This window comes from Armigeres subalbatus, unplaced genomic scaffold (genome assembly GCF_024139115.2).
Source record: "Armigeres subalbatus isolate Guangzhou_Male unplaced genomic scaffold, GZ_Asu_2 Contig1035, whole genome shotgun sequence".
NCBI lineage: Eukaryota > Metazoa > Arthropoda > Insecta > Diptera > Culicidae > Armigeres > Armigeres subalbatus.
Genome location: NW_026941776.1, coordinates 708 through 72796, shown reverse-complemented (window position 1 = coordinate 72796; position 72089 = coordinate 708). Strand labels below are relative to the sequence as shown.

Below are 72089 nucleotides of genomic sequence, written 5' to 3'. Positions count from 1 at the left end.
CTTCAAAGGAATCTCTGGAGGAAATTGCCAATAAATTACTGGGAAATTTTCCAAAGGAATTCTTGAAGAAAGTAAGGAATTACATCAGAAATACCCGCTGGCATTTTCTCTGAAAGTCTATTAGGTATTTCTCCGTATTTCCCTTGGAGAATTATTTCGGAAATTCCATCATAGAATCCTTCAAGAATACCTTTATCGATCCCTCTAGAAGATGTTTTAGAAATTCTTCAGGAAAGTATTTTACCTTCAAAAACTCAAAAGTTCTTTTAGGAATTATTTTCGAAAATCCATTCAGGTTCTCTTTTGGGAATGCCTCCAAAAATTTATTTGGAAATTCCTGCATTAACCCAACACAAATTTCTTTAAAAAACGCCTCCAAAAATTTATTTGTAAAATCCTCCAGAATTTTATTTCTTAAATAATCAAGAAAATACCGCCCTGAATTCCTTCGGATATTCTTCTTTAAGAGATTATTTGAAAAACCTCCGAGATTTCTTTAGATTTTTTTTCAGGAGATCTTCCAGGAAATCCTTTGAAATTTATAAAAAATGAAGTTGTTTGCGATGTAGTTACTTATTGAAATTCAAAAAAAAAATCCAAAAATAAACAACAAACACCAAAAGACTTTCGGGAAGATGAAAGCATTTTCGAAGAAATCCCTGCAGGAAGTTCCGGAAGAATTCCCGGAGAATGATTTAAAGGAATTGCTGGAAGAAGTTCTGAACAAATTCCTTAGGCAAATTTTGAAAAATTTCCGAAGAAATTCTCAAAAAGACGAATGGAATTTTTTAAGGAATTCCTGAAGAAACTTCCTCAGGAATTGTTTCTTTTTGGGAGGAATATCTGGAGGAATTATCAAATACATTTCTTGATTTATTTCCGAACTAATTTCTGGAGTATTTTTCGAAGGAATTCATAAATGAATGTTTAAACGATACTTCTTCGAATATTCTCAGAAATTCCAGGTATTTTACAATAAGGCTCTTACAATACAGTATTAAATAAGTTCAAGACAATCAAATAAAATTAAATTTTCGTAATATTTGAAAATACCTGACGTTTTAACTAAATAATTTGACTAAATACTATGCAGCGAGGCGAGAACGCCCCAGTTCTGGGTTACAATGGCTGTGAGTAAGAAATTAAGAAGCGTTTTTAACTGATGCTCGTAATATGCGTAATATGCTCAGCAATATTTGCTTTGCTGATGCTCAGCAAGTGGTTTTGTCAGTTATATTCAGAAATTAATTTCAAAATATAAATTACTTCTTCGGCAGTCGGGACAAAAAAAAATCGGTAAAGCATTCACAGTTGAGATTTAATTATTTTGCTAAATCAGTTTGCCTTATAAGCCAACTGTCTTAATAGCACAAATCTAAAAGCAAAGAAAACTATAAAAACAATAAAACAAAATAAAAAAAATAAATGTTGTCGAAATAACTAATGTGCAATTTAACTTGAAATTTCTAAACTGCAATAATTTTCCTGTACAATGCCAGATCCTTTAAGAATGGGGACGCTTTGCGCATGCATATAAGCCCCACAAAAGCTTATGAACCACAAAAAACCCATTTTGCGAGTCACCTACAGCTACAAGTTTAGGTGCCCGACTGAATGAAGCCTTGGCTTAACGCATTCCAAAGATCATTTTAACAATTTATGTATTATTATACTAGATAATAAAAATGAAATGGTCTGTGTTCGTATCCGTATAACTCGAAAACGGCTGGATGGATTATCTTCATTCCTTCAGCAAATATGTTAGTTATCGTTTCCGACGGGTTTATATGATATTTTCTAATGCAAAAATTACGAAGAAGGTTGGGTAAATCGTGAAAAACTAAAATTAAGAATCGTATGGAAATTTGGCATGGACTGTTCACAAAGCGCATTTTCGCCTACTATGCAGGACAACGTCTGCCGGGTCGACTAGTACTAGATAAAGTTCAAACTCTCAAACTAATCAACCAACCTATTAATTAACCAAGACAATGTATGTCACTTCACCGACTTAGAGACACCATCGCTTGAGGTAGATTTGAAATTGAATTTTGACGAGATCCACCTTAACAACATTTATGAACTGCCATAAGACTAGTTTAGTACTATTCCAATTAACTCCACCACGCTGTATTTCTTCACAGATATGTATTTCGATATCAAGTATAAGGCCGTTTTCAGTGTCTCGTGCTTGGCTCGACTCGACTTAAGTTAATTGATTCTTTTTATTGCGATTAGTCATCGGCGTGGCCAAATTATGATCGGCGGCGCGCTGACCCAAAATCGTCAGCGGCAGCGGCGCGAGTAAAACCACCGGCGGCGGCGGCGTGGCGCGGTGACGTACAGGTCTAAATATAACCTCCCACTCTATCCCAAAACCTCCCGTGGCACCTATGAGAGGCCGTACAGTTCTCTGCATCTTTCTTAAGTAGGTGTCCAACTAACCATCCTTCCCCTTCCTCAGCATTCGCAAGGACGTGACCAGGACAGATCTCGACTATTGGAGAGTGCATTGCTTCCATCTAAGAGATAATGACTAGTCCCAAATCAATATCTGTGGTAACGGATGAAAGTGATGCTACTCTCATACAATAGTCTTGGCTTGTACCACCTACGAATTTGTGCGAAATGCTCAATGCTAATGCTAATGCTAATGCAAAAAACCCTGATTAAACCACCAAGCGGTGATGATGCCTTTCTCGCTCGTTTAAAATGGTTGATAAACATATATGAAAAGTCTAAAATAACAATTGGTAAATAAGACTTATTTTTCACATTTGTTTATACCAGATGAACCGGCTTAGGGTCGAACATTTCGTAAATAAAGATGGATTGAATTGAAAATTCACATTTGTTTATACACATTGTAATAATTGCTGCCGGATGCAATTTGTTGCAAGCAAATCGGATGAGGTTAAGTGCCCGGAAAATGTGATGAGGTTGTGCAATTGCACAAATTGAGTTTCAGATATAGTATAAAAATTTGTATTTTGACCATAACTTTTGAGCCCATAGTGAGTTCGGCCTGATTTTTTATGTGAAATAATGGGACAGGATTCCCCGTTTAAATAATCGGTTCAGGATAAGATTTCGAAATATGAGTTAGATTTTTTGGCACACACACGCACACACATGCACATACACACACTTCTTCTGAAAGTTCGTATCATTTGCTTTGAATACGAGAAAACAAAAAAACGGTGGTGAGAAAAAACAAATGTTTCCAGTTATCTAACTTTCGAGTGCTTTCCGTTTTGAAGCCAGAATCCAGCTTTTTGGATAATGATTCTTCATAGAGTAGAGTGGGGCAAGAGTACGCACTTAGTTTTCAATCGATCATGTGGCCCTTATGAAGCAAGCTTCTGCATATCAAATCAGTGTCGATGATTCATATACTCTTCCTTTATGTTACCCAGTGGAAAAAATATTGAAATTATTGAGATTTGTTTTAGTAGAACCCTTATTGCGAGACAAGTGAAAAACGCACTCTTACCCCACCGGTGGGGTAAAAGTGCGCATCGGGTGGGGTAAGAGTACGCATTTATCCAATCATGTGCTTTAAGTATATATTAACACAAATAAGAGTTAATAACATTTAATTGATGTTTAATGAGCATATATTAGGGAATGTTTAAAGATTACGTAACTCTTAAAGGGGGAGGGGGTCCCAAAAATGTGCACTTTCATACGAAAAACCATTGTTTTTTATATATACAAAAAACTACAGAGGTAAAAATATATATCAGGTTTCGCGTGGCGTATACAAAGGCATTTTCCTTAAAAAAAAGTCCACTAATCACATAACGTAAAATTTGGCTATTTCATCACCCCTCCCCCTCTATCTTACACTATTTGTATGAATCCTCTAAAAATTATATGGATCGTCATACATCTCACAACCCCTCTCAGCTAAACGTTGCGTAATTTATGAATGTTTCTTTTGATTAAATGAAATAATCATTTAGATGAAATTGTGTTTTCGTACTATGTTTAGGTGTACAACAAGTCCTAATACAATTTTATTATTTCGCTTCAGTGCTTTGTTCGCTAAGTCCTTTCTAACACCGAATTACTTCAACTTATCCTAAAAACTTGTGATAATTTCAAATTCTGTCCCTTTTTTCTTAGTTGTGGATCTTTACGCTTTGGAAGAAGTCTTATTTCGGCCGGCGATACGGGTTTGACATCATAACTTGAAGATTCATATGCGTACTCTTGCCCCACCGGTTCCTGCGTACTTTTACCCCACAGTCCCAAAAATTATTCAAGTAATGGTTTTGACTTCTTGGAAAACCAACCGGATTGGTGTTCTATACCATAAAGTACTCTTTACAATAGGTTATCGAAATGGTATAATGTTCACCTGATTAAACGTATATATGGTAATGAAATACTAGTTGCGGAAATCCAATTATTTTTAGCAAAATGACCAAAAAGTTATCTTACTCCATATCTCCCTTGTTGTTTATTCAAATCGTTTACAATTACACATGATAATAGTTGGCCAGAATACCTGTCAAACTGATGCAGTGCTGCTAGTTTATCTTTTTTTATTACTTCAAAAAATCGAAAACGTACTCTTACCCCACGCGCACTCTTGCCCCACTCTACTCTATAGATAAAAATTCAGTTGTCCTTTCCCGTCAAAAATTGTATTTCGTTTCATTGTTTCAGTCGATTCTTTGGCTTATTTAAGGTCAACTTTCTCAAAGAAAATATGGGTTTTTTGAAGCCTCTAACTATTAAATCAAAAACAAAAACCGAAAACGTGTGCACGTGTGAACCGGCCTGAAAAAAATCACACTACAATTCTGCCTAATTGTTGTTTCTACTGTACTAATAACAGAGTTATAGCGCTAGTTGCAGTAACTGTAGAAAAATATTCGCACTAGAACTCCGCTGTAACACGTTTTGACATTTAACCTCTGGAATGAATCATTGTAGTTTGTCAATGATCGAAAGACTATTAAATGATCTAAAACATACTTCTCGCGCTTAGTTTCATAGGGGCGTAACTGTATAGATCGATTTCTCTTCGTCGATGTTTTCTTTTTATTATTGTACCGAATTGCGCTAGTTTGTCGATGATATAATGGTTTGGTGTGATAAAGGATGATTGTATCTTGCACCAGAATCAATAATCACGGTTGTAGCATTTGAAACAATTGAGTTATTAGCACATAATAAAAGGCAGCCCATAAATTGTGCAATAAAAAAGCTGAAATGTTCCATAGAAAAATCACATCTGTTCCATAGAATAAAGGACAAAGTTACAATACTTTAAATCTAATGAGCAATAAAAACTGAAATGTTCCATAGAATTATATAACCGCGCCAGTAACTTCAGAAAATAAATCCATAATTAAAGACAGATATGTACCGATACAAAAGTAAGGAATAGTTCCAAATTAATGCGGAAATGTTCCATTGAAAATGCGAAATGCGCCAATAAAAAAATGTAAAATTTCCCATGCATTATTGTTTAATGTTCCATGATAATCATAAACTATTCTATTCTGAAATCAATATGTCATGTAAAGTTATGTAAAATGCTTCATAGAAATTTATATTTTTTTCCAAGATTGTGCAAAGTAGTTCCATTGAAACTGAAGATTTTCGCAAAATATTATATGATCATTGAGAGACCCCTTGACAATGTAGATATATTACTTGAAAACTGCACTCCCTGTACCTATGATTAAAAAAAGGTGCCGGTAAATGTCGTAAAATGTACCATAATACAAAATGTCCCATAAGTTCCGTAAACCGTTCCATTCTTAAGTTGAAATGGAAGTTAACTTGTGGAACATTTCGTGTTCTTTATAGGCACAATTCATACATTTCAAGGAACTTTTCATCAAGCCCAACACACAAAAGTCCAGAATATACTTCGAAGACACGAACCCTCCCATGTTGAACGTGTTGCTGGCAATCAGGCAAATAAAATATTGTGCATATACACTTTAAACTTTACCCACTCAAATTTTAGATGAATTAGGCCCACTACATTTCAGGAGGATGGAATGGTTGTCAACCGCGGTACATTTGCAGTATAATAGCCTAAAACTGAAATTGAACCAACACTCCTTAAATGGCTTGAATCATACTTAGCTGATCGTCAATTAATTATTAAACTCAACAATACTAGATCAAAACCTATTCTAGTTACTTCCGATGCCCCCCAAGGTTCTCATTTGGGACCACTATTATGCATAATACATGTAAACGACATTTTCTTCATTCTTAATAAACATAAAGTGCTACTATCTATGCAGATGACATGATATAACTTTCATGACCCATATACAATTAAAACTTTATACACAATTTCCTGAAAAAAATCGTTACTCTGCCACCATCTCGTGTGCATGTTACACGAAATCAAGTTTAATATAGTCGGGCCGCCACCAAACCGGACCGCGCGAGTGAGCACTCGTGATGCGACGCGAGTCGCGACAATTCGAATTATATCATTAGTAGTGCGCATCATGCATGCATTGATGCTCTATCATGCGCACTAATTTAAATGAGTTGCGGCATTGTATAACTGTAGCTATTAACATTTCTTTAAAAATAATGTTTCGATTTTTCTTCATACACGGAATACAACAATGTCAACAGAACGCGCCAGTGTGAAATGTCAAACACGAAGGTATACGATGCGAGCGCCTCTGGATGTGGAACTCGCAATCAACTGAAATTAAAACGGTCGTTGAATTCCTGGTCGATGATAATTTCTTCAGAGCTACGTCTGCTTGTCTGTGCTTCATATATTGCTTATGTAAGGTCGATACTGGAATGCTACAGCATTGTATAGTATCCGTTTTCAATATTCAATTTCAACACGGAGAAAAATTAGAAAAATTAGAATCAATACAGAAACAATTCCTATTATTTGCTTTTCGTAAATTAGGCTGTACAACACGGTGAGGTAGCCACACATGTCCAACTGTTTCATATTACCACTAATTGGGCACTACCTTTTAGCGGGCAGGAAACCGACTTAACAGCACATTCACAATATAGTCATTTGGCCATCTACAATCTGAGATACTGTTGAAACAATATATGAGACCACGGTATACAGAAGACAAGGTAGGCTCGTAAGAAAAATGACACTTCAAGTGTGACGCACATTTTATCGTCCCATGCTGGAGTACAAAAGAAGGCATGCTGAGACCGTAGAGCACCGTCTCGGTTCAGTTTGTGCGAAGATAGCAGTAACGTCACATGTTTACATTCAAACTGACTGTTTACATACGTGCTGAGCCTGCCTTGTTTTCTGTATGCCGTGATATGAGACCTTCCATTTATAGTTAACTACTCTAGTGAAACTATCACTACGATATTAAGGGAGTGTCTCCGAGTGACCATAGAAAAAATTTTACACGGTTGTGTGCCACCTTATAAAACCGCTTGAAATGGGAAAAATATAAAAAAAAAAAATGCCGCAGGGTTGATGAAAATACAACGTTTATTTATTTAAGAAGCTTTCAGTGGCAAAAAAACTACAAAATAATGGCTTTCAATGCCAAAATGACAAAAAATATTCTTGCATGTGAAATAGCTGATTGTCATGTTCGCACGTTTCAAATGCACGGGACGATCGCAACAAAAGATGTTTTAGTTACAAGATAAAGATTGTCGCTTCGGTTCCCTTTTTTCTGCTATCCGAAACATGTTGGGCACAGTACTGTCAAATCGTATGGATTTTTCCTTCATTGACATTTAGTGCCGTATCCAGCCAGCAAAAGATTTTCCGGACAGGGATGACAGAGACAATCTTTATCTTGTACCGTAGAACCCCGCTCATTCGACAGTGACTGTTGTCGAACCAACGAGGTAACGTTTTAATTCGACAAAAAGGTCACCCTACACTTTTTCATTTCATACGTATTCAGCAACTCTATTTTCACCTTTGTTTTGGTTTTTCCCCTTTTGTTGTAGTGCGTTTCGCTGTTTTGTGAAAGTGTTGGTTCGAAATACGCGAGATATGATAGATGAGCACGTGCTCCAGCACTTTTTAATTCGACAAATGTCGAATCAGCGGGGCACGAATTAAAAAGTGTCGAATGATCGGGGTTATACGGTAACTAAAACATCTTTTATCGCAACCATTGCGCAACTTAACCCATTAATTTTTGTTAAATATCTTGTCTTGTCTGCGCATATGCACAGCACGTGTTACGAAATGGACAAATTGATATTATTTGGCTATGGACTATGGACTACAACAGGCTATGGATATACAACAGTAAAGCACATGGTACGATTGGACAAATAAAGCCGAAAAGTATTCAATTTGCAAAAAGGAGCTAACTGCGGTGGAGGTTGGTACTCGGATTCTGATGGCTTTTTCGCAAGTGGACCAATAAGTGGTCTTGTTGTGTAGAGGTTATCACGCCTATCATGCGAGTAGGAGGTTGGGGTTCGAGTTCCCCAAGACACGTGGATTCCTTTTTCGCAAAATTAATATCAATTTGTCCATTTCGTAACACGTGGTGTGCATATGCGCAGTCAAGATATTTAACAAAATGATTTTCCGTACGGCCGTAGAGCCGAAAAATATGTAATTAATTGATTTTGACCCAATAGCCAGGTAACCAATAAGCATTAAAGTAAGCACTATAGCAGCATTATACTAGCATTCTGCCGTAATATGAAAAGTGACGTATACGCCATTTTCCGAAAATGGTGTTAGCGAGTAGTACTCATCGAACTCTTTAACAGAAAAATGAGAAATATGCATGGTGTAATTTGGCGTTTACGTCACTTTTTCATATTACGGCAGCATTGCATATGCTCCATGCTGTATATAAGCATTCAAAAAGCTAGCTGTTCTAAATTAGCATTCTGAAAGCAAGCATGAGATGCATAGCCTTATATTAGCATTTTGAATGCACAGTGTTTTTTTTTCGTAAAGTGCATTGAAACTGCTACACTAGTGCCACAGTTTGTCTACTTTTGATTGCTCCATATTGAAACATGTTCGATGGGTGTTTTAAAGCGGCACTACTGTAGCTGTTTCACTGCACCTAGGTATATGACGTTTGTGATGACTGCATACTGAGATGAGTTATATTAGGTTTCAATGCTCCTTAAGAGGTGTAATGTTTATACACTAGCCGTTCGATAACTGCAATGCATTCTAGACGTCAAATGATTGTCAGTCGACGTCAAATGCAACAAAAGTGCATCGAATTGTGCAGCGCAATGCAGCTGTCATCGACTTTGACATCGTTTTGAAGTTTAGCGGTCCGATAACTGCAAAACTGTTGCAACTATCGAATTGCAGTTAAAAAGCTTTGCAGTTAAATGACTTGCAGTTATCGAACGTCTACTGTATTGGGCAAAATTATTCCCATTACCACTCCTTCTCGTATGGTCCAGTTGGTAAGGGCGATGGCAACTACAGCGTCGGTTGGCAAGAGCGCGAGTTCGAATCCCACTCGAAGAAAGTAACAAAAAACTGTATTCCATGCGAATATGAAAATATAATATGGTATATAGGGTATTTGTTCCATTATTAATAACATGCTCCCTATATCAATAACATTCGCAAAACAGACAATTTTGGCTCAATTTGTGTCGTTTTTTGTTGCTATCCGGCGTGCTCACAGCTGAAAAAAATCACAAAAATGAGAAACAAAACAATTGGCGCTCCAATTCTTTGTTTTCGAATGTTATTGATTTGGGTACATGGTATGAATTCAAGGAACAGTTCCCCTAGTATAAAAAAAAAACAAAATGCAAAAATGAGAAAAATCGACATTGAAAAAAAAAAATGTTTTTCCTTGTTTTTAAAAGTTAGCATTTATTCAGCATTTCGAATGCTGAACAAATGCTAGTCAACAGAATTGCTGCATTACCGATAAAGTGGGATGAAGCACTTAAGCAGCCGCATATTGAGCCAAAACCAGCATTAAAATAGCATTTAAGGTGACTATAGTGCATAAAGGCATTTAATGGATTGCCGTAAGGGCGCATATAAGGCCAATAAAAAGCTTCATATAATGCTTACTGGTTACCTGGGATAAGTTTGCAGCGCCCTAAATTTAGTGAACCACTAACGGGAATGAAAGACGTTTTTCTTTTGTTCAGTAAATTTACATAAAATAAATATTTCACCGGAATTTGATGTCACATTACAAAGTACACTAACCTTTTTTCAATGTATTGCTTCGATTTATAGCACTTGAAAAATTAACAAATCCAAAAAACACAACCGAAAAATTCTGGTTTTTTTTTTCGTTTTCTCGCAAAAAGAAATCATATGCGTGTGCACGCTTCGATATTGGCTCTGATTACATATGCGCGCTGTCAAGTTAAAAGTTTGACATTGCTCAGATTTGTCGTATCTGTCAAGTGTCAAAAAATATTCAGGGTGGCCACAACCGGGGCCGGATCACAACTCCTTACTTATTTCCTTCAATTATAACAGCTGCAGGCTTTGTATGGTACATGTTTAAGCGGGACAGTAGCCTCAATTATGTTTCGCGTTCTACATTAATCAAGTAGTAAAAAGTTATACGAGTAAAGGCCAATGTTTGCAGAATGGCAAAAATCTAGCTCATTTTTGTGTACTTACCCATAACCAATTTACTCAGAACAGTTGTATTTGACGCAGAATTCTGTCCTATTATTTCCTATTGAAAATTGACCAGATCGGATTATGGGTTTATAAGTTACGGCCAAAATACCTTTTTCAGTAAAAAATGACGTAAATAAGTCAAGCTCATTTTTGTGCACTTACCTTCAAATCTTTTACTTGCAATAAATTGCATTCGTAAATTGGCCAGATCGAACTTAGAAAGACCAAAATACATTAATTTCTCACACTTTTTTTTGGCACTTATTCTTAACCGATTTTCTCGCAATAACATTCAACGCGGAGTCCTGTCTCATTGTTTCTAATTGAAAAATTAGCCAAACAATATTTTTACACGAAAGTTGCTTCACTATTTTTGCTATATATTTATATGCTCTTATCTCGATTTGCGTTCGACGATGATTCTTGGAATTAGTAAAACTAAATGTGAATAATGAGCCGTGCCCACATATCAGTACTATTTTAGACATTTAAAACTAGGCATCCATAATTTTTGAATGAGTGTTTGTGGTATAGCACAATTTTTCGTAGGACACGGAAAGACAACCCGAATAAAAATGAACCATTCATCAAATCGGTAAAATTATTCAGTTTCTATTCATGGAATGCAAAATATGTTCATAACAGCGCTTTTAAGATTATATGATACAGATGAAAAACATCAAATTGTTCATTGTCAAATTTCGATCATACTCCAAACGATTATTACTAGGAGATTCATCAAAGGCATAATATAGTGATTGTATTACTCGGGCGCTTTACAACTGGATTACTTCTAGATTGCTTTTAGAATAGGTCGTATGTGCAAAAGAGAGGCTCTCTTTCGCTAATAGTCAGGTTGGTTTTGCATATTTTGCTACATTTTCACTTCAGCACGCTAGACAAAGCTATTATCTTTAGATATCTATAAAAAAAAATCCGAAGTAAACTTTAGTATAGTTCTGTAATAATCGAAAGAGAACGAAACCAGAGAGAGCCTCTCTTTTGCACGTAGGACCTATTCTCAAAGCACTCTAGACTTGGTTTCTAGTATATGGATAGAATCTGCAAATTTCTAGCAATGTACAAAAATCAAGTCATATGGTTGGATGGCGGTCGAGTTAGGGGCGATTTAACTATGACGTCCACTGTTTTTGAGGATTTTCGACCCCTCCCATCACCCTCTGTCCGGCTTTTTGTATACTTGTACGTGTACTGTCACAAAATCTTAGACCACCTCCCCCTAAAACCTCGGACGTAATATTTGAACGACCCCCTATGAACGTTGCGGACAGGAATAGGAGGTACTGCCCAAATGGTTCTCCACCCTACATTACATTTTGCCGCTCATTTGTCCAATCAAATAGTAAAATGATCATATTGTTTGTAATAAAAAACAGAAAATATTGTAAAAATATTCAAGTCATCAAAATGTTTTAAGATTATGCAACTAATAATTGCAACTAAAATTGTAAAATTTGAGTTGCGCCCGTATTGCACGAAACCGTCGACATCATCGTTGAAGAAAAAAAATGTAAGAGACAGAATTTATAATATCAATTTTATTAATATTTCACATATAAACCAGAATATAAACTACCATTGTTCGTTCTACACAATCTACATGGAGATCAATCGGAACAGTCAGTTCATTTCACTTGTTATATAGCCACTTTTTTTTCAAACAGTATCTTTGATGGTACCTCATTGATAATTTCACGCAGAGGAATAATGAAAATCAAGTAAAAAATGTGCCTTTGAATCGTATTGAAAGTTAAGGACAGGCATCTCGAAATCCAAAAAAAAGGCACTCGCGTTTTCAAGGGCACCCCATTCAAACCGGAAGCAACGCACAACTGTAATTCTTATTATTTTGCGCATGCTGCGACACAGCAAAGCTGGAATAATATAAATGACAGTTGTGCGTTGCCTCCAAATTGAGTGGGGTGCCCTTGAAAACGCGAGTGCTTTTTGTTTTGGCTTCCGGGAGGCTTGTCCTTAACCACCTATTATAGTTTGGCTAAATAAGTAACCATGCATCTATTTATCTAAATATTGATATAAGTTTAGCAATCTGCTACGTTGTGGAGTACATACAGAATAACAAGAGCCGAAAAATTCATAGCCCAGGTTCATTGTAGTACATTCAACGTCACATCATGCATTAAAAAAGGGAAAATTAGTAAAATAAAATTTATTTTTTTATATCTTTTGCTGTCTGTGTTGTTGGAAATACATACAGGATAATTAGAGCTACAATCCTAATATCAACCTTGCTAACCAACACAGCATAGTGGTAATGCTCTTCGGCTCTTAGAACTATGCCATCAGCGCGAAACATTTTTAGTCCACAGGTGTTGGCGCAATGCGGTTCGTGATTTACGGATAGCCTAATTCATTGTAGCATCACCAACAGTTACATCAAGCGTTCACTTGTTACACGAATATGATAGATGCATGCATGAAATCTTACATTAGAAATTTAGAAGTCTAACATTTACGGCATTATCAATAAGGTACCAACTTCCAGCTACAACCTACCAAGTTTTGTTTTAATCTATCAAAATACTCGCGGTTTGATCGAAATCTGTCGTAATTTGGGAACACAATAATAAAGTAGGAAAAGAAGAGAATTCAGAGCGCTTAAATATTTACAATGATAATGCTAGCATCTTGACGATGTTTCTTTTCTGTAGCGGGATAAACAAACATTTTATTGAAAGACACCATCTTCCAAGTAAAAAAAAGTCTCCTCAATATCAATAATCATCGCCGTTTTCACCATGATCACTTAACTGAAGCAATCCTCAAGACAAAATTCTTTTTTTGATCATATAATTGAGTTATTACTGCTGTTCCCTGTACCAGTCCAGCATTCCTTCCATAGCATTCGGCTATCACAGCAACTTCCGTGGTGATAATTGCGTTAGGAATCGCCGGTTCAGACAGGATCAGCGACATGTCATACTGGCATTCTTTCCGGTGTTTTACCGGAAATGAGGAGAGCAGAACAGATGGTATTATCACAAGGAGATACTATCGCAACTGGGAATATAACTACCGAATCTACAAAATATTGCAACTACCGTTATTACGATCATAACAATAAACATTACTATTGTTACAGTAAGTGAGCGAGTTTTCATTATGATAATAAGGCCGGAACAAAAATGAAGGAAGGATCTTTTGTCCTATTGGTCTTTGGATAACAAAGGGGGTTGGTATGGCTAAATTGATAAAATCGTAAAACTCATCAGTTTTCTTTAAGATGTTTTTGTAAAAGTTCAATATTTTACTATTTTTCCAATAAAATTTTGAATCCCCCCTCAAATAATAAAATTAAGTCACAAAAATCGAGGGGTGGAGATAGAAGAAAAAATAATATTTGTAATAATATTAGGCCGGACTTAATAATATGGAGCAAAAACAACAAACAAAAACATCTCAATTTGATATTATCATGATGTATGGATCATATAGTGATATCAAAATACTGATATCTTGTATTGAGTAACTTGTTTGATAAAACTCACATTGTGCGATATAAAGATTAAGAATACCATAAATTTGCAAAAATCGAGAAATCCATAAAGTCGTAAAAAACCTGCTGATATTCGGTATATTTATAGTATTTTTCTTCTCAACGATAAAAACCTTCAAATAAATTGAATATCTGATAGCCTATTTAGGCTACAAACAATGAAACAATTTCACTGGGAATTAACTATTTTATCATTCTAATATTCAACATACCACCTGGAATAGCCTATAGTCTCGGTGTTCGAAATCGACATTTGATCGGCAAGTTTGAATCGATTGTTTGGTAGCCTTGCGAAGCCAGAATTACTAGTATCTGTGAAGTAGAAATCAAATAATAGAAACTTTTTTTTTCCTGAAATGCGTTTGTTCTTACGACCTACCTTATCAATTCAACGTAGGACAAGCCGCAACAGGTCGTGTAAATTCGGCGGCTTAACAATGGTTGAATCTGATATGATAAATTATTACTTATTAATTGTTTTTGCTGTAGTCCTTATATTGAACAACGACGATGTTTTCATTTTAAAGCTGGCTTGTAATTTCCGGAGAACTGTATTGCGCAGTTTTGTTTAGAGTCCCTTGCTGGCACCGGACGATGATCAGCCGCCCCTGACATGGAGAACAGACGCTGTTGAGAGCCGCACCTCTTTGGTGAACAGACGCTCGGTGGAGGATCGTCGTGACAGATCTGTTTAAAGTCCCACCCCACATCAGGACTGGGCTAGTGCGCTTTGAGAGCCACAGGTCGCTTTAGTAGGGCCCGTTACATGCAGCTTTTTATAGATGTTGATCAGAGCCCACTGTTAAATCACACTACATTTTTAGCTAGCCCCACAACTCGCAGTAACCTGGGGAGGGGTCGTCAAGCCCTTGGACATAGTCCCTGCTGCCCCCTACATATACATCCGACTGCTCAATCTTTCACTAACGCTAAAGTTGATATTTTTGGTCTGCCTGTCGCTTTTTTACGACTCATGAGTGTCGTGTCTGCCTCTGCCGGTAGGACGAATTTTAGTTTTCTAACAGCGACTACCAAAATATGCAAACAGACATTAGTTTTAAAAAAATAGTAGCAAGTACAATTCCATTTTTTGTAATCTTCGTTGGTGGTTTCAACGCTATGCAACTGCCCGAATGTCGAAGCATATTGGTCAAAATGCTCGAATTTTGGGTTGTTGAACCCATCGATATCTTGTGAAGTCACATCATGTTTTCCGTTTCCTGGTACAAAGACGTACGACCTCCTTTGATCCAGATTATGTGTAGTTCGAATTTTTTTCCCCTGTTGGAGCCAATCAAATGCCTTCCGTTGATCACTCAGTTTAAAACTCCTTTCTCGTGCAATTATTCGATCGGGATCGCCATAAGCTTCGATTATATCCATTATGCGTTCTTTAAAATTTCCGAATGGCTCTTTGTGGCGTTTTGAAAAGTTATACTTAATTGATTTATTTAGAGCCTCTAACGCATTGTTTGTTGCATGCATACCCGGTGCCGCCGACTCCAACCATTTGGCATGGTTTGGGTTTAGGACATATTTTTCGAAGAAGTTCGTGAATTGGGCAAAGCATCGATATTTTTCTTGAAACAACTTGCTGGCAACCTGAAAATGACGATCGGTTGGCGCCGCTTGCAGCACGCACATGTCCTTGCGTATTTCCTTTTGTTTTTCGGCTGGTACTTCAGATAATTTTTAAAGAACTTTGTGACATTTTCGCACACATGGAAATAGCAATTCAATATATTGATTGTTTCCCCGAAAGCCGCCCTAGCTGCATTCTTCAAAGCCAGCTCGCCATCGCTCATAAAAGTATCGATTCTAATATTCAATCCCAAACTCCTACATCGTTCCACTATCGCGCGGAATACAAATAGGTAGTCTGTTGTCTCCTGGTTGGACAAAATTGCGAAAGCAATTGGATGCACATGTCTCATTGCATCAATTACACAGATCACTAAGAGCGGGTACCCCTCCATTGTCACTTTGAACGTGCAATCGGCAGATATAACGGAGAACTGTTCTACAATAGATAACAGTTTTTCGAAGATACTACAAGTCTGAACTTATTATTCTCTCGGTCGATATCAATGGCTACAACAAATCCTTCTCGATCATCTTGCGGGAACGGTAATTTTGATGTCGCCCACGATGCAAGCTCTCCTGAATATATGAAAAAGAAAAACAATCCATTGAAATAGCTACTGTTACATATAATAATACAAAACTACAATTACACATATTACATAACATTGCATAGAACACCATTGATGTAGTACAATTAATTATAATTTGCTGTTTCAGCGTATCATTACTAGAATTGAAATTTCATCGGCGGCCGCGTGATAGATCATTTTAAGCCAGCGGCGGCGGCGTGGGTCGGCGTGAACTAATTTGATGCGTCAAAAATTTTCAGAATTTCTTCAAGTTCTTCAACGAATTCCTCAGGAAGTCGTTGGAAGTCGAGAATTCCTCCGGAAGTTCCTCCGGGAATTCCTCCGGAAGTTCCTCCGGGAATTCCTCCGGAAGTTCCTCCGGGAATTCCTCCGGAAGTTGCTCCAGGAATTCCTCCGGAAGTTCCTCCGGGAATTCCTCCGGAAGTTGCTCCAGGAATTCCTCCGGAAGTTCCTCCGGGAATTCCTCCGGAAGTTCGTTCGGGAATTCCTCCGGAAGTTCCTCCAGGAATTCCTCCGGAAGTTCCTCCGGGAATTCCTCCGGAAGTTCCTCCAGGAATTCCTCCAGTAGTTCCTCCCGGAATTCTTCCGAAGCTCCTCCAGGAATTCCTCCAGAAGTTCTTCCGGAATTACCTTCGGAAGTTCCTCCGGAAGTTTCTCTCGAAATTCCTCCGGAAGTTCCTCTCTGAATTCCTCCCGGAATTCCTCCAGAAGTTACTCCCAGAATTCCTCCGGAAGTTACTCACAGAATTCCTCCCGAAGTTTCATCCAGGATTTCCTCCAGGAATTCCTTCGGAAGTTTATCCATGAATTCCTCCAGAAGTTCCTCTAGGAATTCCTCCGGAAGTTACTGCAGCAATTCCTTCGGAAGTTACTCAAGGAATTCCTCCGGAAGTTCCTCCAGGAATTCCTCCAGATGCTTTTCAGAAATTCCTCCGGAGGTTCCTACAGAGATTCCATCGAAAGTTTATCCAGATGCAAAATCTACAAAACTAGCTACATCTCGCAATGATCTCCAATTGAAAACAACAAGGTTTTCATGACGTATTTAAAATATGTTTTAAAAATGGTCCTGGGGCAAAACGCCCGAATGATAGTGGAAAAGACTCAATTGCATGTGAAATGAAAAAATTAATGGATTGAACAAAAATCTTACGGGTGAGGTGGAAAATCGTAAATCGCAAATGAAAATAAAGGGATTTTGATCAATCTTTTCATTGTAGCTTAATAATGAATAACTAATATTGCATTGTAATGGTAATATTCGTTCAGAAATGTTCTACAGGAGATTATTCGATATAAAACAATATATGGGTTTATACATTTACATACATGATTTAATTACTTAATACCCTATTTCCTGATAGAACAATTCGTAGAGCTTGCTTGTGTTAAGGACATGTATACAATGTACTTACGGTTTCACGAACCTCCGCAACTGGGCTTGTGGGGGTCGGTAGGGAGTGTGCTGGCTGTTTAGTATCGTCCGAACGTTGCTGTGTTTCCATGTCATTCTCGATGCATACAGACGTGACGATATTTAATTGATCGGTATGGCGCTGATCTCCGAGGATCGATGCAGACTCAGTTGGACCTGCTCGATTTCCAACTGTTGTTTGTCCGGTTTTCACAGGCTTCTTTCCTTGTGCTTTTTTGTCACGCCACTTTTTCGCTCTTTCCCGCTTTTTCGAAATAATCTCTTTTGATTTCTCCAAGATCGGCTGCTGAAATGACTTTTCATTGATTTCAACGTGCTTCGTGAACTCTCGGCTTGTCAGTGTGGACGATTCCAGGTAGCATTGACAGATTGTATAACTACGGGATCCTTGAAAATGAGAATAGTAAATCATGAAAAAAAATTAGATTCATCCACCTAATAGTGACTGTACCTTCGTCGATCATTATTATCCAATGCACTATGGTCCAGGATTCAGATTTACGCGGAAAGATGCAATTTACGTCAAAACTATATTTTTCCGAAAAAAATGTTGTTCTACAAAGTTGTTCGGAATAGTAAGGCCATCATTATGGAACTGTCGAATAATAGGGTGGCCCATTTTATAAAAAAATGGAAAAAATATGTTTTTTATCTTGCGGAATATTGACATGTAATGTTCTACAAAGTTGTAGCGCAGCTTATTCCAATCAATTTTGCTAAATAAACTTTTTCTGTAGCTCTTAAGTTACCTGATTTAGAGCAATTTTACCTACTTAGATTAGGGTGTTCCTAACAAAAACAGTATTTTTCATCTACCTTTTTTATTTCCGATTTTTCAGACAAGTCGTCTTCAGATGACTTTTAGAGCTCTAAAAAATGCAACTTTTTGTGTGAAAACATGCTTGAAATCTTTTGCCGATCAAAAGTTATGATCGTTTTTCCGAAAAAAGTGCATCTTTTTCAAAAGTCGATATCTCCGATTGGGGCAAACCAAAAAAGTATGTTTATACTGCTTTCGAAAGAACAACTCATATTCTTTATTATATCCAAAAATTAAAGATATGTTATTTTTTTATCTCAAGTTCTACCAATTTTACTAAAGTCACATTTTTTTAAATAAATTAATATAACTCGGAAACGCAAAAGGATACAGTCGATATTCTCATATCAAAACACGCGTTTTGAAAAGCCCTAAAAGTTTTCTGAACAAGACATTTGTAACATCATGCTAGATCATCTTAGATCTTCTTGTTGATCTATTTGAATATTAAGAACTCAACTCAAGGACAATTTGAAGTGACGTAGATGTTCAACGAATTCTGTAAAGTGTGTATAATGATGTAACGAAGTTCCATGGAGCTATTCAACTCATAAAAATAGTGAGAATATCGTAGAACTTCTTGTTGATCGATTATTAAGAACTAAACTTAAGGACAGTTCGGAGTGTCTTAGATGTTCATCGAATTATGTCTATAATGGTACAACGAAGTCCGGTGGAGCTATTCCAACTCATAAAAATAGTGAGAACATCGTAGATCTTCTTGTTGATCTATTTAAATAATAAGAACTGAACTCAAGGACAGTTTGGAGTGTCGCAAATGTTCAACGAATCCTGCAATGTGTGTATAATGGTGCAAAGAAGTCCCGTGGAGGTATTCCAACTCATAAATAGTGAGGACATAGTAGATCTTCTTGATGATCGATTTGAATAATAAGCACTGAACTCAAGGACAGCTTGGAGTATCGCAGATATTCAACGAATTCTGCAATGTGTGTATAATGATGTAACGAAGTCCCGTGGAGCTATTCCAACTCATAAAAATAGTGAGGACATCGTAGATCTTCTTGTTGATCGATTTGAATATTAAGAACTGAGTTCCAGGACAGTTTGGAATGTCGCAGATGTTTAACGAATTCTGTGGTGTATCTATAATGGTATAATGAAGTCTCGTGGAGCTATTCCATCTCATAAAAATAGTGGGGACATCGTAGATCTTCTTGTTGATCGATTTGAATATTAAGATCTGAACTTAAGGACTGTTTGGAATGTCGTAGATATTGAAATAGATCTGTTATATCCCTGAACAGGCGAGGGATTTTATCATAACGCATTTCAGATTCGATATTTCACCAAAATATAGTTAAGTATGGTGTTTATTCCTTAGAACATCAAAATCACAACTCAAGGATAGTTTGAATGCTCTAGGTCATTCTAGTGCCCATATCCTGACCTGTTCAATATTTTTTGCTGGATGGCACAGTCAATTTTGGACATTTTTGCTGAAGAAAGCTATGCTCTATCTTTTAAAATCGATGTTTGGCAGCTGATTTTCATCTTGGTTCATGTATGACCCATCCGTATTGAATCGGTTAAGTATCGCGTATCCCCACTGGGACATTGCCACCTCGCAGCTTAGTGTTCATTAAGCACTTCCACAGTTATTAACTGCGAGGTTTCTAAGCCAAGTTACCATTTTTGCATTCGTATATCATAAGGCTAGCACGATGATATACTTTTATGCCCAGGGAGGTCGAGACTTTTTCCAACCCGAAAATTTCCTAGACCGGACTGGGAATCGAACGCCACCCCCAGCATGGTCTTGCTTTGTAGCCGCGCATCTTACCGCACGGGGAAGAGCCCCTAAAAGTGAGGTTAGATTTTGAAAAACTTTAAACTGGAATCAATATTTTCGCTTTCCTAGCGCTTCAATTATATGAACCAAAACAGGGATTTCATTTTAAAACATTTTCTTCCAGTTTAATTGGGTCCTAAAGCCCTACCTCGTTTAAGGCTGCAAACGATAGTACATCGGCCAAAAATACATGAACCGATATTATTTAAATTCGAATAATAGTCAATGTCAGTAAAAATGATATTTTTGTGTTTAAGACATTTTAAGACATTTTTTTGGCAGAGCAACTTCTGTTGCTGAAAAGACAACATTTCAGAACGAATGAACCATCAGCAGAAAATGTCAGGCCCATATATTAACTGTCAAAAAATTAGACGAGCTCCATGCGGTGTTTTGCTAGTGCGTTTGAAACCACGTTATACCAGTTAATCTTGCACGTCAAACAAGACCGTAAATGTCGAGGATGCATTTTCTATTTATTTTAAATTTCAAATTAAACAATGTGCCTCTCAATTTCTGAGTTGGAAAAAATCTGACTCGTTCAGGATGATTAGCTTCATCGTTCCCTGAAAGAAAATCGGAAATTGATTCTTAATTTTAGGACCCAATTACAAGAAACATTGCATTGAAACCGTGAATCATTAATTTATCGATTTTTGTGTTTGCTCAAGCTATGGACGATCATCGGTACCCATAAAGGATAATGACACACACATACACAAGCCCATAGGAGTGCCAACCGGCCCATCAGGATTAACACCAGTGACCTCCTGATTATGGTATACACGGTAAATAATCATCACGCTCAATTTAACTGTTCTATCTATTGAATGTCTAACCTTGAAATCACTATGGTTGAAAGTGATACAGTCATACCTCGATATAAGGCAACCTCGATATAAAGCAACCTCGATATAACGTAACTCGATATAAGGCAATTTTACCTCGATATAACGTAACTTTTTTTCTGATCATAAAATTCAAAATTATATATTCTGTGAATGCGTATGAGTTCCCATTAATACAAACGGGTCTGCACAAGTGAAAATGAGTTCCCGTGAGTACCCATTGGTGACCGTGAGTGCTCTGAGTAAGAATAATTGCCAGCGACTGCGACGATTGGAACTAATAATTTTAATGAGCTGATGAATCACAATAATTTCTTATTGGTGCCAAAGAATTACCAAAACAAAACCGTGTAAAAAACTGGTTAGACCCCTAAACCGACGTAAAAAATTACGTAAAAAAATTTCTCGGAAAAAAACGCTTAGAATTTAAAATCCACGTAAAAAAGAGCACAGTGTGTCTAGTGTCACAATAAGTGAAAAAATGGGAAGTATTATGTGAAAAAAAATCATTCGATTTCGGCAACATATGTAAATGTTCCGAACGTGTTGCCAAAATCGAATGGATCTGTACTTGAAGCTTAATTTGATCATATTTGCTTATTTTCTAAAATTTACTCTGAAACTTTTTTAAGAGTACCTGCCGAAGTACAGGACAATTATTGGACCATTTATGCAGCATTTCTAAGGAATTTTTCTTCTCCTTTTCTTATTAATAGAAATTAATTGGTTTGTGTTTGTACCCGTATAGCATGAAAACAACTGGATGGATTTACTTCATTCCTTTTTTGTCTTTCAACATTTTTTCATAAATTTTATTAAAAGAAGCGGAATTTATTCAAGTTTCAGGGTCTTCATTTATGATTGGCCACTTTGTACCGGAGTTATTCCGGATTTAAAATGGGTGTTAGCTTTTGGCCATATGCCAGAACGCATACTTCGGAAATGATTATTGACCCTTGAACCGGTACATGGTAACACCGTTCACCGGGCCAATCGAATATAATACGGTCCAGGAAGTACAAAACTACCATAGAATGCCAGCACTTTTGAAATCATGAAGTTTGATATGCCGCATGATGGGGTTTGCTTATTTCCCAAAATTGACCTTTGAACCGGTTCATGGTAAAACCGTTTACCGGTTCCAACCGGTTCAAACACGGTCCAGGAAGTTCAAAAGTACCATGGATTGCCATAACCATAACGCATAACATAGTTTATGCGTCGTTTCTCTTCAAAATATCTAAAATAATCATTTCCGAAGTATGCGTTCTGGAATATGGCCAATAACACTCATTTTAAATCCGGAATAACTCCGGTATAAAGTGGCCTATCCTAAAAATCCATAGAGCCCCTGAAACTTGAATAAATTCTGCTACTTTTGGTGAAAGTTGCGAAAAAAATGTTGAAAGCCAAAAAAGTTACAGCTAAATAGATTTTTATTTTCGTTTTCAAAAGGGGGGTTGGTAACGGAAGGGTTAAACAAAAGCAAAACCCCTGAAAACCGACACGGGACTTTATTGCGAATTGAGTGAGTATATTTTTACATTCCATGGCATTAGCAATGCATGGAATCAGACCGTCAGGTTCTGCCGTGGAATATCATAGAAAAATGTTAAAATTTTGCTTTGAAAATGTGATTATGTTTAACAAGTACACTATTAGTCATTCTACCTTATATGGTCAATTATGAGATTCGTCAATGGAGACCATCAACCATCAAATGAAGTCCGTTTTTAAATGAAAGTTGCGAAAAGAAAAACGGGATGGCAATAGCAATTTTTAGTTCCAAAGAAGAACTAACAAAAGGGTAAATTATTTTGAAGAAATTTACATAAGAAAGATTGAATTTACCTGTTACATGACTAAGAATTTATTTTTCTTGGTTTTGGGAGCTATACTCATTTTTATATTGAACAAAAAAAAATTTTTTTTTCTGCTTCGATATAACGTAACGAAAAAAAAATTCGAGTTGCCTTATATCGAGGTATGACTGTATTCCTTTGATTTTGGAGTGATATCACACCTTTCTAAAGTGCGGTAAATATAGACAATTGGGTCCTAAAATGAAGAATCGATTTTCGATTTACTTTCATGGAACGATGAAGCTAATCATCCTGAGCGCGTCAGAATTTTTTCCGACTCAGAAGTCGAAAGGAATATTGTTTTATTCGAAATTAAAAAATAGAAGGAAAATGCTTCCTGAGTTGATTTTTTATTTTGTGGTTTTACTATCAAAATATTGTGCACGTCAAATGGAAGTGATGGTTTTTGAATGTGAAGAGCTCCAGCTATTGGTATTGATCTGATTATAAAGTAGTGCAAATTCAAATGCAGAACAGTTCGCATGGACGTGCTTATTTTTAACCGTGATAGATAGGACTAGGCGCCCGAATAGAAAATACAATAGAAGTACATTGAAATATCATAAAATTACAATACATTTTATTGATGAACATTTGAATCTATTGTTCTTCTATTGTACCAATAAAATTGCCTTATTGTTGTTCCAATTGTTCTTGAGTGGCCAATAAGGTCTATCGTGCTTCACAGATTCATTAGGAGTGTATTCGTGGAAAATCACAAAGAAAAAGTTGGCGCGACATAATTTTGTTTTGCAAATGTTCCCTCCTGCATGTTTTCCCGGGGAGCTTCGTGAGGTTCCGGGAGTGGCCAATAAGGTGTTTTGTATTTTACAAAGAAACAGAAGAAAAGTTTATTGGTGAAAAACCGTGAAGAATCGTAGGCTCCTCCTACATTAAATTTATTAGGAAAAATCTCTTTATTAAATAGAATTGTTAGATGATCATGATTAACTATAATTAGTTTAGCTTTTTTATCATTTTTTAGAGCTGCTTATACTTTATTTTTATTTGCTTATAGTCAGCATGGGAAAAGATATTCTGGAGTAAATTTTTTTTCTTTAAGAAGAGTTCGAGAATTTTTGTTATTAATATTACATTGATTACCTTTAAATTTATTAATTATAAAAAGAAATTTTGTATATTATGAATTTAATTTATTTAAATAGTTTAATAAAAATATTGATTTGTGGAGTCAATGATATGAATAATTTTTCATTTTAGATCATGTTTATTAATTATTGTAAAAATAGATTTTATGTTTTATTTATTATTAGATTGACACGTTTTCCCGACACGAATGTCATGAAAATGGTAAAGTGTCATAAATACATAATAATAATGACACGTTTTAATCTAAAATCGGAAATGTTCCCTTTTACATATTACTACGGGACACTCCGTTGTATTCCGGAAGTGGCCAATAAGGTGAATTGTCTGTTATAAAATCGTCAGAAGATTATTCGTAAGAAACTTTGAAGATGGAGCTGTCGCATGACACGTTTTGGTCTACAAACGAAAATAACACTCTGTGAGGCACCAAAAGTGGTTAATGTCTTTCACCCTTTACAAAGACATCAGAAGTTTATTCATGAAAAATTGAGCTGCCGCATGACACATATTGGCCTACACACGGAAATGTCTTTTGTTACAGGTTCCCTTCCGTGGGGTTTTCCGCACTCTACAGACCCACCATTCGTTAGAAATAACAAAGAATGAGCTGTTGCATGACACGTTTTGGTTTTGGTTCGTAAACGGAAATGTTCCCTACTACAGGTTTCCCAGGGATTTCCATGAAGTACCCGAAGTGGCCAATCAGGTCTTTCACCATCTACAAGGATTTCAGAAGTTTACCCAGGAGAAATCATGAAGAAAGAGCTATCGCATGACGTGTTTTGTGCCGAAAACTGAAATGTCCCTTCCACAGGGTCGCTCAGGGCACTCCGTGAGATCCCGGAAGTGGCCAATGAGGTCTTTCGTACTTTTAGACTAACCAGAAGTTTACCCATGAGAAACTATGAGGAAAGAGCTGTCACATCTTATGTTTTGGACCAAAACTAAAATGTCCCTTCCACAGGTTCCCGCAGGGCTCTGCGTTAGGTCCCGGTGGCCAATGAGGTCTTTTCACTTTTCAGACATACCAGCAGTTTACCCGTGAGAAATCATGAAGAAAGAGCTGTCGCATGACATGTTTTGGGTCGAAAATTAAAATGTTCCTTCCATAGGCTCCCCAGGGCACTCCGTGAGGTCCTGGAAATGGCCAATGAGGTCTTTCGTACTTCTCAGACTAACCAGAAGTTAACCCGTGAGAAATCACGAAGAAAGAGCTGTCGCATGACATGTTTTGGACCAAAAACTAAAATGTCCCTTCCACTGGTTCCCCCGGGGCTCTGCGTTAGGTCCCGGAAGTGGTCGATGAGGATTTCCGCACTTTTCAGACTAACCAGAAGTTTGTCTGTGAGAAATCATGAAGAAAAAGCTATCGCATGACATGTTTTGGGCCGAAAACTAAAATGTCCCTTCCATAGGTTCCCCCGGGGCACTCCGTGAGGTCCCGGAAGTGACCAATGCGGTCTTTCGTACTTTTTAGACTAACCAGAAGTTTACCCATGAGAAACCATGAGGAAGAGCTGTCACATCTTATGTTTTGGACCAAAAACTAAGATGTCCCTTCCACAGGTTCCCGCCGGGCTCTGCGTTAGGTCCCGGAAGTGGTCGATGAGGATTTTCGCACTTTTCAGACTAACCAGAAGTTTGCCTGTGAGAAACCATGAAGAAAGAGCTGTCGCATGACATGACATGTTTTGGGCCAAAAACTAAAATGGCCCTTCCACAGGTTTCCCCGGGGCTCTGCGTTAGGTCCCGGAAGTGGTCGATGAGGATTTCCGCACTTTTCAGACTAACCAGAAGTTTGCCTGTGAGAAATCATGAAGAAAGAGCTGTCGCAGTTTTGGGCCGAAAACTAAATTATCCCTTCCATAGGTTCCCCCGGGGCACTCCGTGAGGTCCCGGAAGTGACCAATGCGGTCTTTCGTACTTTTTAGACTAACCAGAAGTTTACCCATGAGAAACCATGAGGAAAGAGCTGTCACATCTTATGTTTTGGACCAAAAACTTAAATGTCCCTTCCACAGGTTTCCCCGGGGCTCTGCGTTAGGTCCCGGAAGTGGTCGATGAGGATTTCCGCACTTTTCAGACTAACCAGAAGTTTGCCTGTGAGAAACCATGAAGAAAAGCTGTCGCATGGCATGTTTTGGGCCGAAAACTAAAATGGCCCTTCCACAGGTTCCCATGTATCGCATTGAATCAATTATTTTTTTCCTTTTTAATATCATTGATCACCAGAGGAAAACCATCATGAACATTGCATATAAATATTATATGAATATCGGAATATGAAAGCTATATACTCGAACATAAACTTTATTTACCTGTCATGACATAAAAGTTATAAATCCACACATAAAAAACATTTGTTCAGCTTCTTTTGAATATTATGTTCTGCGAACATATCTCTTATTGGAAAGAACAAATTGAAAAATCTATGTAGTTTCAAACATAAAGGTTATAAGGAAAATCAGCTCCGTGTATAAAATTCTATCTATAGATAACGAATAGTTGTAATTAGCAGCCTGGAATAGTGGGAGTCACTATAGAGCAGAATTGGATGCAGTAGAAGGTCGAACAGATGAAGAGCCTCTCTATCGCTCAGCCGGGTGGACAGCCGACATCAGCTCAGTTCCAGCGGTTCCAGGTGCGATTTTCAATGCGTTTGATCCGGACGATAACACCCTTGGAGAGCAAAATAGACAGTGTCGTACCCCAAAATGTAATAATAGTTCGCGATTTAAGTAACAATATTCATGGGAACCACTGTCAAAAGTATCGGAAACAAAGAATAACTTTTAAAGACAATTTGGTGTCTCAGCAATCCAGGGTTACAATATGATCAATATGTCAGGTCAACAGACGGTCTTTCAAATGTTGTGTGGATTATAACTAAAAACTAAACGATAATTCATTATTAGGATATAATGTGCTTGCATTTCAAACTATCATGAAAAACATTAATATTTTGAATTTAACCAATCAATTTTAGATAATTCGAAGATACGAGACGAGCCAGCCTTGGGCTGCAAATCTCGTTAATAAAGATATAAAAAAAGTATACTTCAAAAATCGCTTTAGCCAAGGCTTTATCCGAGAGAGAGTAAATATCCACGAAATTCGCGAAAAACGCGAGAATCGTGAAATCCGCAACTGTTGTAACAGCCCTGTAAATTCAATTAGTGCATATTAGAAACCACACATAAATTTCATTTTAATATAGATTTTATTTGTACTTCGCCTATAGTGGCCTTGCAGGTACTATAATAAACATCATATCAATACCAAATTTTCAAAACGACTTATCTGCTTTTGTAAACAAAGATTCAATCGTCGATTTGACGAATCTGATAGCATTCCGCGCAAACCAACACCATCAACAGGTAGCAGAAACCCTCACCTACGTTTTGGTGGTGTTGGTTTGCGTGGGAGTGCCATCAGATTCGTCGAATCGACGTTTGAGTCTTTGTTTACAAAAGCAGATAAGTCGTTTTGAAAATTTTGTATTGAATATGATCTAAATTAATAGATTTTTAATAGAAATGTGCGGATTTTTATCAATGTGCAGTAGGGGAAATGACGGCTTTGGCAGGTTTTGTTCTATTTCTGTAACCAATTATGCTCAAATTTGGCCCAAACATTCTTCACATATCAAAGAATATTGTGGCCAAATTTCATAAAATTTGGTCAACAAAAACCCCCCTGACAATAATAGAACAAAACCTGCCAAAGCCGTCATTCCCCCTAGCTGAATTGTTTCATATTGAAAATGGTTCAGATTGTGAGGGACAAATGTGAGGTTAGGTTAAATTTCGTTTGGCATTTCGGTGGCACAGTAAGGCCATGATAAATATTTTAGGATGACCATGATAAATATTTTAGTAACGCCCTTGGACGGTTTTGTTGTAAAATAGAAAACCCCGTCAGTAAAATAAAACCACAAATAACCTGGTACTTACGCTTTCTTCCCGCCCGCTGTTCCGATCGAGTCGAGATGGCATGTCTGATTTAGCGCCTGAAAAAGGCATTTGTTTTAGGATATTTATTTAGTTTTATAAAGTACATGTAATAAAAGAATTACCTGCTTTTTTCGTAAAAAAATAAGTTTGGCCCGGCGCATTCTCTCTAACGCCTCCTTCGTTGGGGGGGTCATCGTATGACCTTATCAAAATCAGCTTATACTCTTATACTTAGTTTAAAATATATATATTTTAGCTTAAAACTACACTGCTAAATCACTTAAACAATATAACTAAACTACTAAATTGATGTTAAATTACAAATTGATGAAAAAAGAATTTACAAATTAGGCACTAAAGAAAAATGCACAGCATTCGAACACGCTTCCACCGCTTTCACTCGTTTTTTTTCAACAAAATGGCGACGGCGTACCGACCAGGGTGGCCAGAACCATTTAGGATAAATCGGTAGATTGACTGTGAAAAAATCGGTAGAATATCGGTAGGCCGGGAAAAGGGTCAAATCTAAAAACACTACACGTAAAGAAAAAAAAAACCGAGAAAACCATAAAGTTATGGCAAAAATCCATTCGAAAATACTATTGTCGTGCTTATCCTTTTTTTAGATTCTCGCGGCGGTCTTACTCTCGCAAGCTCTACTGCGAAGATAAACGTCAAGATAGCCGCCGGGTTAAAAGATAGGGAGATTTTTTCCGCTCAAAACAAAACCACGTGCTTTTCGGCAAATGACAGCAGTGTTCGAACGTATTGGTGAGAGGCAACAGGAGTCACTGAGTACATTGAGAGTGTTTCTCCTGACAAGTGCATACGGTGGGTAATATTCTCATTGACTCTGTTGTGTTTAGTGGCTGTTGCGATTACCTGAGGGGCAACCAGCAGGAAGCCGCAGGATTCTATATTTTCTCGAGACGCATAATATTTAATACATTTCATTATGCCACCTAATGAATGATCCTATATACCAAAAAGCTAATAATGTTCATGATTTAATGAAAAATTATAAGTTTTGGAATGTATGTGGCTAATGCAATGTATAAGTTTTTTTCTTATGCATACACAGAAAAAAATTCCATGGTAAATATTACTATTTTGTAGACTACGCCATTTTTTATTTAAATTACCACCAATTTTCCACTGAATCAGTTCATGTAACAACATCCCACAGTTGATTTTTACTGCGCGCATGGTTAAATTAAACGGGTTTGTTGTCTGGTGAAAATCGTCGGTGCATATTCTTAAATTAACCCTCGGAATGGGAGTTTGGACCGCAACATTTTTTTTCTGTGTAATAATAATTAATAACATTATTGCTCTTTTTGCACCTTATGTGAGTAGTGTGAGATCTCACAAATATAACACTCAAACAAATTTGATTTTTTCGTGAATATTAGGTGTGTATGAGTGCTCATTCTGAAAAAAATGGACGTCAAATCATTAGGCTCTTGCCGAAATTCATCACGAACACATTCATCGTGGTTGCAAAAATCCCATTTGATTCTGCCGTGACAGCTGCTCGTGGTTGCGAACAAACCGAGTAGAAGTGTGAGTGATGTGCATGTACATACACGCTCACAGAAAACCTAATGCTGCGTTTTGACAGGGCAAGTGAATTGAACATCTCAGTTGAATTCAATTGACTTCCCGCATAATAAAAAACAACATGTTATATGGTCAGAATTATTATTACGATGTAAGATATAGCGTCACATTTTACGTTACGGTTATCAAATAATTTTCGGTCCATTCAACCATAACTACTCGACTTTATCACTGAATGTCAATTTATAACATGGCGTCCTTAAAATGTTCTTCATTTCCTGAATTGTATGTCAACATTTTATCATACTGTTGAGCGAAAATTTTGCACGGAAAAAAAGCCGTTTTTTTATGGTGACATAACTTAACATTCTAATGTATTTCTATGACGACGTCTACAATATATTCTATAGCAAATTTATTGTTTTGAATGGCAGTGTTACAATAAAATGTACTATTTTCTATAATATTTTTTATTCAAGCGCATCATTATACTGCACATATTCGCATAACAGGGCCTATTTTTCTCGATTTTTGAATTTTTCAAGCTTGTTTTCAAGCTTGTTTCTCATGGAGAAATACGAAAAAATAAAGCTGCAATCTTTTTGCAAACTTTTACATAATATTTTTCATCTGTATATTGTCGCGCTCTTCTCAAACGCTCAGCTTTTCGCGGTGGTAACGCGCAAGCAAAGATTGCGCAGCAGCGCGCCCATAAGCTTTAACACAGGGTGCGAGGCTGCGCTGTAAAATTTAATACGCCGCCGAAGGGGGTTGCCATAGCTGAATAGCCGCCGTGTGTAAGTAAATGGGCGCGCTCCGGCGCAATTCAACGGAGGCTGGTTGAGATAATCACGATCTGAGTGTTTATCTTGGGATGCATAATATATTGTTATAAATATAAGAAAATTCTTTGAGCTTTTTAGTGGAATGTCTTCACTTGTCATACACGCAAAACAATCTAACCAAAGACTAATTAAGACGTTCATGTCCCATACAATTGTTCTGTTTTTCAGTGCTCATGAAGTACTAGGTCATAAAATTGCATAACCATTAATTAAAATCACCTTGATTCTAGTACTGAGCTAAGTGACCAGTACCTCTTTATGAGTTGCTAAGGCAACTTGTCAATTGGGTTGTTTAGCAAAGAAAAATATGAGGTTTTTTATAGTTTAACATAAAGAGCATGTTTTCCTGATCTCCAACATATTTTTAATTTGTTTGTAAACCTTTTATTTACATTTTCGTGCAGCAAACAATAAGCCATTTCAATCGATAGAATGACACTAACATTCATAGAATGACATTTGGCCCATGCAGCATAGGAACAAATTTTTAGTCCCATACAAATTTAAAATGCAAATTAAAAATAGTTCCGGGGCTCCAAAAATTCTGAAAAATTGGGGTTAGGCTCAGTTTTTTATGCAGATTCAGAATATGTAAAAACATATATACCCCTAAACAACCCAATTGTTATGTAAATCAAAACATTGGGAAAAAAATGGAAGTCGGTTTGTATTTGTATCAACTTAAGGGTTAACCATTTCTTTTGTTCTAGATCTATCTACAATCTGGAAGTAGAGAAATAGCGGAAACTGAAGTGATCATTTATGATACTGATTCTTATGAATTGCATCTTATTACGGATTTGTATTTGTTTATTTTTAGCTGTGGTTTCAGCATGGCGCTCGGAATATTGCTTTCAAAATCCGGAGTCTCCCATAAACACTCAAGATGAAGAGGTGGAAACACATTCCGAGCATGAAATAGAGCAGTTGGAGCACCTCCTGACGCTCCCAACGGATGAAAAGCCTTCTGCGAGCCCTTTTCTAGTTCATCTGGTTTCTGTTGTGCAACATTATACCCACTACCGATAGTATTGCTTCCATTGCCGTCACGCCGACCTTCTGCGTTGAATTATGGCTTCCGAATCACTCCCAACATCAACTCCTTATTCGCCGTTGTTTTAGGCGTTCCTTGGAACTGATTAACTCTTCACTATGCGGCTGATGGTACAATTTCGCCACACAAGCCCCAGAGCGTGTTTCCACCAACGACTGATGAGTATCATCTGCAATACTTCTGTCTGGTTGGCGTTGTGAAGGCGTTGGAATAACACCAGAATGACGGAAATCTTATCTGCCACCGATCGAAGGTCAATGTTGAAATACCTTTGTTGTATCCGTTCAATTACGTCCAAGAGTTGCGGTTGGTTTCCACGTTGCATATCGGTTTCTGGCACATAACGACGCAATCTTTTATAGTAATTCACAAGTCTTGACAAAACACTTCAAATCATCGGTTTCCAACTGGGTTTCAATTTCTTCCAGCTTGATCGGAACAACAACAAAATCATTGGTCAGCGAGTACTCAGTGTTCAACACTGTGCCCCCGTTTTCGGGTTGACGTGAGGCCCCCCTCAAAGACTGATAACATGTTTCAATCGAATCCTCTACTGAGTATTCACGGATTATTAACTCGTATTCCATCTCATCTTCCTCCAGATCATTCCCATAAGTCAAATTAGTAGTTAATTATTTAAATTAGATGTGTAGTAAACTTTTCGCTTTTCGAAGACATCATGAAGATCAAATATAATAAAAGCCGAGGAAACAATGTCGAAATGTCAAACTTGGGTACCGAGGGACCAAATGCAGTACTAGAAGTGGTCCCTCGAATGAGCTCTACAGTGACGTCTTAATTAGTCTTTGATCTAACCGTCGACTTTACGTGAAAATCACGTAACCACTAAAGTTCACTAACAACACAAATTTTACCTGATGCATATAAAACGTAGCGGTACAGCGTGAAAATTGAATAAAATTTTCATAAAATTCACCATAATAAACTATATAAAATACGTGAATTTTAAGTCATTGAAGCAGAGCTGAGAACTCACTTAGCTGTCAGAATATCAGAATCATTGATTACAACACTCGCAAGTTTTGTGCATATAAATCCCAATCAACTAAAAATCAATTGCCAATAAGGTAAGTAGTATTTACTTCCGAAATCTTTTTATCTGTTCTGCAATAATGCTTTCATATACTCTTCTTCTCTTCATTGGCATTACATCCCCCACTGGGACATTGCCGCCTCGCAGCTTAGTGTTCAATTAGCACTTCCACAGTTATTAACTGCGAGGTTTCTGCTCCCAACCTATTATTAGTTTATATTTTCATTTTAAATTCAATTGAATCGTAGGCGCCTTAGTTTATTGCTTTTTATTTCATTACAATTTAATTCTATGTCGTCGCCTGAGGTTAAATATCTGAACAATTATCATGGATGCTTCTTCCGGGCCACTTGTCGAGCTGTGCATCTTAGTTGATTCCTTCGGTGACAAATGCCGAAATACGCTATTTATCTGCAAAAAAGAAAACTTACATAAGATCATGCTCAAATTTCGACCAGCAAATGCTGCTATAACTTCGTCGCTTCGTTTTTCGAATGGAAACTCCGGAGTTGGGCACTGCTTTTGATAGCACTCAAGAATAAACACACATTGGCACTGTTGATATTCTTGTTTAATGAATTACTTACCTCCCAGTTCCGTGAGATGCCACGGTAATTTTATCATACATATACGCCGACCAAGAAGCCGATCAGTCCTAAAACCGGAACAACCGGAAACGAAGGCATTTTTGAAGAACGATAGTGTTGTTGGGGTTTCTTTTGAAGGCAAAGATATACCCAAACGAAGTTTCCCTAGTTTTGTTTTCGCTTATTTAGGAGGCACTTATCCGGAATTTTAAATAATTTCAATTATTATTAAATTTGAGCGCACTGAACACCACTGAGCAAAACAAGATCCTGTTGCAAATAAAAGGAAAAATGCTGCTGCTTTGTTATATTATTGTTAAACTGCGGGGTTAGGGAGAGAGAGATAGAGATGAAAGCGAAAGTTTGTTCAGGGCGCTCCGTGAGAGGCACTTTGGGAAAGCTTAAAAATAATGGTCGAAAATCAGTTTATTATTATTGTGAAATATATTCATGTACATATAAACGTAAATTTTTTTTATTTTCAATATGTTATACGTGTTAGTAATAATCTAAAAGGTATAAAAGTACTAGCAAATAAGAAATAGAAAAGAAAATAATTGAAATAAGTTTTGTTTTTTTTCCTCCAATTTCATGCAGTGAATACCATAGTGGCCATGAGAAAACGAGTTTTTTTATTTTCTCTATTTTGCCTTTATGCTTATCATTGATCGATTTGACAGTTCTAAAATGTTTAGGCCAAATGGGAGAACTTTTAAATATACAGTAAAAAAAAGAGAAAAAAAACTTTCAAATAAAAAAAATACTTTGATCAGGATGAATTTAACTTTTATTTTTGGTAAAACAAAGCAACTTTCAAATTTAAAGTGCAAAAGTTTCATTGAAACTATATTATTTTTTTGTGTGTAGAGGAATGGGAAAACAAAATTTGGAGAAAGTAAAACTTTCGTGTTAAATTAAAAATATCAAACTTTTTTTTCAACAGTGTGACAGGAGATTGCGACTCTTTTCATTTGACAGCTCCACAATGTTGCTTTGAAAGTTTTGTACTTTTATTTTTAGAGCCGCATGCCACTTTTGAAACATAGGTGTAATGAAAGTTTTCGTACTTTTTTTTTAAACATACGCAACTCTCTACACTGAGCTGAATTACCATCTAAAATGTATGTGCAACGCACATATATTTTTGCAATCAAGCTTTGCACATAAATTGTATTGGTCGTACACATAACAGTGGAAATTTTGGGACTCTTCGATTTTATGTGCAATGCATACACAACACAAATGCCAGTTCAAATATAATTCATTTATCGGTTTCAATGAATTATATGTGCTAGCACAATAATATTCGGATATAACCCACTCTTCGAACCCGATTATTTGTATTTTGTTTCCCTACAATAGAAATCCGAAAGGAGAACAAGTTTGTTTTTTTTTCTGATTTTCATACATTTATTTCTGTATTATAGAACTTTCGGACTATGTTCGGAAGAAACATTTTCCACATCTCAATAGCGGTCGGATAAACCGTCGCCTGAATTACGCCAGTCGCTTTAGAATCGTACTGCCAGCAGTACCTGGATATTGCAGTATTTTCATGAAGAACCACAGTTTGGTTACTGTCGTGTCCGCCGTTCGTTGTTTGCGCTTTATTCAGCCGGATTAGAAGAATACTGAGCAACACAGATTCCGCTGCGTCCGTCCGTCTAAAAACAGTTCCGATTGGGAGTGTTACAGAGCAGACACAATCTGTATTGCTTTTAACTCTTCTTCTGATTCAGCTGAATGAAGTGCAGGAAACGAACGGCGGACACGACGGATTCGAGAATCGGTGAATCATTTGGTGGCAACGATGCATTGTTTCTAAATGGGTACCACTACACGGATGCTACGGAAATGGTACCACTCCGAATGCGATTCCACTTCCGCGTAGTAATTCATGTTTTTGTTTCTAGTTCCCATATTTGTTTCTGCCCTGTTGTTTCCGTTCGCTGCTTGCTCCGCGATTTTCATTCATGCTAAAATTAACAGAATCTTGTGGAACCATATTTTGTTTATTAAAATGGAGTTACTTACCCTTGCAACCAAAAATGCATTCTGGAAACATAACCTTCGGACTCAATTTCACATTTGATGAGAGATAAAACACGAAAAGTTTTGGCCATGAATTCAATTCTGTCTTCTCCGCCATCTTCCATCTTCTCTTGATTCTGATACATTTTCGATTTCATTGTAAGCTGTTGCATTTTATGTGCGAGCTTAGATAGTATTTAACTATATGTAGCTGCACGTAAAATTTATCTGCAGAACAAATAAGATGTAAATAAATATCCTTTATATTATATTTTCTTTACTATTAGATTCAAATGCGAGTTTGCAGAATTCAAATGCTGCACATAGAACCATATAAAGGTAAGCATTCTTATTTCTATGTGCTCAACGCACATAAAATATAATGGAAATTTGATTTCAGTGTACGAAAAAGAACCAACGCAATTTTTTATTTTAACCAACGTTTTTTTTAGTTTGACAAATGATTTTTTTTTTCTGTGCACGTAGCCTTTACGTTAAACCTGGTGATATCCGATTGAGTGAAACTGAGTTCCGGTACCTTTGTGTCACTTGACTGTTACGTGAAAAGTGTTGTGGAAAAAATCCACGTATATATTCACGTAGATATGACGTTACGATTGTTTTGGGTGTAAGCCCGCACATAGGATACGTTTGTGTTGCGTTTGACACGTTTCTCATGGGAAAACTGTCAAATGCAACGCAAACGTATCCTATGTGCGGGGCTCTTAAGACGAGTTCGTACGTGGACCCCCGATAATTTGAACGGTACCTCATTAATATTAACGGGGTTCATCTTTTAATTTGAACTTCTGGTTACTCTATGAGCATAAGATAAACCGGTTTCTGGCTACTCTCTTTGCTGTTTTGTTTTGATTCTGCGTTCTGTTTCACGATGTTCTATTTTTCTTCTCTCCAACCCACGTAATAAATGACGTTTGAACACTTTTTAATTTGAACGATGTTCAAACCAACGGGGTTCAAATTAAAAAGTGTTCAAATTAAAAACGGTCATATTACCGGGGGTCAACGGTATCCCATTTAATTCCACTACTTGATTGTAACTTGACAGATTCGTATTTCGACCTCAACAGTAAGGCCGTCTAGTTGATGCAAAAGTATAAGATTGCTAATGTCGTTCTTGTTCGCGTGACTAACATCTAGGTCACTTTGATCTGGCAGCGAAAGTACCGGTACTACAAGTGTCAAACCAATGTTGGTGGTGAAACAAACATGCACTACAACATGATGCATAACAAACGACCAAGTAAGGCTTGTGGAAGCATATTTTGGCAAAATACTTTTAATGACTACAGCGCCACTAGCGTTCTAGTACTTATGCTTCTACTGGCCGTCTTCAGTGTCTCGTACTTGACTTGACATTTTGGTTCCCGTATTCCGCACCGGTGACGTTTGACGTTTGATGATGTATCAAATAGCAGCGCAGTTATCAACAATCCATATGAAACTGACGATTATTTCGTGGTTCCAGTTACGCATGCTATGAACCTGGGACGGGACCTGCAAAGACGCTGCTTCTTTTTCACTGTTTTGACACTTGTTCTTCTTTTCATCACAGTTGATCAAAGATTCTCAACTGTTTCCTTGAGTGTTTCGGGTAGACTCTTCTGAGCATAATAAAAATGTTTGCCATTTTCGGATTAGTGAACTTATTTTCATAATGATTTTTATATCGGGAATGAAACACATATTCATAATTGTTCAATATTAAGCTGGCCGGCTATTCTAGAATACTTTTCAAAGTGAAAAAGTACAAAATCATGCGAAATACTTTATGAGGGATATCAATACTTTCACTCAAAAAGGTGCTGGTTGCATCTGACAGTTCGTGACAGCGATTGCCTGGCTGCAGATGAGGTTACATTTTTTCCTCTTTGCCAGAGTGTATTATATAGAGTTGCGCAAAGAGTGATGCCAAATCTACCTATTGAACTGTCAAACCGTCTACCTATCGAGCAAAGTAAACAAATGTCAATTTTTTAAAATCATTGTGCTTTCCCGGATAAAAACGTACCATTGGTTCAATAGTATAAACAATTGGTTTACCATATAATGTACAGTATACAACAGAATATATTGTTTTTCAATGGTTGCACCGTTGCACATATTGTATCCATACGGTGGATTCAATACGTCAACATATATCTCTGATGTGAATATACTTGCAATTGTTTTTGAATCGTTTAGAAACAGAAGATTTAATTATTTAATCACTATTGAAAAAAATCATCAAATTGCATATTAATAAAATGAAACAAAATGACTCCTGTCCACCAGTTTGTAATATGCATTATTTTCTTTTAAATTTAATTGTTGAACTAAAAACTGTCCTAATCTAACAGTAAAATATTGTATTGTTTTACAATGAAAATACAATTCAAACTATTGTATTTTAAACATTTTGATCGGTTATGTCTACAATATATTTACCATACAATGTATTGTTTGACGAAAAAAGTATGTGAAAAAATCTCAAATTTTGTATAGTTACGATACTTAACAACCCGTATATTCTATTGCGAAAATCTCATTTACAATTCAATGAATAGTTTGTAACAATACACACTTAAACCCAGAATTTCAGCTCGGTAAATTATTTTACTGATTTTGTCCGGTAAAAGTATTTTTTTACCGAGATATCAGCAAATTTCAGAAATTTTACTGAGCTCTGTAATAAATAACACCGATGTCTCAGCACTATAAAGCTCATTACTGAACATCGGTATTCAACTTTACCGATCAACTTTCCGCAAGCACTTTCCGTAACTGTCAAAAACAAAATACTGACTGATTAGAAAATTATTTTGAGCTTTTAGTGGAATGCCTTCACTTGTCATAAGATGAGTTCGTACTATCCCATTTAATTCCACCACTTGATTGTATCTATGACAGATACGCGTATTTCGACCTCGACAGTAAGGTCTTCTTCAGTGTCTTGTACTTGACTCGACTTACTGTTGAGGTCGAAATACGCGTATCTGTCATAGATACAATCATGTGGTAGAATTAAATGGATAGTACGAACTCGTCTTCTGACAAGTGAAAATACTGACTATTCAGTAAAAAATTACATTTTACGGAATTTCCGGTTATTCTGTTACCGAGTTCTCAGTATGCAAGATTTTTGATAGGCGCCATATTTGAACTCCTGTTTTTCGTTTTTCTTCCTGTTGAGCGTGTGCTCTCTGGTCGTTTCTGACAAAGAACGGGCCATTTTCATACATTTCGAAACACAAGTAAGTGCAAAAACCATAATCAGTAATACATTTTATTGGTTTGATGTGAATTTTCACAAATGATCTCAATTTTCAGATATTACCTTCGTAATAACCATGTCATCAAATGAAAATGGACAACCAAACGACATATTCGATATCGATCTCAAAGTCGAACGAAAAAAATTAAAAGGCGCTTTTGTGTTTCTAATGTTATTGTTAATAAAAAGTTCGAAAACTGTATTAAGCTGTTTTACTTTTGATAATGTTTTATCTGTATTTAAAGATTGAATACATTTTTATCGGTTGTTTATTTTATAGTAGTCCGCTATCTATTTACAGATTATTCGGTATTTTTTCTACCGAATCCTCAGTAGTTTTTATTGTTTTGTATTGTATAGAACTCGGTAATTAGTTGAGCTCATTTACTGAGGCGACTGCCGAGAGCTCAGCTGTTGAGAAATCGGCAATTCATTTACCGAACCCGGCGAATCAGATTAAGTGTGTACATTCTAATGTGTTTCTATGATTGCATCTACAATATATTTTATAGCCAATTTATTGTTTTTAATGGTAGTGTTACAATACAATGTATTGTTTTTCTATGATATTTTTTATTCGGGTTGCCATCTCTTTCCATCCGCTATTGACTTCTCCAGATGAATAAAAGTGTGCGTGATTCCGCTGTATTCCTGTCGAAGTGTGCAGTCTTCCTCTTAAAGTATTTGTGACAGTTTTGCTGCAACTAGATTACCACCCACTTTTATTTTATACTAGCTTTATGTACCCGGCCTTGCTCGGAATTGCCAGTTTGATTCGCAGTTTTTTTTTTCACAATCGGAAAATGAATAAACCAATTGGTCAACAGGATAATTGCGTTATCTTATCGATACTTCATCATTTGATCAAAAGAAGGCAGATTTCATTTGAAAACATTGACTGATTTTGGAAAAGGGAGCGAATCCATAATCGCCATATTCCGGGCAAACGTCTATTTCTAAAGAAGGACAAACATCCACCGATGCCTTATTCCGAGCAAACGTCTATTTTTAAAGAAGGGATCACATTCACCATCCAGAAGGAAACACATCAATCATTGCTTTTTACGTTGGGCAAACCATGATTTCGATAAATGGTTGAATTGATCGATAACTAAACAATACAATAATGGGTTCAGAAGTTAGGCTGGAGCACACACACAAACATACAAACATTGAGTTTTATATATCTCGGCAACTTATTCAAAACGACGTATGTGATTTTGTAAACAAAGATGCATACGTCGATTTGTCAAATATGATGACACTCCCACGCAAACCAATACAACGAACATGTAGCCGAAACCTCCCCCTACCTGTATGTGGCGATAGTTTGCGTGGGAGTGCTATCAGATTGCAGAAATCAACGTTTAAATTTTTGTTTACAAAATCACATACGTCACATACGTTGAATAAGTATCCGAGATATATAGATAGATAATAGCTATATGTATCCGGCTTTGCTAGGGACTGAAAAGTAAAATATAGAATTAAAATGTCCAATGCTGTAGCACGAAACCCACAGAGGTAGATCTACCGCTCATAGAATTGAACCTTTGTATCAATATATTTTTATATCTTTGTTTGGCCCTACCTTTTCAATAAACATCTTCCAAAAATAGAGAATAAGTGTACCAAATCTGGTTGGAATTTATCCTGGGAGTTACACTGAATTGCTCATTTTTTAAAGACAACCCCTTCCCCATAACTTTCCCTTTTCCAAAATGACCCTCCCACCTTCTTTGTTATCTTCTCCTTAGAATAGAAAATGTGTGCACCAAATTTGGCTGAAATTGGTCCTGGGAGTTGGGTGTTACACTGAATTGCTCTTTTCTAAAGACAACCCTTCCCCTTACCCTCCCCTTTTCCAATGATCATCCCACCCCTTTATTATTTTCTCCTTAGGATAGAGAATGTGTACCAAATTTGGATGAAAGCGGTCCAGGGGTTCAAAAGAAACACTGAATTGCCTGTTTTCTGAACAATACCCCTCCCCAGACCCTCCCTCTTTCCCAAATTACACTTCCATGTGATCGACTTCTCTTAGTGAATACGTGTACAATATTTGGTTGATATGGGTACTGGAAGTTGGGAGTAACACTGAATTGCTCGTTTTATAAAACAACCCCTCCCCCATACCCTCCCTCTTTTACAATGACCGCCCCACCCCATTTGTTATCTTTTCTTTAGGGTAGAGAATGTGTGTATCAAATTTGGTTGAAATCGGTGCAGGGGTTCAGAATTTACTCTAAATTACCCGTTTTCTGAACAATACCCTCCCTCCAGACCCCTCCCCTTTCCCAAAATCTCTCATATGATTGTTTCCTTATAGTGAATATGTGTACAAAATTTGGTTGAAATCGGTCCTGGGAGATGAAAGTTACACATAATTGTTCGTTTTCTAAACAAAACCCCTCCCCCTTTCCTAAATGACCCTCCCACCCCCTTTGTTAACTTCCCCTGAGGATAGAGAACGTGTGTACCAAATTTGGGTGGATTCGGCCTAGTGGTTCAGAAGTAGTTAGCGAACATACATACATAGATTGGTTTTTATATATATAGAAGAAGAAGATAGAAGAAGAATATCCTACACGGTGACGTTAGTGTGTGAAACACTGCGCTTGGAGAACTCAATATCGACGTGAAATGTCAAACGTTTCCATAAGGAGAAAAGTATCAATTTGGTATCAAAGTGTTTCAACTCCGTTCTGTTTTAGCGCAAGCATGGTCTCGGGATTCTTGAAACTCGGCAATAATTTAGTAGCACAAGACTCAGAACTATTCACCGGAGAGGCTTCGCGGACACCATTATATCAACCAAGAATACGTCAATCAAGGCTCTGGTGGCACACCTGCATTCTCGCAATAGTATGATGTGCATTTCACAGGCCTTACAAAACGTACCGATTGGCAATCCTGCGATCGCTCGCTGTGTGTGGCCGGATCCAATCTGGTGTCACCAAGGGTGGCACAACTGTTGCATTTTCCTCGAGAATTTTTTTATGGAATCAATGTCGATTAGGATTGATAAGGCGGTTGGAAGCGGAGGTAATGTGGAGGCGGTTTGTTTACGCATTGCGCAGGCCTTTTCTTTCTGATGGTACCGCTTGACGACGACAAGGCTATATTTTGTCAAACCGGGAACTTTATATTTAAGGTGACAGCCCGAGTGCGCATTCCTCCTTGACGCTAATGACTTTCGGCCAGAGCAACAAACGTCTTTTACTTTTAGGACCTATTGACGTTTAGTTCATTGACTTTAACATGAAATGGCTGTCCTTGGATTTGTCAGCAGGAAGCACTAATTAAAAAGCAAGAAAAAACATTTTTGGGGAGCGCTTTGTACAATGTCTCGCACTTACTATTCGGATTTCTAAATATCATTTGAATAAAAGTGAACTGAATAAAAGTGAACGATAGCCGTCCACGCTTCACGATGTCCGTGTTGTCGTATGCGGATGGAGCACGGTGCATGAGTACTGAATAGGAAATTTGGTTATCTTAGAGCGAAATCTCAGAGCAAGCTATTCTAATATATTCCTCGTGAAAATCTGTATATTAAGTGCACAGGACACAGCTAATGTCAAGAAATCTTTCTGCTATTCCTCGAAAATCTAAGCACGACAGCAAATCTCCAAGGCAGATTCGTTCTGAATTGAGTGTCCTCCTGGGTAACTCAATTGAGGGAACCAAATTTCCGTAATTTTTTCATCAAGCAACAATAATATCGACCGTATCGTATCCAGATCGTATCGCTACATATCTCATGTTTTTATCCATCTTCCCGTCTAGATTTCAACTAACAATTTATTACTTTTTCTAGCGAGAATGATGCAGGTTTCATGGGAAGGCTGAAGTTCAAAATAATGTTATGAATTTGAATCGAAAAAAAAATCAATAAAGCTTAAAAATCGAAAAAGAGATTGGCGAAATTTTGCATTGAACCGGTAATAATCAGTATGGACACCACTATGCACTAATAGACCTTTCCCGTCCGACCAAACACCTATGTTTCGTATTTTTCCCTTAAACGTCCTTGGGTTTAGTTAACATTGCGCATAAAATAAGCTGTTTTTATGAAACGGTTATTTTCTTACAATTTTTTCAAAACATCAACATCGTCTGTTTTTCGAAAAATATTCACCAGCCAGACGATGGTGATCCTTAAATTAATCGTGTTTTGGCAACACTATACAGTGGTGAGAACATCGCTCAACAACTTCTTCTGGCAACTCTGTCGCATGTTTATTTACAATTCAAATATCAAAAAGTCGCGCCACTTTGCCCACCGTCCAGAGGATTGTAATATTATTCTGGTATTATTCAATCGTAACCGGAGTTTGTGCGCGAGATTAAATAATCAGGCAGAAATCACTTCCAACCCGGCCAAGGCCGCTACTCTCCAGCATCGTCAGGAAGCGATACCAGCGATACGTAAGCAACAGAATAGCAAGGACGTTGATCCGAACGAGTGCGCCGGATGTCACCAGCAGTTGAAAGAAGGTTAGGAAAACGCACTCGATCGGTAATGGCACATTTGGTGTTTCGAATGCAACGCTTGCGGAGTGACGCTAGATGCCGAGTACATGGGCAAGGATGGAGTTCCGTACTGAGAGAATAATTTTCAGAAATCGTTCGGCGTGAAGTGTGCCTACTGCCACCGATATATCAGCGGTAAGGTGCTGCAGGCCAGCGACAATCATTTCTATCCGACCTATGCCCGGTGCACCTAATGCGGCGATCCGTTCGGCGATGCAGAGGAAATGTACTTGCAATGTGGTGCGATATGGCACCCGCGGTGCGGTCCTGGACCGTCGTCCGAGTCCGGCATCCTGAACAGGGTCGAAACCAGCGGGTTCAACAAGGAAACCGAGTTGGACTGTACCAGTACAAGTGCAATGAGTGAAATTCAGTTTTGCCATATTTCCATCGTCCCAATTAGTACGGCAGCGGGCACCGGTCAGCATCAGGATCGCGTTCACATTCAAGAAGCCGCAGCGTGATGAAGGTGTTAGTTAAGAGTATCCGCTCTGAGACACCCTCCCAAGAGCTCGAGAATGAACAATGAAGAACCGATCGTGCTGAGTCACTATCCGGGAGCGAAAAGCCCCCACCAGGCGAAGAACCAAAATTGAGTTGAATGACTTTCCGTCACATCCGTATCCTTATATATACCCAGAAAGGCGCCGAAGATATTCCGAATCCTACAAGAACATTGAATCTGACGATGAGGTAGACCATCCGAAGAGCAAGGAAGATGAAGGAAATATTGCTGAGATGCACCTTCGAAAAGAAGAGGAGGAGTTGTAAGTTGAAATCATCAGGTATGGTAAAGAAATTCTGAAGGATCTTCAGGAGCATAAAAAGTACACACACTGGAAACGGGAGAACCTTGATCCTCAGAATACCTCGCGCACTACATCAGCATCGAAGGAACCGGTATGAGTCCCCAGTGGGTGCGTTGCCCTCTAGAAACCTGGACCATCATCGACCTTGTGAAGATAAATATTTCGAAGAAAGATGTTTTAGTTACAAGATAAAGATTGTCGCTGTCGTCGCTGTCCGGAACATCTTTTGCTGGCGAGGATAGGGGAGCTAAATGTCAAAGAAGGGAAAATCCATACGATTTGACAGTTTGGTACCCAACATGTTCCGGACAGCAGAACAAAGGGAACCGAAGCGACAATAATTTATCTTGTAAAGGCTCCGTCAGACGTTGCACACTGTAAACCTGACAATACCCATTAAAGAGTTGAAAAGACCCATTATTTGATGATATATTGAGCTGTCATAATAATGAGTATTTTGAAATTTTTGATAATGTGTTCTTTTTCCCCATTTCGAAGTTGAGAGATTATACCCATTAGTGGGTGAAAATCTACTTGAACAAGAACGAGGAGAAGCAAAAACCAATTCGAATAAATTAAATGTAAGTATTATTTTTGATCAATTTAATTTGTTTGGGTGATTTAAAGAAATAAAAATGACGGATTATTTCAGCTAACGGTTCATCAATTTATTCTCAATTTATATTCGATTGGGACTGGCAAGCGAGTTCCACCGGACAAAACAGGTACCGCCAGTCAGGACGGAAATCCGCGGTCCGCGAATCCGTAGTTTTAGCGAAACAAGAGTGCACTCATTCCGTATCAGAGTAGGATGACCCTTGCAATATGCTGTTAGCAAATTCCTTTGGAAGAAGCGCCTCGGAATTGAATCCCTCGCGATGACGTTAGCGGGGATTGTGTTAGATTGTGAAAATTGCCGGATTTAATAGATTATAGGAGCTATAGTGTATTGTATTTTGTTTATATATACTTGTGGTACGAATAAATACTCTCATATTTCTGCGTATTATTTAAAACAAAACATGATTTAATAACTACCTAGTTTTAATTTATTTTAGTTTTTACGAATACTTTTCAAAATAATAAAGAGTGATTTTTACACATTTTCTAGAAAAACATTTTCCAAATAGTGTGTAAAAATCACTCGCTGAACTGACGTACGGGCGGTTTACCCATTAATGAGTAAACGCTGTTTACTCTTTTAATGAGTTGAACTATTTAACTTAATAATGGGTACTATTTTACCCATTAAAGAGTACTTTGGTGGCACAGTGCAAGTAAATCACTCGCAACGAGCATTTTGCTCGCAGAAAGTGACATCTGTCAAAAATTTGCATGTCTGACTACACTGAAAGTGATCGCATGCAAACAAATGACAACTCGCAAGCAAACGCTCGCTTGCATTGTGTGACTGCTATGCGTTAAAAATTTGCAACTCGCCGAAACGAAATTGAGCTTGCTAGTGCAGAATTAGCTAATTTTTCGCTCGCAAAAGTGAAAAGGTATTGGGTGGCAGTCTTGCATTGCAAAAATAGGAATGGAATAAGATTTTCTGGCCGAAAAACAAGTTTTTCATTTTTGTTTATATTTGCATGAGAGTAAATCTGACATTTGCTAAAAGTGAAAAGCGGCTACGAGTGACTGCAATCGCGAGTGCTCTCAGAAATCATTCGCTCGCACGAGTGATTTGCTTGCAACGTCTGTTGGAGCCTTAACTAAAATATTTTTGGCAAGCCAGAGTAAACGCGACGAGCGATGCGACGCGACTCACGTAAAAGAATAACAACTGGGTTGTTTAGCGAAGAAAAAATTGAGTTTTATACAGCTCAGCAAATAGAGCATATTTTCTGGTCTCCAAAATATTTTTATTTTATTTGTGGACCTTTATTTACATTTTTAAATGCAAAATAAATAATCATTTCAATCGATAGAATGACACTCTCATTCATACGATGACAGTTGGCCCATGCAGCATAAGAACAAATTTTAGTCCCATATAAATTCAAAATGCAAATTAAAAATAGTTCCGGGGCTCCAAAAGTTCTGAAAAATTGTAGTTCGGTTCAGTTTTTTATGCAGATTTAGAATATGTAAAAACATCGTTACCCCTAAACAACCCAATTATTATCAATGAACTGTCAAATCGCACTGGTCGCGTCACGCCACATCGCACGTCGCGATTATGGCCCATCCACAATGGTGAGCGCAGCGGCAGGTTTTGACAGAAAATACATGGGTTAACTGTCAAAACGCGCCGCTGCGCTCATCATTGTGGGGGCCCCTTTACTCTGGCTTGCCCCTAAAAACATGGCGTAGTCTACAAAATAGTATAGTCGGGCCGCCACCAAACCGGACCGCGCGAGTGAGCACTCGCGATGCGACAGGAGTCGCGACAATTCGAATTATGTCATTAGTAGTGCGCATCATGCACACATTGATGCTTTATCATGCGCACTAATTTAAATGAGTTGCGGCATTGTATAACTGTAGATATTATTGTAGGGTGCTGTCAATACGATACACCGCGCGGCTGTTGTAATGTTTCCAAAAGCGCATTTGCACAAGATTCCACGCGGCGTTTCACATTCGAAAGGAACAACCGCACCCTAGGAAACGCCGCAATGTTATTTCCCCATAAGAATCGAGTAAACGGGCAGCTAAAAGCGCGGTGCGTCGTTTCCTGTGGGGAGCACCGCGTGTACTTTTGGGCAAATGCGTTAATAACATTTCTTTAAAAATAATTTTTCGATTTTCCTCCATACACGGAATATTTATTTAAATGTTACCATGGAATTTTTTGTCTGTATAATGATGCTCCAAATGGGTAAAATCATCTAACCGTGTATACCGACAATTACCGATTTTTCTCGTAATACAATATACCGATTTATCCAAAACTGATCTGGCCACCCTGTTGCTGGATGACACTAGAGTTTGCTTGCAGATTCACATCATTCACCAAGTGTATAGACATCAGCATGGTAGAAAATATGCAGCGGGTAAGTTTATTTATTTGAATTTGTGTTTAGATATTTATTCCAATTTTTTTCATTTTATATATCCAGGAAGGTCGTTTTACGGACTCGAAAGGTCGGTCGTTTTACGGAGTTTCCAATCATCATATTCTTAGAAGGTTTGTTTTCAGTATTCCTTAGCGCAAGAGAGGGTTAAATTGCATTGCCCGATTCAGTGAGTTACTATTGGCGCTTTGATGTTGCATGAAGAAGAAGAAGCAGAAAGATGATAATCGAAACAATCTCCACGGGAAAGCATACGAAGAAGTTTTTAAAACTCTTCCCAAAAATTCTAAAAGCAATTTAATTAAAAACGGTAAGCAGTACGGGGTTGGACTTTTCTTCTACTGTATAATAAACACAATATTTCCATTTGAAATTTTATTTTGTAATATTACACTTAATACACAGTACAAGAAAAGTCCAACCCCGTACTGCTTACCGTTTTTAATTAAATTGCTTTTAGAATTTTTGAGAAGAGTTTTAAAAACTTCTTCGTATGCTTTCCCGTGGAGATTTTTTCGATTATCATCTTTCTGCTTCTTCTTCTTCATGCAACATCAAAGCGCCAATACTAATAGCAGTTTCGGGTTGGTAAGAGCAAGCGCACCAATGCACTAAATGCGCTGCTAAAACAGCAGCGCAACTGACGGGTGACCAAATTTGGTAACGCGATAGCAGCGTTGCTATTTTAAACATCTCCAAACGTCAAACATCACCGGTGCGGAATACAGCAACCAAAATAATAACCCAAAATAGTGACCGGTGCGAAAAAGGGTGACTAAGCTAAAATGACAATGCTGCGAGGTTGCTGTTTTGGAAGTGCATTGGTGCGCTTGCTCTAAGGATATAGTTTTGATAACCAAAGTTGATTTGATTTACCTTGCCCTTTGGTTCAGAAAGGGCGCGTTCTGCCAACTTGGTCGAGGCAGATTTCAAGTGTGAACAAGCTACCACTGATGTTCTAAAGTGCCTGAATGACATGTGTAGCTTGTGAGGAGCCCTTGAAGATGTGATGTTGGATCAATATATTGATATTAATCGCAATTTGTAATGACAATTTTTATAATTCACAGTTTTTTTTTATAACACTACATTATTCCGTTTTACGTATTTAGTACACTTGAGTTTTAACTGAAAAACACAATGTCAGTAGTAATTACAAACGTATACCTACTTGTGGGTATTTTCAATTGAATCGCGATCCTAATTAAAAATTCCGATATAATAATATTCACAGTTTATCCCGTGTAGTCAGAATGTTTTGTTTAAAATTACAAGACCTAATAATGATCCATAATTTGCATCCGCAACCATTCTGAACAGGCTGTATTGAGAATATCACCCATAATATCTTCTCTGCTTAAATAACAGACCAACAGATGTTGGACTGATTTCCCTCAGTCTCTGGTGCTTGACTTCCCGGGGGAACTTATATTGAGTGTCTTTCGGAAAGAATCTGTGCCCGGGATGGGGGAGTCAATTAAGGCAACATTCGTTTGAATACGGCAAAGATGAAATCAATGCCAAGTTTTTGGAGCGACTTGTCTGCTTTTGTGCGCGGGGACTCGAGCGTCGATTTGGGGAGTCTGATGGCGCTCCCACGCGGACCAACACTATCAACAAGTAGCAGAAGCCCTCGAGTACGTGTTGATAGTGTTGGTTTGCATGGGAGTGCTGTTGGATTCGTCGGGTCGTCTTTTGGGTCTTTGTTTGCAGGAGCGTGTGGGTCGGTTTGAGAATTTGGTATTGAGTTGATATCCTCAAGCATTTTTATAACATTATTTCTAACAAGAATATCAGAATTTGAAGGGTTTTCCAAACCCTAAAACCATGAAAATCTGAAAAAGTACAAGTCATAAGTCAATTACTAAACTAAGAACTCACAACATACATAATTATACATGGACATAATCAACCATCATACCAAATCATGTCATCATAACTAAGGTAGACTTTTGTGACACTATACAATATTTCAACATCTCTTAAAACAGCACCTCGGGTCATTATCAATGAATTTTCCAGTTTATGCTTTTACTCCAGGCTTTGATACCCTCCGTGTATCACGCAAAACCGAAAACACCCATGTGTAAGGAGGTTGCGGTGCCTATTTTCGTCCCAATATAGGTACGATGTATTATGGAAAGTATGAACTATAAATTCATGCTTGTGACTTAACGCGTGTCAACCGGCTGACGCGGGATCGATTAGGGTGTGAGATTTAATGTAATTATTTTGATTCAGTTTGATTATTTTTATTCTTAGGCAGCAAATTGTTTTCAGCATGTCACAAAGCAAGAGAGGGTGTTAACTCTGCGTTGTATAGTATAGTGGAGCATGGTCGTCCCATGTCCTCAGGGCGGTGGGAGGGACATCGCCTATGGTGGCATGGAGCGGCCGTGCTTTGGCCGGCGGTGTGGTGATAAAAGTTTCTGGGCAGTGGGATTGAGTTTTAATATTTATTTTTTAATATCTATTAAAATATCTAATTATATGATCATTTTACATTTTATTCATCATTTGTATTCACCATAATTATTTCTAACCGCATTTAGTACAATTTATTAATGACTGTGGGCCACAAATATGGCCAACTTTGACCTTTGACCTATTTATGAAGACTGTACGGACCTTTCAACTCTCACGAACAACAAGGAAGACAAAAAATAAGTATAACATGCTCTTAACTCTTTCTAAAACAGTTATGTAAATTAGCACACTCAATTAATTAACCCTTTCAGGACGGCTGGGTCATATATGTTCAGCGCGCTATATGACGGGCAGCGGGCATTTATGACCCATCCGTCCCGAAAGGGTTAAGTAACTATCCAATCCTAAATTAATTTTTAGTGCAACAATCAACAATCACTGGTGTGATTTGCCAAATGCTACAAACAGTAGATTATTACATTACTACCTTTGGATGTTCAGGATAGGACCTGCGCTGAAAACTATCAGCACGACCATGAACCACCTTGGACTGGTAGGTCGCAATGCCCCGCACAGCCTTCAGTGACATAGTGCAATCTTCCAAATGGCATACGGATAAGACAAACACTAGTGTATATAAATGTAATATATACATCATCATTTTCCACAAATGTTTGAATATTTAGATTTTTTCGAAATGTGTTATCGTTATTAAATTCAATAGTGATCAATTACGCTTTATTCTCCATTGAATGCAACTTGTTGCGAGAGAATCGATTCAGATTTACTGTATGAAAATTTGGCAATAGTGTTATGCCAACTGTACACACACATACATACATACACACGGACAGACATATATTTGCTCAGTTTATCAAGCTGAGTCCATTGGATGTAACATCATGAATCTCCGGGACTCAGAGTTTTTGGAGTTTCAGTTTTCGGAGTGAAATGATAGCCTTTTGGTACAACTTATTATTACGAAAAAGGCAAAAACGATAAGTACGTTCTTGTACAAAATGAAATCATTCGAATGTTATTTATCCTATAATATCATAAATATAATAGCCCTGTTTGTCTGTCCGGTGACTACACTGAACCAGAACATCCATCTGTTACTGTATGATATTTGCCTCACCCAAACCCCATAACTATAATCAGATGATTCTGAAATGCCGATCATTCAATGTAATATTTGATGAAATTAAAATTAGATGGATGTCATTGAAAATTCGAATTAAAATCATTCAGTTCAAAATCAAAACAAACAATGTTGTGAATGACATTCATCTAGAAGCTGATTTATTTATTATTCGGGATGTGATTGAAAAGTAGATAGTTTTAAAATGAACTTTGTTCGATGTCCAGTACTGAGAAATAGGGATTTTGGATTCAAATGCACAAGAAAACTTGATATTAAACATCTATGTTATAGTTTGTAATGAAACTTTGTGCATACTCGTGATACAATTTGTTAATTAATTTTTGTATAATTTCATGGCTAATTATTATTAATCAAAATTTACGAATTAAATGAATGTTTAATATTTTTCTTGGCTTTTCAATTAACGTGTGCTACAATAAATGCTTTGTTTAAACATGTTTTTAAAAAAAACAACATTTTTATTTGGACTTATTACACATATAGTTTAATCAACATCTTCAAAAGCATATCGTTTTTGTCTGAACATTAATTTGTTTTCTACCCGCTCTAGCGCAAAAGGTGGCCCATCGATTATATCTACGCCTATCATTGATACGATATTTAGATTGATACCTATCTCGAAAGCCTGATAGTGTTCTGAAAAAAGTCCTAGAGACCATTGATTAACAATAAAATAATACTCATTTTTGTATTTTACGATATCAATAATTTGATAAGCTTCTACTGTTGATTCAAACGTAACGGTTAAAAAATTCCCCACTTTATACGTAATACTTTTATACTTCAGAGACTCAGTTGTTTGAATAGCTTCAAAAGGATTTATGGCAAAAGTAGTGTTTAGTGCATTGATATAAGTTTTCTCTTTCCATGTTCCATTCGTAAAATCAGCAAACGTTTTTGATTTTAGGAAGCTGTTATTAACCAAATCATAAGTAAAAAATAAACCGGCCTTAACGCACATTGTGTAACACGGATTTTTCCTTGAAGAGGTATTATCAATATTGCTTTAAGTTGCGATTACGGGCCTCATATTGAAAACAACTTATTTGTTTAATGGTCTACTATGCTTGATAATCGTTGAATAGTGAGTAAGAAAATGCTGTTTTGGTTTAAGGTGTTTCTGAAAGAGCGATGTGTATAATTTATGATGTTGGCTAACTAAGCTATTCAATTTTTCCAAGTCACCCAGAGTAAAAGCCGGTAAATTTATGATATCCAATAATTTAATTAGTATAATTGCATATTCCCAAACTGGATCATCAATAGGAAAAATGGTCCCAGAATAAATGAAAAATAGTTACTGAATGTATACATTTCATTAGCTGTCATTTTCAATGTAATCGATTTCTTAGAAGTTTCTTCTAAATCAGGCATTCTAGATAATCCTTCTTCTAGCCTATAATTGTACAGATATTTACGACGTCTATTCAACTGATCAACTGTACAGTATTTTTTTCTGAAAACGCAATAGTTGATTATCTCTACAAATCCATAATAACAGACGCCTGTGCTGTACAAGTCGTGCATGATATCTGCGTACAGATTTTCCACCACGTGGAAAGAAGGTAGATCAGAGGCGTCGCGTGGTCAATTCTTCAACCTGTGCACTGTTTGATTAAATTGGTTATTTCTCGAAAAACACATATGAAAGGGACCTGAAATGACACATCCATTATAAACGATTCATCTTCCAGTGCGTCTCTCAAATGTTTGCACTTTGTGTTCATCAGTCTACTTCTCAGCTACGTCCCATTTTCTAAATTACCTAATCTAAACTTAAAAGTGATGATTCGTAAAATTAAAAATTACCATCATGAGAATCGTTATGCTTTCCCTTATTACAAATAAGATATCTATCTATCTAATTTTTAACTGACACTTTAAATTATAAACTGAGTTATTTCGTAAAATGAGACGAAGCCTTAACTGAAGAATAGAATTTGAAAAATATTAACCATGATTAACTAATCAATAAACATTTATAATTAGCCTGATATAACATGCTTATTACTCAATTAATAATTATTCTATTTTTAATTTCTTCCCTTGATCAATATATAGAACAGGACAGATGTCGAACAGTTTACCCTCCATCAGTATGGACATTAGCTCATATAAATTTTATATTTTTTTTGGACCGTGGACATTCGTTACACCCCCTTCATATTTGCTAATTCTGCGACAATATAAAATTTCATCAGAAGATGAAAATGTCTGATTACATTTTGCTAATATTGTCGGATACTTCAATGTCAAATATATTTTATTAACAAATTATTTACATATTTGCTAGCTCTAGCGTCAAAGCACTATGCGACAATACTAGCGCGTCATTAGCATAATGTATTTGTCATCTGCTAATACACTGGGGTAGCTTTTCACGCGGATGAATTTTATCAATTTCTCGGTCTACCTTAATTTCAACATCTTTTCAAATACCACCTGATTTTTCTTCGATTTTTGTGGATTTTCCTTGGGTCAGCTCAATGTTTTGATAAATCTGAAGGCCAGAAATAGCCAAACACAAACCACGTAAAAAGCGACCCCAGTGTAAGCGTTTGCATTATGCAAATGTCGCGCTAGTATTTTCAAGAATTAGCGAATATGTAAATGAGCCATTAATCCCATTCAATATCAAATATCGAAAGCGCTTTTGCCCCGAGGTGCTTTATTCAAAGCAGAACTTTCGTCATGGGACGCTTTGAGAGAGCAGAAATGCGCGCGCTTCACTATTCTCTTTCGATTTTGTTCGGATCGCGCGCTCTTCACCGAATCACACATGCGCTGTTTGAAGCGGTACTCGGTAGGTACCAAACCGTGCACTGCCAACGAAAAACGCTTTGACTACCTATACATTGCCGATTGCGGTTGGAGTGGATGACATACACATACAAAATAACGTGTGTATGATGCATGGCAAAGTGTTCTCGGCTGAAAGTTCCGTGTTGAAACAACATGTGGTGGCGGTGGGTCGTTTCGGTATCGTAAAGTAAAATATAACGCGCCCCCATCGCAACATTTTGGATGTCTCACATCACGTGCCGGCTATAAACAATCCGTGCATATTTTCCGAATATTTATACCTAATCGTCAAATTTGTATAAAACATGTAACAAATCCCCATAATCCAAATATATATATTTGGATTAGAATGACAAGTAATCAATCGAGTATTTAAATGTTGGGGACGAAATTGCCACCTGTGCAGTGCACAGGTTGCACATGCGGACGCGACGCCTCTGAGGTAGATTATTGAATATGGAATTTGCTACTAATCCACTTTCAGACTGTTTAAGAAGAACATCTGTATTATAGTTTTCAATGGTTCGGAGATCGCCAGGGTATTCTTTATCGTCCATTGATAGCAGAGCTTTAGATCTTCGACAAAACCTACAATAGTAATTGGCTGTAAATGAACCCGAAAATTTCAAAATTTGATGAATACCTAAGTTATCTCCCTGCACTAGCGCTAGTACTATGTATACACGATGTTCTTCGCCGTTCACATTGATTGTAATTCCATTTAGCTCGAGATCTCTAAACTTATCGATCACATGGGTCAAAAATCGTTCAACACCATGCTCTGCCATATCTACCTTTTTGATAGCACCTGCTACAAACACATTACATAGCCTAGCTCTGAACTGCTCAGGAAGTGTGGGAAATCCATAATAAAGACCACAAATACAATGTTTCTTCACATGAGAACTAAGTGGGTCATTAATTTCGAACTCGTCTGAATATAAAAACACTGGTATGATTATTTTATCTGGATATTTAGCTTTGAAGCTGCTATATGTTGACCCATTGACAAAATGACAAAGATTTGATTTTCCTATCAGGCTTTCTGTATTTCGTTGCATTTGTTCAAATACATTTTCGCTCTCAAGATATTTTCTTATTTGAAATTCAATATCCATCAAAACTAGATAAGACAGTTTGCTTTCAATGGGTTCGTTACATTCATGAACGTCGGTAATTTTGTCTCTATGTATCATAAATAACTGAGGCTTTCTCATAAGATCTAAATCGGTTAGGTATCTGAATAGCTTATGCTCGGTATCGATAAAGTCGAATAGGGTGGACATTTTTCTTAACATTACGTCGAATACATATTGTTTCTGCGGATCTAAAGCTGTCGGTGCACATGAGCGAATGAACTGTTCCAAGTATGAGTATAGCTTTTTAATTTCTCCTTGTATTTCTATAACGTCTTTTCGTGTGAAGTTTCTTCGTTTGTGCAAATCGAGTATGAAGCTAAGTGCTCTCTGTTCAATGCCCTTCAGAATATCAGGAACTGGATTTGTTCGGTTTACTGATACATTATTTTCCACTGGATAAGTACGATGCTAAAATTTAAAATGAAGATATGAATATATTCAAATTGAAAGTAAAATCACTTACCTCTTCCGAATTGCTAGGTGATGCATGGTGGACATTGGTCGTTTCGTTGTTTATCTCGTATTCCATACTACTTCTCTCTAATGGTAGATGAGTTTTAAGATGCCGGCTGAATCTATACATTGTTGTAAATTTTTGAAGGCAATTGATAAATGTACATACTAATCGGAGTGGCTTTTCTAGGTCATGTGATTTTAGGTGTGTGATATAATCATTTACTCGTGTGAACATATGTTGGCATCCTGCATAGAAGCACTTCACTGAATTACTCATTTCAGAAGTTTGTTGATGGATTCGATTTCTTTGTATTGAGCGGGTGCGCGAATATCATACAGGACTTCTTCAACGGTGTACCACACGAGTTTTGTAACCTTCGAAAATGGTTGATTCATAACGTTACACATCTTGATCATAATATCTACCGCACGAGCAGCTGAATCAACTTTGTACTGAACACGGTTGAATATCACATAGAATTCTCCAGTAAGCTTTCTGTAGCTTGAACCAATTGCCAAAATTTTAGGGTGAGCAGCAACTCCTTGTGCTGCATACGTTTCGATAAGTTTACGGATAAGGTCCACACCGCTTTCCAGGTTTTCAGCAAACAACAATGTATCTTCCTGGGCAGAGAGTATCGTTGGCCGGACATTTTTGTTGATCTTGCAGGGTTTCACACAGCAGTTCAGTAGCATCAGAGTACAACATACAAGTATGTCTAAAATATGAATGAACATGAAAGTATTATCAAAATAACAATATTGTTGATGATATTATATCGAACCTTCAGTAGCTTGATCGTGACTCATAAATTCAAGTATAGCGGCGGAGAACTGGTCATGTACTTTGAGAATAAAGTACGGTTTTAATTTCTTGACCAGTTCTGTCCATTTATGAACACCTTCGACAAATCCAAGTGAATTGTAGTCTTGATCAATCTGAAAAAAATAAAATAAAAATGCATTTAGTCATGCAGACACATATTTATGCGAAGGTAGAAAGAAAAGCGCAAGTTAGGTAGGGTAACCAACTTGATTTGGACCCCTACACATTTTGGACCTTCCTGCCGACATTTTTTTTATTTCTGAACTAAAAGCAACATCGGACTGAAGAGAAGGCTAATAGGCCTACCCGTCATTCATTCAATATGGCGTACAATGTTTTTGTTTTAATTTCGTTTAATTCATGATAACAAAACTTCGGAAGGGAAGCCATACAAACACAAAAGGCTCGATGTACCTCGACTAATTGCAAGTTTTTGCCAGGAGAAGTTAATTGCCGATAATTAGCACTAACTGCGTATGAACCAATTACCCATAATGAGCGCTGAATTCGGGTATACTACCCACAAACTGGGTACCAAAAACAGAAGTACCAAAAACGATGTTGGGTAGAGTGCCATTGTACCACGGATGACAGGCGTTTCACCCTCCTGAAAAGCAATGCCGCTGCTAATTCCCTCACTGTCTTCATGAGAATAATATTATATTGCTATGCATTAGTTTGACTAGCTTCCTGCGCAAGAACACACATCGCTGAAAATATCAGAACGTACACAATCAGTTGATGTCGAAACTGTGAATTTTAAACGCTGAAATGATGTAGGAAGTGAGTAGGGAAATGAGAAGAAAAAAAAAGGAAAAGTGAGAAGTAAGAAAATAAAAATGCGAAGAGAGAAATGAGAAGAGAAGAGTGAAAATTGGAAACTGGAAAGTGAAAATTGAGAAAATTGACGTGAGAAGGAGGAAGTGAATAGAGAAATGAGAAGCAAAAACGGAGAAGTGGTTGGTTGATCTGATAGAAACCATGGGCTGAACTCCAGAACGTTTTGAAGTACCTTGAACATCTCGTATTCAAGGAAAATCAGTTTATATGATGCGCATATGCTTATTGAACTGGATTGGGTATATACCGACGACGAGGGCATTACAAAAGCCTTGGTAGATAACGTGGGCTGAACTCGAGAACGTTTTGGAATACCTTGAACATCTCGTATTCAAGAAAATTCAGTTTACGTAATGCGCAAATGCTTATTGAACTAGATTGGGTATATACCGACGTCAAGGACATTCCAAAGGCCTTGGTTGATCTGATAGATACCATGGGCTGAACTCCAGAACGTTTTGGAGTACCTTGAACATCTCGTATTCAAGGAAAATCAGTTCATATGATGCGCATATGCTTATTGAACTGGATTGGGTATATACCGACGACGAGGGCATTACAAAAGCCTTGGTAGATAATGTGGGCTGAACTCGAGAGCGTTTTGGAGTACCTTGAACATCTCGTATTCAAGAAAATTCAGTTTACATAATGCGTAAATTCCTATTGACCTGGATTGGGTCGAGAACGTTTTGGAGTACTTTGAAAAACTCGTATTTCTGAAAATTCTGACTTAAAGTTCAAGATGGCTATACCTCATGGAGTATTCAAAATTATCATACAATGCGGTATAATACTCAAATATTTCAGATTAATTTGCATGCTCTCACACACAAAAAACAAACATGGTGCCATAGAAAGTTTTGCACTTTCCGCTTAAAAAGTGCTTCGTTCCTTTAAAAATAAAAATGAAATTGGTTTTTGTTGAAGTATTTTCTTCATTTAAAAGTTCATTTTCTATTGTTCTCAATGTGACCAACTTCGGTGCTTCGAAGGCCGCGACCGAAGTTAGGCACTGCTTTTGCTGTTCGATATCAGAGCATTTATGGCTCGATTTATGGAAGGTTTTTGCTATTTTTTTTACAGATAATATGTAGTTCCGGTACCCATTTGTGTCCGACGAAAACATCATCGTGCATTATATAAAGAACACTACCCTGCGAACCCCGACGAATGCATGGTTTTTTTCAGCCGTCTTGGCGAATGAGAGCTTGCACTATTTAATAAAGAAATACTTAAAATAATAAAATTCATAAACTTCATACCGACTTAATTTAATTTCAGAAAAAAGGTGAAAAAGGTAGGGTGTACACCACTATATTTTCCACAGTGAAACATTTTAAATTTGACAGTTGTACAATTTTGTTTCGAAATGTTTAAACTTTTAATTTCAGAATGGTATGCAGCTTTTAAGATATGGTTATCGCAAAAGTATGCGTACTTTTATTTTGAACATAAGCAACTCTCATCGAAAAAGAACCAATGGAACTTTTTATTTTAACCAATGGTTTTTTAATTTTCCTTATGGTTTTTCTTTCTGTGCAGAAGCGAAATCTTCCCAAGGTTTCGGATATTTAGGTCTTCAGGGTTTAGTCACACTGTAAAGCCAACATCCTGATAAACAACTTTGCTGAAGAAAGCGAGGGCCCAGCTCTATTCTGTAATTTTACACAGCCAATCTAAAACGCTGGGCATATATGACCCATCCGTCCCGAAAGGGTTTAATAGAACAATGACCACGGGTCTCCAATAGCCTTGCGATCAAAGGCGTAGGATTGCCAATCCGGAGATTGTTAGTTCTATTCTCGGTTAGGTCTAGTATATTTTCGACTTCCTGGGCATAGTATATATCCATTGTACTAGCCACTCAAGATACATACTCATGCAATGGCGGGCATAGAAAAGCTTTCAATAAATAACTGAGGAAATGATAATAGAATATAAAGTTAAAAAGCAGGCCAAGTTACAGTTGGAGTGTTGAGCCATTGAAGAAGAAGAAGAAGACCGTGGAGAAATCCACAAACAATTGGGTGTTGTTTGTGAATGTGTGGTATTCTGCAACTAATTATCTGTACTATGTTTTCTAGGTTTCCCATTCATATAGCAGAAATATTCGGCTACAGGTAGTACAAATCGAGGTTCAAGTCATATAAACTGATACTTGGGAAAAATTATTTTGGTTAGGGGTCGTACACTAATTACGTAAGCAATTATGGGGGAGGGGGGTCTGTTCTTTTCTACGCTGAATATAAATTTAAAAAAATATATTTGTTTGGGAAAAATCTTACATGGGGGGAGGGGGTATTGAAAAACCCAGAAAATTTGCTTGCGTAATTAGTGTACGGTCCCTTACTTACCAATTGATATCCAAGTGGAGCTGCGTAATGACGATACTTCGCAATAATCTCAACAGGTTTCAGCGTCTTTGTATCTTCAAATCGACATGTTTCTGTCATTTTCCACATTTTCATCACTGTGTCCCAAGGGGCATTATTGAGAGCAAGCCACCTGTTTGCTTCAGACTGTTCAGCTTCATGAGGGTTAGCGTTGTTTTCTTTAGCAACTAGTTTTGCCGTATGCTGAAGTTCTCTTCGCTCTCGATCACGTTTCACGCTTTTCAGACGCTTATAAGCCTGATATATCGATCCTCCTGGATTCTTTCTCTCCGGAGGCGTAGCCGGGATGTAGTACATTAGCTGAAGTATAATTATAGTTATTTTTCATATATGGATACCAATACACAATTTTTTACCATATCATTATTCTCGGCTGGAAATCGCAGCTTCACACAATTCACGTAGTTCTCAAGCACCGCCTTCGGTAGCCGACATAATGCTACGTTATTCCCAGCAGAGTGACAGGAAAGATGGTGATTCGCTATGATGCCAGCTAATTCCTTCTGCTATCCTTCGATAACGGTCCTTTCAAGCTGTTCTGGATAATAGCTTGTCCGACATCCGATTTGGCCAGTAGATGACTCAGATCGTCTGGTGAAAAAAATGGAGTGTTGGCAAACTGAGGTTGGAGATCGATTGTTGGCTTAAGAACACCTGAGGAAACCTGTTGAAATAAAAAATAATTATAATTTATTAATTAATTTCAAGTAACATTTTCTATTTTTTGTCTTTCTAGTACATAAGGTGATTACCTAAATGTTATATGAAATCAACTTAGGTCGACGAATTGAGAAATATAGAATAAGTAAATACGCTACTACTTACCCCAACGGCCGATGCATCTTGTTGCTCATATAATAGCGGGCTTATTGCACCAGCAGCTGAAATTCCCATGTTATTGGACACATCCGATAGCTTGGTTACACCACTTATGTTTACCGCTAGCTTGCCTATCTCACCACTATCCTGTTTATCATCCGTGCCGTCGCTCACGAGGCCGTCTGAATCGAGTTCGTCAATTTGCTTCTCGGAATAAGCTTCCTGTTGCACATTCGTAGCTGTACTCGCGAAATCGTTTGAATTCTGTTCGTCAATTTGCTTTTCGAAATCAGCTTCCATCATGTTGTAACAAATTTCATATTTTTGAACAGTGTTGCTAACTGTCACACTTCTACAATTTCTGTCGGTATCGGAACCGAGTGGTTCAACCTTACACATCATCCCACTTGTCACCCCACCTGTGGGGCAATTATCACCGCCAGTCTTCTCGGACAGTTTTCTCGGATCCGCATCATTGGATTCGATGCACGGGGTATTCATGGTACCGGAGAATTGCTGCGCATCTGGCTGTATGTCTGAGGGTTCAAGCTGAAACATGTACATACTCGGTTCCAACGGTGGAATGCAGCTCTCATTCGGACCAATTGCCTATATTATTGAAAAACCAAGAAAATTTATTCTTTATAAACAATGCTGAAAAAGTGAGCTTATAAGTACCTGAGCAGTTTTCCATTGAGAAATTCGTCGAAACACCTCCTGTCCAGTCCCACTCAACACGGTACCAGCTAACACTGCTTCCCACTCTGATACAGTAAGCGTACCAAAACTCTCGGCCGGGAAATTTTTATCTATAATAAAAATTAATATCCATTATACTTATATTTCAATAAACAAGAAAACTCTTACCACATAATGTGAAAGCAACGTCCGGCGGTAAGCTGGTCTGCAAGCAGATTTTGTAAATATAAGTTGAATTTCTCATCGAAAATCCGCAATGGATGAACGGATGTCATATTAACACTTTAAATACACTTAACACTGGAATAACTTCGACACAATGCGAATAAAATATTTTTCCAAAACACATGGCACGAGTCGCCATTCACTTTTATGGTTTTCTAATCAAATTTTCAAGGCATAGCTGAGGTGACAGTTAAACGAAAACAATTCTAAAATAGAATGATTTTCTTATTGGGGCAATGACGGAAAAAAATCATTCTGGTTTTTGATGACAATTATACGTAGTTTTCACCTTTTCGAATGTGAATGAAATAATGACGAGAAACAAAAACATTTCATTTTTTAAGTGAACAAAAATAACTTCCGCTTGATTATAAAATCATTCGATCGGTTTTGTCATTCAATTAAAGGAATCGTTTGTTTCGTAAAAGACTGAATGAAGATCCATTCAGAAAAGGGGCGAGCCTTTGGGACAGGGCAGCCAACCAGACGCAGCACGCGAGGAAATTCTCACAAAAAATAAAATATTTGACACTTCAATTCTTTTTTACAATCAGATGCAGAAAACAAAATCAGTGACAACCTTAGACAACCAGACACAGCATTTGATGAAAAAAATCACAGACAACAGACGTTGAAAATTCTGATTTTTTTTATTAATGAAATTATTAATTAACATTGAAAAAAAAAAACACTTGCCACGGGCGCTACTGCGTCCACAAATAAACTAGTAATATATATAATAGCCCTGTTTGTCTGTCCGGTGACTAGCCAACCAGACACAGCACGCGGGGAAATACTCACAAAAAATAAAAAAATAAAATGTTTTACACTTCAATTCTTTTTTACTATCAGATGCAGAAACCAAAACCAGTAACAACCTTAAACAACTAGACACAGCATGAAAAAAATCACAGACAACAGACGTTGAAAATTTTGATTTTTTATTAATGCAGAAAAAAATCTTGCCACGGGCGCTACTGCGTCCACAAAAAAACTAGTATCTTATATTTATTGAAACAAACAAAAAATCTGATAGGAAATCTTTTGATTATGAAACCTTGAATTGATGGGTCTAAATGTTATAAAAAAACGGATTTCAAGCAAACACACTTGCGACATATGTTTTCATGTGTTCATTAAACGATCGTGGTTTACAATATAAGAGCGAAGTCAGCAGTGATTCAAATTGTTCGGGGTTGTCATTTTCAAGATGAATCTGAATCATGCTTTTTCCCAGCAGTGGCTCAAGATTCATTTTTTATAACAGTCGAGATTCAAAAGCTTGAAACTGTTATACCGCTCAGTTCTATTTTCTGCAGGTTTGAACCAAGAATGAATCACGAGATTCAATTATTTTTCAATTGTTTTGGTGCATGAATGCGTAATTTAATATACGAATCAATCCACTTTGCATTTACGGCGCCATCCTTAGCAGCAACATAATCATTAAATGGAATTTTCATTTAATGGAAAAAAATCAAACGTGAATAGAAGACGGCTCGGGACGCCTGTGAGTTTGTTTTATTTTAGTTCAGATTCAGATTAGAATAGTTGCAATGAAATGTGAAAATTTGCAATGAAATTAAATCACTACTAATTTCACTCTTAGAATATTACATTATGGTATACTATTCTACTTGAAATGGTGATGCACTTTTATGTATAAAAATGGGGTGGCCGTCTTGCCTTAGTTGTGCATGCATGCATCTATCATATTTAAGTTATCTTTTAGTAACAAGTGAACGCTCAATGTTAATGTTGGTGATGCTACAATGAATTAGGCCTTCCGAAAATCAAGAACCGCATTGCGCCAACACCTGTGGACTAAAATGCTTCGCGCTGATGGCATAGTTCCAAGAGCCGAAGAGCATTACCACTATGCTGTGTTGGTTAGCTAGGTTGATATTAGGATTGTGGCTCTAATTATTCTGTATGTATTTCCAACTAAACAGACAGCAAAAGATATAGAATTTCATTTTACTAATTTTCCCTTTTTTTAGCGCATGATGTGACGTTGAATGTACTACAATGAACCTGGGCTATGACTTTTTCGGCTCTTGTTATTCTGTATGTGCTCGCCAACATATCAGACTGCCAAATTAAGTGAAAATTTAATTCAAACAAATAGGAAAGATCCAATAATTACGTAACGCGAAATTCGGCCATTTTCAACCCCCCCCCCATGTCACACTTTTTGTATGGAGCATCTGAATGTTTTATATGAATCGTCATACTTCAGTCAACCTTCCCTCTCCCTCTAAGCGTTACGTAATTTATGGATGCTCCCATAGATGCATGCTTGCTTACAATATGGTATGATCGGGGTTCAGCCAAAACGCACCAAGCGGCATTTGACTGACTTGTGATATTTTGTTCGTAAAAGAAAAACGGAACTTATTTCATATAAATTCATACGTACATTTGTTGTAGGCTATCCTCAGTTATGGGGTTGAGTGATATTCGATATGATTAGTGATTAATTAAATCCGCTAAATGAAAGCTTGGCAGAAAAATGACAATTTTGTTGTAGGCGCTTGGTGCGATTTGGCTGAACCCCGGCCATATACCATATTGCAAGGATCACTTGGAAAATCGACTTTTTATCTGAGGCTCGGAGACCAAATTCATATATACCAATCAACTCAGCCCCAAAAACTGAGCACATATTATAAATGTGAGAGCGATTCAAATTTTTACTTTTTTGTTCCTCAATGCTTAAAAGATTGTATTTGCCATTTGAATAATCTTCCTAAATTTTTAGTTAATTTGGAAGAAATTTAAATGAGCATGCGCAGTTTGAAGTTTGTAATAAAATTATTATGAAAACAGTAACTTTAGCAGAAAGCCGTTTCGAAACGCTGTGCATTGTGGTTTAAGAATATCTGAATACATTGCAACATAGGGAATTAGGCAATGAAACACATAATCTTTGTTGCAAAATATCTTTGAAATACGAAATTGGGAAATATTTTTAGAAAACTAACAAAAGAATGTCACATCAAGATCTCAGCCGTCTGTACCGATTTGAATGAATTTATCTTTAAACGAATGCTATAGTATTGACATTGGACTCATCGATTTTTTTCTGCAGTCCCGCAAATGGTTTTACAGATTCCTGTTAAAAACGCACACAAGGCATATTTTTAGAAAACTAAAAAAATATTGGCATATCCCTAGTAACATTTAAGTTTTATGCAGGTTTTATGGAAGTCTTGGAGAGCGAATTGCGGTTTTCATGACCATTATAAAACCAAAAATGTTACTTGGGATCAATATTTGAGCCGTTTGTAAGCCGATTTAAACTCATTTGTACTTAAAAGAAAGCTATTGTATTGCCATTGAACTGGTTTCGGCATAGCTGTCTGTTTTGTATCAGGCTCGGTATCAGAGCAATGGTAGAGCAATCGATCCGACTTCCGGAAGAATTTGGAGAATGTGGAACATCTGGTTTGCGCATGGCTGAAGAAGAATCGTACGCGTGGGCTCTAGGAACCAACACGGGTATGATTGGTTGCTATTTGTTTTGAATCAAGCGTAGTTGACTTGGAAGAGCAATCGATAGACCGGTAGTCCTCTACGAACACGAGACCTGGACGATGCTCGTGGAGGACCAACGCGCACTTGGACGCGACGGAAAGTGCTGCGTACCATCTATGGTGGGGTGCAGATGGCGGACGGTACGTGGAGGAGGCGAATGAACCACGAGTTGCATGAGCTGCTGGGAGAACCATCCATCGTTCACACCGCGAAAATCGGACGACTGCGGTGGGCCGGGCACGTAGCCAGAATGTCGGACAGTAACTCGGTGAAAATAGTTCTCGACAACGAGCTGTGCAGCGGGCAAGGTGGATCGATGAGGTGGAGGATGACTTGCGGACCCTCCGTAGACTGCGTGGTTGGCGACGTGTAGCCATGGACCGAGCCGAATGGAGAAGACTCTTGTATACTGCACAGGCCACTTCGGCCTTAGTCTGAATAAATAAATAATAATGTGTTAAGCACTTCATTTATCTGAAAATCTGTGGATCTGATGCAAAGTTTGAAAACGACAAAACATAAGACAAAAACTGTGACCTATTGGAGAATAAATAAATTGTTTTAACTGCAAACAGAATAATATTACATGATTACAGCCATTGCACTATTTTCGCGAGGGATAATTTTCAGAGTGTAAACTACGCATGCGGTAATAAACTGTACAATATTTTTTAGCAACGAAACCAACGATAAAAAAAACTGCACCAGATTGAGATCCTAATGATATACATGTCGAAGTTATTTTTCACTAGACAACAATCTAAAAACAGTTCAATTGACTCGCTCTGAAATGTTGTTCCACTCGCCCCTTGTATGTGAAAATGCAAGGCCAAGTGAACATTGTAGATTTGACTGATGTACAACTGATTTTCCACAGCCGGAAGTTGACAGGTAGACCAGTGCCGCTCGTTCAACATCCAGCAGCCTACCAGGAACTGCTGTTTTCGAAGGTTCCGGAATTACAGCACAATGAAATGCGATGGCCAAACCAGAGGCAGCTGAATTCCTCCTATTTACTTGTCATAAGATGGGTTCGTACTATCCCATTTAATTCCACCACTTGATTGTAAGTTGACAGATACGTATTTCGACCTCAACAGTAAGGCCGTCTTCAGTGTCTCGTACTTGACCCGACTTCAGTTCCAATTAGGCTTTCTTCGAGCGTGTACGTACACGCACACTTCACGCACACTTTTACTCAGTTTGTTTGCAACCACGAGCAGCTGTCACGGCAAAATCAAATGGGATTATTTGCAACCACAAACTGTGCGTACGTGTTGGTGAGAAATGTCGGCGAGACCCTAATACGTATCTGTCAAGTTACAATCAAGTGGTGGAATTAAATGGGATAGTACGAACTCGTCTTATGACAAGTGAAGACATTCCACTAAAAAGCTCAAAAATAATTTTCTCCTCCTATTTAGTAAGTTTAAATTTTATTCTCATCCATTTCCAAAGTGACCTTTTTCTCCTCGCAACAGTTGGGTATACGTCGTAACAGTTGATTCTACGTTCCGGGAAATAACTGTTCCCATACACTGTGGCACCTTTTGATATTCAAGTACACTTGATGTTCCGTTACAACGCGCTCGATGCCGGCATTGGACAAAATGCCCTATATATGAATGGATTACTGTTGGCTGGACTGCTAGTTTACGATCGAATATTGCCGGATCACGCGCACCTGTCAGGTAAGGTATATCATTATATTGAACAATAACAATGGAAGATAATTTTGTAAATAATTCTCAGGTGTTCGACACGGCGCTTCGAGTCTAACGGATCATGCTGGATCTGAGAATATGGTCGCAATATCTTGAGTTGCTGGGAGAATTTGATATCCTGATTCCTTTCCGACGCTCGCCAATAGCAGTCCGTTTCTTCATCACCACATGGTGCAGCTGCTGGTACCAGCACGACACTAGTTATTAATGTATTCTAAATTATATTATGCTCAATGAATTGCCTACTTTGAGCGAGATTACAGCAGCACATTAGGAGTTAACTTTCTGAAATCAATACGCCGAAAGGCATCTAAGTTTGAATTTCTAGAAATTAAGCACATTTATCAAAAAAGTATTTGGTAGGCGAAGTAGCGGACATCTTTCTGCATAACAGGTACCAAATATGTTTTCGCCAAAAGTTTCTACTTTCGAGAAAATCCGCATTAAATGTCTTTCGCCATACAAATATCTGGCGGTTTACTCATGCTGGCTATATACGTTAGCGCCTAGATGCTGCCAGTGGCGGATAGGAAACCAGCCACTGCCAATAATTCATTCCATTTATTTTATATTTTGTTTTAATAAATTTGCTTCTTTGCTTGTTTTCAATTAAATTTCAATGTTATTTATTATCATATAAATAATTGAAAATCCTATCAAAACAAAACGACGAAAAAATACCCAAATTTGGGTGAATATTACCGATAAATTTCTCCCATTCAAGTACCCATTCAAGTACCCATATATGGGTGAAGTCAGTTTACTCATATATGGGTAAAGGATATTTCACCCATATCTAGGTATGTGCACTTTTTGGCGATTTTAGGTACTCTTCACCCATATTTGGGTGAACTGAACTAAGCGTGCATAATTGTGAGTATTACAGGTGGGCGGAACGACGCCATGTTTTTGCAGCCAACATCTCAAAGTAAAATGCATGGTAGTATTTGTTTTGTTTACAAAAATCTGATTTGATTCTGATTTGGATCCAGAAATGTCAGTGGGGACCATTTGCGCAATGTTGGCTGCAAAACAAACCCATTGTGCGAGATATGGATGACACCCAGCTGGAGTATTATAGCTTAGATAATTAATACATAGATACACCACTCAATGTGAACACCTGGCAACAAAATAGCAGCGCTTTTCACATGACTATCGGTCGGCTGTCTGAAACATGTTGGGTGCAGAACTGTCAAATCGTATGGATTTTTCCTTCAATGACAATAAGCGCCCTATCCTTGCCAGCAAAAGATGTTCCGGACAGCGACGACAGCAACAATCTTTATCTTGCAACTAAAATATCTTTTGTTTACACAAGATTTCGTACATTCAATATATTTAAGTGCGATTCAAACGCCGGGATTAATTCACGTAATTTCAAATGGGAATGAATTACTACTGTCTTATAGAATTGAGAATTCGGTAAACGAATTACCGAAGTAGGTAATTTTTACTAAGTATAAACATCCCATATCGACATGAAAGACTTCCTTTCATTATGTTCTCTTTCTTCAATGTTTAAGCCAATTTTACATTTGTTGCAATACTTTAATCCGGTTAAATGAATTTATCCGTGCACGTGTCAAATGTCAATTTTAATTGTCAAAATAAAATGCACCGGACTGATTTTATTAAAATGCGCACCCCACAGCGTTTAATTCACCCAACGACCGATAGAGGTGCTGAGTACACTGTTTCCTCTCGATTTCAAGCAGGGATGCCCCAGTGAGCGATCTATGTATTAATTCAATACTAAATTTTCAAAACGACTTATCTGCTTTTGTAAACAAGATTCAAACGTCGTTTTGACGAAGCTGATAGCACTCCCGCAAACCAACACCACCAAAACGTAAGTGAGGGTTTCTGCTACCTGTTGATGGTGTTAGTTTGCGTGGGAGTGCTATCAGATTCGTCGAATCGACGTTTCAATCTTTGTTTACGAAAGCAGATAAGTCGTTTTGAAAATTTGGTATTGAATTATCTAAGATTATAGTAATGTGTAATGTGATAGAATTTACTCAATGTGTCGAATTGAACTCAAATTTGAGTGGGTGAGCTTAAAAGTGTGTGATCAAAATTTAATTCGCCTGATTGCTAGCAACACATACAACATGGGTTTGCGACATTGAAATAGGATCTGTGATGTGGTATGCCAGATGAAAATTCCATAAAACAATTAAATTGCACCAATAAAGAATGCGAAATGTTCCATAAATTACATCATTTTGAATTATAGAGACAGTTGACCATCAGGGTGCACTTATCCACTGTAGTGTTTTTAAAAAATCAAGGGGCTTCGAATGGAAGAAAAAAACATTATAAACTCATTTTTTTAAGGACATTACTCGTACTGTTAAGGAATTATTGTTCATTTTCCATGGAACATTCTATATTATTTATGGAACATTCTATATTTTTTATGGAACATTTTCAACATAAGAATGGAACATGTTATGATATCTGTGGAACTTTTTCCTACTAGTTATGGAAAATTTTGTTTTATTTAATGGCGCATTTTGCATATTTTATGGAACATTTCAGTATTAATTATGGAACATTTGTTATTTTTTATTGGCACTTTCCCATTTTACATTGGAAATTACTTTCGAATTTATCTGCTTGTTTTCTTTTTGTTAAGGTTTCAAACTTGCTTTTCTATGGACAATTTCCACTTAATTATTGATACACTGGCCTGTTTATTGTGGGGTACTTTCAGCCTTTTAATTGAACAAAGTGAATAAAAAACGTGTAAAAAGACATTTTCCCCATAATAAAATCGATTAAGAGAAATCGATCAATACAGTTACGCCCCTATGAAACTAAGCGCTAGACTTGGATTATAGAAAAGTTTAGATACTTTTTCTACTGACTTCCTAAAATAGGAAATTTTCTCCGAATCCTTCCAAAACTCAGTTTCTCCTACACAATCCGAATACTTTACTAACGAAATTAATATCCTATGTAAAGAACCACGCGAATAAGGTTGATATAGCCATTTAAATGCGAGTGTTCGGAATATGAGTCATTTTCGGGACTTGAGTCAAAACGGTTTATATTTTTCAACGTCAGATTATATGCCACCGAACCAAAGCACAGCACCCGGTGCGTTACAGCACGTATGCACAAGCAGCCGATGTCTTGATGCAGTGAAATAGTTATTTATTGCAAATCGCGGAGCCACTTCTTCTTCGAACACTGCTCTCTCAAAAAACAAAGATAGCTCAGTGGTAACGTAATAGGCTCTCAATCAGAGGATTTATGCTCGATCCTCGTGTTAGCCATCTTTTTTTTCCGAAACTCATATTTTCTAGGAGTGTGGTATAATATTACGCATTGCAAGAAAAATTTTGAATACTAGAAAATTCAAACAAATTTTTTGTATTTAATATTTTCCATGCTATTAATCCATGGAACCTAATGCTGTGTAATGTTTATATTTATATTCATGACATTTCTATAATTGAATCCATCTGATTATTTGGGATATTTGAAAGAATTCAAGTCTGAACTTTAGATGATGAAATGAAACATAAATGCATACATTGAGAATCGATATGTACTCAACAGTTTTCTTTAATGATTGTCAGCAGAAACAAAATGGCTTTTGATAGTAATCAAACTTGCCCACCGAGTTTCAATAGAGAGTAGACATAAGTGGAAAATTATATTCGATTGCTTCAATGCACAATGAAAAGATGCCTTACTGAATAGAAAAGACATAATTTTCAATGAAATTAGAAGCTTGCGAGTTTATGGGGCAGCAGACGCTATATCCAAGGAATCAAGACCGGGGATTTCCCTCTGCGCGTTATTTCCGCGGAGCTATTCAAATTTTTCTTTTTTTCCGTAATAGGGACACGGCAGGTATTTTCGTCTGTTCGTCATAGTCTCGAAAACCAATAAAAGAGACGCTTTTTGTAAAACTCATACGTACCAAATCGTAAGATCAGGAGAAACGTTCTGCTATAGTGGAGTTCTAGCAAATGTACGTTGCTTTCGTTGGTTTTAGCCGTGTCCCTACTCATATGAACCAGTTTCCCCAAATCTCATTTGCTCGGATCAACATTCAACCCAGCTGAGCTAAAAATAGAACATTGCCGCACGCAATGCGATGTGTGTTGGTGATGCTTCCTTCGGCAATACTCATCCGACAGCAAGAGACTGAAGCGAATGCAGTGCCGTTCGTTCCCGCCGAAATGTGCTTGCATAGCGTCCTCACGCACACCAGCTGCGCTCCCATATGCTGATTGAACGCCACAAAGGATGAAGCATGCCTTTGCGTAAAAATAGAACAGAAGCACGGCTTGCCGCTGATGCTACGATGGTTAAGCCGACCGATCCACAGTGGCGGAAACCCAGACAAAACCTAAAACAAATCGTTCTTTCGTGAAGCTGATATTATTTTAATTTTGCACATTTAGTCAAGGATAATTCCTCAATTTGTTAATTGTAGTTGGTAAATTTAATTTTTGGTGACTTGCTTCAAGTTGATGCTGTAAAGTATCTGCTAAACATATATGTATGTTATATGTATGTAAATTAAATTTGACTAAATTTTTTTATCGGGAAAGATTCGGAAAGAACTGATATCATGCATTGAAATATATATTTTATCTACTTAACAGTAGTTAGTTTGGCGAATTGCGCCTTGCTGCACCAGAGCGGATAATTTACTGTTTCAAGGTTAGAACTAAGACGCTACTGTGGCTGCAGATCCTAAGTCATGGGCTTCCGTAAGCCTTTGGATAGCATAGCATATGTCGGATAACTATTTAAATTTCAAAATGAATGCAGCGTTACAAAATTACTGTTGCTAAATTTTAAGCGCAATCGTAGGTTTAGTCGAGCATTTGTATGGGGGACCACCACTGCGCGATGGCACATTGCTATTCCTTCTTTTAGGCGCATTCGTACGGGAGAGCGTTGAACGTGTTGAACAAAGCACGATGCTTTTTGAAATTGCTACATGAGGATTATTTACAGGCTGTTATATAGGGTATTTGTGCTTTTCTTAGCGCTTGATAGTAATTTCCATAGGGCATCCGTAACCTGAGAGTTACTTATTGATATTTCACAGTATTATACACATATGTTTATTTAAGTTTGGACGTAATTATGTTATTATAATTTTCCATTGATTTCCTCGCATCATAGTGAATCTTCCTCTATCTCCAATAAATGAACAGCATATCCAAGCGGTTTCAATAGTTTATATATTAGAGCATCATTACTGGGTGCGAGTGTTTTAATCACCCTCGCTGCTCTAGCATTTTAGTTTAGTCACTCTATTTCGACCAGTGCCGCTATTTTCGGTTATCATTTTGGTGGCTGCATTCCGTACCGGTGACGTTTAATAGTTCATCAAATAGCAGCGCTGTTATCGCGCTACCAAATTTGATCACCTGTCAGCTGCGCTACTGTTTTAGCAGCGCGTTTAGTAGCGACCGGTAAAGTGTCAAGTAATGATACTGCGCTGCCAAACAGCTTATACTCACCACGGCATCTTGTTCTAAGTTAATGTATTGAAACTGTATATTTTAATAACCAACGAGAAAAATTAATCTTTTCTCAATCCATTAATACTTCCAGTATAGGAAACGATACCCTAGCAGAATAAATGTTGTTGCTTATAGAGGCAATGAATATATGCCCAATTCGATGATTTATATTTGTACGTATCTTCTCACATGTTATGTGTATCGGTGGTGTACAGTGGTGTAGTAACCGCTTCCCGTTTCAGAGGTTACGAGTTCGAATCCAGAGCAAAGCGTTTTGCTTTTTTTTGCACGTTAAAACAGTTTTTTGGCCATAACTCCGAAACGCAAAGTTCGATCGATCTAATTTTAAATAGGAACCAATGGGACTGCATTCCGCGTCGAATGCAACTTGTTGCGAGCAAATCGGATGATGCTAAATGCCCAAAAACGTGTCTCACATTTTTGTACACATACACACACACACATACATACGCACATACAGACATCACCTCAATTCGTCGAGCTGAGTCGATTGGTATATAACACTATGGGTCTCCGAGCCTTCTATAAAAAGTTCGGATTTGGAGCAGTTCTATAGCCTTTCCGTATACTTAGTATACGAGAAAGGCAAAAATAGTAACAC

The 72089-nt window shown here is 37.4% G+C and overlaps 2 protein-coding genes, 4 long non-coding RNA genes and 1 pseudogene across 6 annotated transcripts; 3 read left to right on the top strand and 4 right to left on the bottom strand.

Annotated features, from left to right (window-relative positions):
• Positions 1–14036: 14036 nt before the first annotated feature.
• On the bottom strand, positions 14037–28581 carry LOC134202146 (uncharacterized). The gene is made up of 5 exons (XR_009977161.1): positions 28267–28581; positions 28145–28200; positions 17719–18125; positions 14509–16289; positions 14037–14441 (listed from the first exon to the last, which is right to left on the bottom strand). It is a non-coding gene; the product is annotated as an uncharacterized LOC134202146 (long non-coding RNA).
• A 4328-nt stretch (positions 28582–32909) lies between these two features.
• LOC134202143 (uncharacterized) lies at positions 32910–33565 on the bottom strand. Its single transcript, XR_009977159.1, has 3 exons — positions 33395–33565; positions 33245–33312; positions 32910–33068 (listed from the first exon to the last, which is right to left on the bottom strand). It is a non-coding gene; the product is annotated as an uncharacterized LOC134202143 (long non-coding RNA).
• Positions 33566–42700: 9135 nt separating this feature from the next.
• Positions 42701–44082, top strand: LOC134202145 (actin-binding LIM protein 2-like; annotated as a pseudogene).
• A 2751-nt stretch (positions 44083–46833) lies between these two features.
• Positions 46834–47968, top strand: LOC134202133 (uncharacterized). Its single transcript, XR_009977154.1, has 3 exons — positions 46834–46893; positions 46960–47027; positions 47808–47968. It is a non-coding gene; the product is annotated as an uncharacterized LOC134202133 (long non-coding RNA).
• A 7208-nt stretch (positions 47969–55176) lies between these two features.
• On the bottom strand, positions 55177–59259 carry LOC134202131 (uncharacterized). The gene is made up of 3 exons (XM_062677191.1): positions 58924–59259; positions 55689–55842; positions 55177–55622 (listed from the first exon to the last, which is right to left on the bottom strand). The coding sequence occupies exons 1-3, from the start codon at positions 59257–59259 to the stop codon at positions 55177–55179; spliced, it is 936 nt and encodes a 311-aa protein (XP_062533175.1).
• A 109-nt stretch (positions 59260–59368) lies between these two features.
• LOC134202130 (uncharacterized) lies at positions 59369–60662 on the bottom strand. The gene is made up of 4 exons (XM_062677190.1): positions 60649–60662; positions 60460–60590; positions 59788–60390; positions 59369–59626 (listed from the first exon to the last, which is right to left on the bottom strand). The coding sequence occupies exons 3-4, from the start codon at positions 60343–60345 to the stop codon at positions 59456–59458; spliced, it is 729 nt and encodes a 242-aa protein (XP_062533174.1). The 5' UTR covers positions 60346–60390; positions 60460–60590; positions 60649–60662; the 3' UTR covers positions 59369–59455.
• Positions 60663–64269: 3607 nt separating this feature from the next.
• Positions 64270–66122, top strand: LOC134202132 (uncharacterized). Its single transcript, XR_009977153.1, has 3 exons — positions 64270–65665; positions 65724–65933; positions 65995–66122. It is a non-coding gene; the product is annotated as an uncharacterized LOC134202132 (long non-coding RNA).
• The last annotated feature ends 5967 nt before the right edge of the window (positions 66123–72089 follow it).

Coding starts and splice junctions, on each gene's coding strand:
- LOC134202131 (XM_062677191.1), bottom strand. CDS start 59,259: ATGTACTACATCCCGGCTACGCCTCCGGAGAGAAAGAATCCAGGAGGA. Junction 55,843..58,923: donor CTCCACTTGGATATCAATTG/GTAAGTAAGGGA, acceptor TATTTTTTTCAG/ATTGATCAAGACTACAATTC. Junction 55,623..55,688: donor TCACGATCAAGCTACTGAAG/GTTCGATATAAT, acceptor TTCATATTTTAG/ACATACTTGTATGTTGTACT.
- LOC134202130 (XM_062677190.1), bottom strand. CDS start 60,345: ATGTACATGTTTCAGCTTGAACCCTCAGACATACAGCCAGATGCGCAG. Junction 59,627..59,787: donor AAGATGCATCGGCCGTTGGG/GTAAGTAGTAGC, acceptor TTATTTCAACAG/GTTTCCTCAGGTGTTCTTAA.